Raw genomic sequence first — 68,922 nt, 5'->3', positions numbered from 1 at the left:
GCGAGCAAGAGATTTCTATAAATCCCATCTATTGTGCTTGTGATGTACAACGCAGCATTTGGACGTAATGCCTCCAAAATGCTCCTATTCCTTATCGTGGACACATATACTAAAGGGTGCTTTACACGCTGCAACATCGCTAGCGATTGCTAGCGATGACGAGCGCGATAGCACCCGCCCCCGTCGTACGTGCGACATGTGGTGATCGCTGCCTTAACAAACATCGCTACGGCAGCGTCACATGCACATACCTGTTCAGCGACGTCGCTGTGACCGCTGAACAATCCCTCCTTCAAAGGGGAGGTGCGTTCGGCATCACAGCGGCGTCACTAAACAGCCGCCCAATAAAAGCGGAGGGGCGGAGATGAGCGGCCGGAACATGCCGCCCACCTCCTTCCTTCCTCATTGCCGGTGGACGCAGGTAAGAGATGGTTGTCGCTCCTGCGGTGTCACACATAGCGATGTGTGATGCCGCAGGAGCGACAAACAACCTGCAGCATACACCACCAACGATATTTCGTAAAGGACATCTCAACGATCAACAATTTTTGACGTTTTTGCGATCGTTGAGCGTTGCTCCTAGCTGTCACGCGCTGCGATGTCGCTAACGGTGCCGGATGTGCGTCACAAACACCGTGACCCCAACGATATATTGTTAGCGATCTCGCAGCGTGTAAATGGCCCTTAATATTACATTCTCATGATAAGTTTTTGTTGAGTTTTTGATGTTGCAGCATTTCTGCACATTTTAGGTATATTAGGTTACCTGCTTTTTTACATGTTTTTATCATGTTTTTGAGGCTGAGGTATTTTTTGTTCTTTTTGGTGTCATATTTTAAAGAAAGCTGCTTTATTTTTGATACTTTGGCTTTGATATAAAACTTTACTGATTTATTTGTGTGCAGATTACAGGAGTGTTTCATGCGTTTCTGCTGCGGAATAGCGATATAAACCCATCTGCGTTTTTTCCGTATCTACTGCAAGTCTATACAGAAAAAAAACTATGCATAAAAGTCAGCGTACCTATAAGAGAAACTGACGTTGCAGATTTGGAACACGCACCGCAGATCAGTTTACACGGATTAAAAAGAAGCAGAGTGGTCAAGGGGTTTCTATAAATTACATCCCCTTTACTGGAAATGTAACGCTGCGTTTTTGACTCATTGTGGACACACAGTCTAATAGAATATTTATTTATTAATTTATTTTACTCACTTATATAGTGCAATTAATTCCTCAGCACTTTACAGACCTAATCATCAGAATTGTCCATAAATGTCTGATAAATGCATATTCCAGCTGCTGTGATTGTACAGGTGGCCATTCAAGCCTTGTTCTCCCCATTCACTTCAATGAGAGTTTAAAGAATATGGCTTTACAGACCGAAAAAAGGGACTTTGTTAAAATTACCAGCCACAATTAAATACTCCACGTTACAGAAATGATAAAATGGTGAACAAGTAGCGAACAAGTCATCATCAGCGAGTGGAATTGTTAGGAAAGAATGTGATTGACAGTAAATGTATCCCGGTGGTCAGAAAAATACGTGTCTCTATACTCAAAAAATTTATCCAAAAACTAAAAGCTTGGAAGGAAATTATGTTAGAGCTAAACTAGATATTAGGTAAGATACCAATTACTCCTGATAATTTATCAAATAATACATCACATTGTGTCGGATTCTAAATAAAAACAACAGTCTCCGTGTTCTGAATGTGACACTTAGTAATGCTCATCTCGGAAAACCGATAACTTCCTCTATATCTATTACTAGCTGTAGTACCCTGCGTTGCCCAGTATAGTAACTGTCTCTCTGTCACTCTCCCAGCCTCTGTCTGTCTCTTTCTCTCTCTGTCTGTCTCTGTCTTTCTGTCCATCTCATTCCCTGTCTGTCTCTGTCTGTGTGTATGTCTCTGTGTGTCTATCTGTCTGTCTCTTTCCCTGTCTGTCTCTTTCCCTTTCTGCCTCTGTCTCTCTCTGTGTCTCTTTCCCTGTCTGCCTCTGCCTCTCGCTGTGTCTCTTTCCCTGTCTGCCTCTGTCTCTCGCTATGTCTCTTTCCCTGTCTGCCTCTGTCTCTCGCTATGTCTCTTTCCCTGTCTGCCTCTGTCTTTCGCTATGTCTCTTTCCCTGTCTGTCTCTTTCCTTGTCTGCTTCTGTCTGTCTGTTTCTTTCCCTGTCTGTCTCTTTCCCTGTTTGCCTGTCTCCCTCTGTCTCTTTCCCTGTCTGTCTCTTTCCCTGTCTGCCTCTTTTTGTCTGTCTGTCTCTTTTTGTCTGTCTGTCTCTTTTTGTCTGTCTCTCCCTGTCTCTTTCTGTCTCTCTCCCTGTCTCTCTCTCCCTGCCTGTCTCTTTCTGTCTCTCTCCCTGTCTCTCTCTCCCTGCCTGTCTCTTTCTGTCTCTCTCCCTGTCTCTCTCTCCCTGCCTGTCTCTTTCTGTCTCTCTCTAACTGTCCACCGATATCATATTACCTCACACATAAGCTTCTTATACTAAGACTGTCATTTGTTGCTTATAGCAACCAATCACAGCTCCTATTAATGACCTGTAGCTTCCAGCTCCATTGACTTTAATGTAAGCAGATTTTTTGGCGAATAACTGTAAAGCGTGGAGTTAAATTTCCCCTCAACCATAGTCTTTGACGTCCCCTGAGTCACATGAGGCGTCTGTGAAAAATTTTGTGATTGTACATGCGACAGTGCATATTCCTTTAGCGGAGACACACGGACATACATACATACACTCTGCTTAATATATTAGATGGAGGTTGGCATCCTAAAATACCAATATAATGCCCCCACTTATTGATGATTTTTACTTTAGTGCCCCATTAAAACCCTACCAATATAGTTAAAGAGCAACTACACATTTTGTTCTTCAATAACTTTTTCCAGGATAGAAAGTTCTGAAAGTCTGCAAATTATTAGATTTGCCTTTATTGTAGTAAATAAATTGTCTGCAAGAGGCTTCTAAACTTTGCCTTTTCCCCTGTCTATTTTCCTGCATGAATGTCACGCTTGGCAGACAGTCCTGTGTCCGGCTGTAGAAGGTCACAGTGTTTGGATACACAAGCTGCTCTCTGACTTTCCCTTTTCCCCTGCTTTTGATTAATCACTTTCTCTTTAGGACCCTGCGGATTTCCTCACCTCACTTTTTTAGCTGTTGATCATAAGCACTTCCCTTTGTGTCTTTAAATACTCTTAGGCCATGTGCGCACTGGGAAATGGAATTTTCTTGAGAAAATTCCGCATGCTCTCACAAATTACCGCACCCGCGGTAAAAAAACGCGGGAAACCGCACCCGAAAACCGCATGCAGTTTGCCACGGTTTGCTGCGGTTTTACCGCGGTATTATTCGCGGTATTGCCGCGTGCGGGTTGGGATGTGCTTTATTGCATTCAATGCAATAAAGCACATTGAAAAAAAAAAAAAAAAAAAGTCATTTAATTCTGAGATAGTAGATAGATAGACAGAAGAATAGATAGATAGATAGACAGATAGAGGGATAGATAGATGACAGATCGCTGCATTTCCCACGGTCGGCAGTGAGTTCACATTACTGGCCGTGGGAAATGACCGGTAATTACCTCTGCTGTCTGCTGCTTTCATTCAGCGCTGTGTCTGTGACACATCGCGGCTGGATGGAAGCAGCGCAGGACCTGTGGATTATGCCGGAGCTGTGTGGATTACGCTGGAGCTTTGGTGCGGGAGGGGTTAATAAAATGGTGAACGAGGCTTGTTGGTTTTATTTAAAATAAAGGATTTTTCTGTGTGTGTTTTATTCACTTTACTTACGGGTTGAGCATGTCAGCTGTCACATAGACGCTGCCATGATCAAGCCTGGGGTTAATGGCGGTGATCCCCCACCATTAACCCCTTGTATTACCCTGCCGCCACTGCTACACGGCGGCAGGAAGAGCCGAGGACACTCCCGGTGCTGCCGCATAATGTATGCGACAGTGCCGGGGCAGCTGCAGCTGATATTCTCGGCTGCGGGAGGGGGAGTGAGGCGGGGGACATTACCCCTGCCCCTCTCCCTCCCCAGCCTGAGAATACCGGGCTGCCGCTGTGTGCTTACCTCGGCTGGAAGGTAAAAATACAGCGGAGCCCACGTTCTTTGTTTTCTATATATCCGTTTGCTTTCTATGTGTGTTCTATGTGTCTGTGTTCTATGTCTGTGATGTCTGTGTGTGTGATGTGTGTCTGATGTGTGTTTACTCTCTGCACGGCTTCCTCTTCCTGTAATGACATCACTTCCCTGCAAAACCGCAGGCAAGCGATGTACATTACCGGAGGTAAACCGCGAAATACCGCAGGGAATAACGCAGCAAAACGCAGTGAACCGCACAGAATTTGCTGCCTGCGTTATTCCCTGCGGGATTTCATGATTAACATTGGAGTCAATAGAGTGAAATCCTGCAGCGATGTGCGGAAAAGAAGTGACATGCACTTGTTTTTGCTGCGGGATTCCCGCAGCAAAACATGCAGCTGTCAAATTCCGCCTAGTGCGCACAGGATTTTTTTTCTCCATAGGATTTGCTGGTGATTCACTGCAGAGATGTTATGAACATTTTCTGCAGCGAAACATGCAGCAAATCCGCGAAAAATCCGCGGCAAAATCCGGTAAGTGCGCACATAGCCTATTTCCCCTAACTCTGTTATGGTGATAGATGTAAAAACCCTTCATAAGTCTTCAGTGCAAGCAGTCGGCTTGTATTCATCTGGAGAAACTTTGTTGTTATTACTGTTCCTCTCACTGAGTCATCTGGAAGTAGGTTTTTAGTTTACTTTCCCCCTGATTGTATTCCCTGTGTCTTCTTTTGAGCTTTGTGGAGTTGACTAAGTGCTCATTCCATCTGCTCCCTACCTATTTCAGGGGAAGCCTAGGGTCAGATATCCGGCTCGGCGCATAGGTGCAGAACCTATCTAGGGTGGTTAGGGGAGTCAGGGGCCAGCGGAAGGTTTGGACAGGCGTCACCATGTCCCCCTTCATTAGACACAGTGTTTCACTTTCGCCATTCGCTTGGTACTTCCCCGTACCCAACGTGACAGTTCAGCTGTATTGATATCAGAAAGTACTCACTTGGAGTACAGATGATGGCAGTGATGGGTCAGAACATGTCTCCTCTTGCGTGTTCCGTTTATCAGAAATTCTCTTACAGCAGATTATCCAAAGGCTTAATGGCGCACAGGTGCTTAGCCATCACTTCCATCATCTGTACTCCAAGTGAGTACATTTTAATATCAACGCAGCTGCACACAGGCAAATAAACTGGGGAAAAGTCAGGGTTTAGAAGCTACTTGCAGGTTATTTTTTTTTTTTTTTTAACAGGAATAATTACAAATGCCCTTTAAGAAGCAATAAATGAAATTATACTGCATCAAGTATCTCTATATACGTAATTCCTGCCATCTATCTCAGTGTGACAGGGAGATGTCGCCAGCACTGAGTGTTGTCTGTATGACAAGTTTGTAATTGCCCAGTTATCTTTAGGTTATTAGATAGGAAATATATATCCAAGCAACTTGTAGGATCTAGGAATCTAAACTTAAAAAGTAACAGTATCCGTAATCCAAACACTGCAGCTGATTGAATAATGCACAGTAATAATGCACCATGCTAATCTGTTGCCAAATAACAAAATAATGCATAAGGGGCCATCTTTTCTTTAAATCAGCTAATAACGTGCACACTAGGAGACAGCTGGTCCAATCTGATATTCTGCCCATCGTGGAGGTGGGCACCCTCTGTTAGTAATATGATGCCCCCATTCATTGACTACTTCAAAATACCCTAAAATACTCAACATTGAATCTCTGGATTTCTCCAGCCTGGAGTCTGAAGCTTGTGCGGAGGTTATTAATGGTCGGCTGAGGAAGGTTTTGCCGCTGAATGCACTTGGGCAAATCATCAAGATCCCCTGCTGGCAGCTATTGTGTAATCACCGACCAATGATGCTTTCGATGTGCTCGAGAGGAAACAAGTCCGGAGACTGTGCAACTATGGGAGCAAGTTTAGGGCATTCTGGCTGATCACAGTAGTGTGAGGAGCATGTGCCTGAGGTTGTTCTGTGGAAAAATGACTCCTGGGACACTGGAGAAATGACCGCAGCACTGGATCCACCAACAAATCATTGTAATGAGCAGCTAGTGCAGCATGAATAAATAGTAGATGGGTCCAGCTAAAGGCATATCATGCCAACCCAAAATACAAACATGGGAATAGGACCAACCAGGTGCTGACCATGATTAGTGTAGCTCAAACAAAACGAGAGAAGAGGTTTTCCCTGGTATAATTCAAACTGTAGCCTGTCCTTGTCACGTGTCAGCATGGGCTGCAAACTGAAGATATGCAGCCTCCAAGATCTGTGTGTCAGCTAACAAGAGCTGTATCACACATACCTCAGTCAGCATTAAAGAAATATAACACAAAGGAGTTATCTCCAGGTTCATTCTCCTCAATGTTTATTTGTTCTCCAGTGAGTTTCTGGGAACTGCTATAAAGATATCAGACTGACAGACGAAGGGGCATAAAGCTAGAGATCTCCTCGACAAGCACAATATGGTTATTTGTGATACACAAATAACGGGAGCTGTACATCTTCAGTCTAAAGCCTATAGGTGACAATACTAGGGCCGACTGCAGTTTGAATTATATCAAGGAGGTCTTTTTTTTCCCCTCATTCTTAGAGAACCCCCTTTAAAATTGTAACATACAGGAAAAGCTTTGACTTTATTGAAAATCAAATATGAAAAACATTGACTCAAAACGTCTCTTGTATGTGACAAATCGCCAATGTCTGAATGAGCCCCTGTGTGCATAAGGTTACATTTTTGGTTGGTTAACCATCAGTTCTCCAATATTTAGCCTTTTATTGGCCCCAGATGACAGCAGACAATTCCCTAACCGCATTCACCATCCTAAACACAAGGAATACAGAGTGGTCTATACATTGTGCACAATTAGAATAATATGGCACAGGTTGCGTGTGATCCTGCAGTTCATCTCTATTCCCTTCAATAGGTCTGAATTGCAATACCTGGCAGCCTATAGCCTGGCATAGCAGACATTTTCTTGAACTGCTGTACAAACCCCATAAACCGATGAGTTTCTGTAGACTCATCAGTGGTGAAGGATTAAGGTTGCACCTGTCTCACTAGGTATGGAGTCGTACCAAGGAAACGGCAAAAGGGAAAGGAAACCCTATCTCTAGGTAGAGGGAAGATTGTGACCTCCTTACCAAGCCTACCGCTGGGCCCTGGGTTCCCTCACCACCCTAGATGGTGCATAGGTGCAGAACCTAAGTTGAATACCTGGCCCTAGGTAGGGAGTGGAACGGATGAGCTCTTAAGCCTAGGTCACACATAGTGACGCAGCAGCTATCACGACGACGATCTGACCTTATCAGGATCGCTGCTGTGTCGTTACATGGTCACTGGTGAGCTGTCAAACAGGCATATCTCACCAGCGACCAGCCCCAAGCCAGCAGCGACGCGTGGAAGCGATGCTGCGCTTGGTAACTAGGGTAAATATCGGGTAACCAAGCAAAGTGCTTAGCTTGGTTACCCGATATTTACCTTGGTTACCAGCGCACACCCCTTAGTGCTGGCTCCCTGCACTCGTAGCCAGGGTACACATCGGGTTAATAAGCAAACCGCTTTGCTTATAGTTACCTGATGTGTACCTTGGCTACATGTGCAGGGAGTCGGCTTCAAGAAGCTGCGGACGCTGGTAACGAAGGTAAATATCGGGTAACCAAGCAAAGCCTTTGCTTGGTTACCCGATATTTACCTTAGTTACCAGCGTCCGCAGAAGCCAGCTCCTGCTCCCTGCACATTCAGTTGTTGCTCCGTCGCTGTCACACGCAGCGATGTGTGCTTCACAGCGGGAGAGCAACGACAAAAAAAATGGCCCAGGACATTCAGCAACAACCGGTGACCTCACAGCAGGGGCCAGGTTGTTGCTGGATGTCACACACAGCGACATCGCTAGCAAGGTCGCTGCTATGTGACAGAAAATGGTGACAAAGCAGCGACGTAGTCGTCGCTGTCGTGTGTGACATGGCCATTAGTCAACCCCACTAGGCACTAAAGGACACACAGGGATAAACAGGGGAAAACAACTTATCTCCAAGATGACTCAGGGAGAGGAACTGCAACGACTACAAAGATTCTGCAGATGTATGCAAACTGACTGCTTGCACTGAAGACTTGAAAAGGATATATGAACTATCACCAGCACCGAGTAATATTAAGTGAAGGTATATAAAGACAAAGGGAAGTACTGATGAACAACAGCTGAAAGGCTGAGGAAATATGCAAGGTCCTAAAGGAAAAAGTGATGAAAACCAAGCAGAAATAAAAAGGTCAGGGAATAGTTTGCACAGCTAAACACTCTGACCTTCTATAGCCGGACACCACAAGACTGTGTCAACCGTGACAGCACCATAGCTCAGTTCAGGCTAGAAAGAGAACCAGCTTACAAAAAGTGGAAAGGAACCTAGAAGAAAGGACAATAGTTTGGAAGCTGGTATAATTTTAGATTGGATAGAGCTATGGTGTAACCCGAATCCTTTACCCCTGATGAATCTATAATGAGGAAACACGTTGGGAGCCTATGATGAAGGGTTTCATTTTATACCTACCTAACAGTGTTGTATGGAAACAGGATTAAATAGATGACTTCCCCTGGACCTGGGCAAGATTGTTACCTGCAACTAATGAGGTGTCTCCCTGTTTATAGAAACCAGTGACCGTCTTTGGACAGGAGCCTCTCATCTGGGTCTCTCCATTTAACACTAGAACTACTGAGGTAGTCATTTTGACTACTTTGCACCATGTATTTCTATATAGGTGTCACGAGTCCAGTAGTTCTAGTGTTAAATGGGTTTAGTTTCTCTCGATTCTAAAATGGTTAAGTGCCAGTTTTGCTCTTGCAGCTTTTCCAAGCAGTTCCTATCTGAGTGATAAGCTGCACACAGTTTGTAGTCACACTCTTCAGCTTTAAATAGTGGTGTATCCCAGCAATCACTGCTGAAGATACAAAGTCATTTGGTCTCTGGCCGTCTTGGAGGAAGGTTCTGCTTTGGAAGATTCCTGCTCTCAGGCGTTAGCCTTTTGTTACTTCTTCCATCCTGTTTGTCTTACCCTGCCTTGTATCTGGTTAGTTCAGCGGTGAGGTCTCGTGTACCTCACCTGCCCCTCACTAGTCAGGGTTACTATAGGGTCTTCTCAGGGTCTCAGGTTCCTGTTCGGCGACAGTTGTGGAGACTGTATAGGGCCTGGCTAGGAGAATAGGGTCAGCTGCGGTTGAGGATAGGAGGTGTTCCACCATTCCCCTTCACTAGTTCCAGGGCCTCCCGCTGTTTGTGTCCTTTTTTTAGTTGTATTTTTGCGCGTCAGACGCACATAGGTCTGAATGCCCCCGCCATGCTTGTCTGACCCAGCAAGCGTGACATGAAGTCTACAAATCTAACCATTAAGGCTATCCGAATATACCTTCTGCGTGTTTTTTATGGCTATATGGGGTATGTAAAAATGAGGTTCAATTATCTCTAATAGAAAGGCTACTTGAATATATCGGTCTGTTCATGACTATCTAGAGCGTATTACATGGTCAGTGTTACATTCAAGAACTGTTAAAAGTACTTTTAAAGTGACTTTAATGCGGAATGTGTCCCCTAATTAAAATTTATATTTTAATTCAATTTTTTTCTATATCACATGTATAAAGACAAAAATGAGAGATAAATTGGGGAGCGGGGTTTGACTTAATCAATTGGCAAAAAGTCACCTGGGTCCTTCCAGCAACACAAATAAATGATCGTAACGTAAAAATTAACATTTATTATAAAAGATGTAAGAAAACAAAAGGATATAAAACAACCAGCATCCAGGGATATATACAGGATACTGTAACTACATCATACAATCATGAAAGAAGCACAAAAACTGTAAAGAACTGACAGTGACATTTACAGTGAGATATACTTATATTACATCAGCTTGGAGAATCCCTTTAAAGTTAAAGGGCACTTCCCCAAAAATTAAAAATATGCCAATTAAAAAAAAAAAAAAAAAAAAAAAAATAAAAGAATCAGAATCATTTTGCCATTTCTTTTTAACATCTTTTTCTTCAAAAACTGAGCATGCTACTAAAATTTCACATTCAGGAAAGTTTTTGGGACAAGCAATGATGAGATGTACAGTCACATTGGAGGTCACCCAGCTCCCCTGTACAACTTACAGACTACACAGAGAGAAAAAAAAAGCAAGCATAATATATATTAGGCTCAAGACATCATATATAATATATCATCCAGCACCCTGCAGCCAGGTGGTGTACAGTATACTGCAGTGACCGCTAACAGAGAGGCAATAACGGGGCGACTCATTACAGTTCTATATTCTAATTCTTCAGATTAAAATGTAAAAAAAGTTCTTGTTCACAAGATGACGCAGCAGCAAGTGGACGGATAATCCTTAGTCTCCACTTTATTCTCTCGTCCGTACACAAAGTATCTGCAATTTTTACCCTTCCAGCTGTACTCAACCTTCGTGAGCGGCAGCAACTCAATAGTCTGTCTCTAAGGAGAGAAAATACAGATTATACAAAGCAGATGGACACAGTATAGAACATAGGGGCAGTATTATAGTAGTTCTATTCTTGTTTATTGAAGTAGTATTATAGTAGTTATATTCTTGTATATAGGGGCAGTATTATAGTAGTTATATTCTTGTATATAGAAGTAGTATTATAGTAGTTATATTCTCGTATATAGGGGCAGTATTATAGTAGTTATATTCTTGTATATAGAAGTAGTATTATAGTAGTTATATTCTTGTATATAGGGGCAGTATTATAGTAGTTATATTCTTGTATATAGAAGTAGTATTATAGTAGTTATATTCTTGTATATAGGGGCAGTATTATAGTAGTTATATTCTTGTATATAGGGGCAGTATTATAGTAGTTATATTCTTGTATATAGGGGCAGTATTATAGTAGTTATATTCTTGTATATAGAAGTAGTATTATAGTAGTTATATTCTTGTATATAGGGGCAGTATTATAGTAGTTATATTCTTGTATATAGAAGTAGTATTATAGTAGTTATATTCTTGTATATAGGGGCAGTATTATAGTAGTTATATTCTTGTATATAGGGGCAGTATTATAGTAGTTATATTCTTGTATATAGGGGCAGTATTATAGTAGTTCTATTCTTGTATATAGAAGTAGTATTATAGTAATTATATTTTTGTACATAGGGAGTAGTATTATAGTAGTTATATTCTTGTATATAGAGGCAGTATTATAGTAGTTATATTCTTGTATATAGGGGCAGTATACATATTGGCTCTTAACAATATGATTAATCTTGTATGAATCTCATTTTTCCCCGCTCAGTACTTACCTGCTTCAGGATACGACACGTGGACATATACTGGGAGTAATGCTGTTGGACGGCGGTCTGAGAGGCCTGATTTATGGACACGTCAGGGAAATTCATGATCGGAGGCACCTGTGCAGAATAGACAGATTTATCATACCTATAGATGAAATTTGTTAATGAAAATATTCCAAAAATCTGTTTTCAGGTTTGCGCTCCTCACCAGTATCTGCTCATCGGAGTACATCTTCTCTCCAGTCACTTTCTTGAAGAGATCGGTGGGGAAATCTGAGCGATGATCAGGGATGAACTCGTAAAGATTATTCTTCCTGCAATTACAATGAAAATCCAGTGTAAACCCCGATCTGTTAAAGTTTGCAGTGCATCAGAATGCGGTCTATTGTCCCCTGTTATCAGCTCAGAATAAAAGTGATCATTTAGGAGCGACAGTGTTCTAGTAATGGCCCATGTCCTCACCACGCCACGGTCAGCTCGATGAACGTCATCACTTGGCCTTTCCCATTGCAGCCTGGACACGTCTGGACATTGCTCTGGTTGCAGGTTTTGCATCTGTAAATTGACAAATATAAAACGTAAATGGATGTAAAAATTAAATATTGCACAATATGCTTATGTACTGCCCCGCGGCCTCAGCTGCGGCCACCCAGCCGCTCGGATCTGTGCTCGCGTTCTACGAGTGGTGGCTTGAGCCTCTCATGGACTCGGGGGTCACGTTGCTCTGCAAGGGAGTTGGCGTTACACACGGGGAGAATGCGGATGTTTGGTTTTTTGGGATGATTGTTCGTGACAGCACCCACGGGTTGTGGTGATGGTGGACACCACCGCTGTGGTGAAGGTACGGGGACTCCCGGGAGCGGTGTAGTGGCGCAGCTAGGTGTTGACCCCTCCGTGGGTAGGGGGATGTTGGTCCCGGGGCCCGGTCGTGCTGTGGGCAGGGGTGCAGGGTGCAGTGTTGCGGTGCAGCGCGGTGCGGTGCCTGATGGCACTGTCGTACTCACGATTAAACCACACAGTCACTGGTAAACCAAACAGAGGAATGAACGGGGCCCGCAGCCGGCTGCAGCTTCCTAGTCGGGTTGGCAATGTCCGCCTTTCTCCTGCACCTGTGTTTGTAGTGTGACCACTGTGCCTGGGCACTGGTAGTCCGCTCCCCGGCGTATATGTGTTGTAGGAGCCCCTGTTGCCCGCAGATGCTGGCCCTTGGATCTCTGGCCTCTGGCGGTGGCTACTATCTGGACGGGTTGGTCTGTTGCCTTCAATCGAGACTTTGGTGGGAATGAACCCCTGAGGTCCAGACCGCAATCAGTTAATTTGACTATTGTGGTGGCATATAGCCTAGTTGGGGTCTGAGTACCCTGCTTGGTGCTCCGGTATCCAGTTAGCTCCCCGGTTCGGTTCCGGGGGGCCACTACCCTGTCCCGGTTCCTCACGGTTCCGCTGGTCGTGTTCCCGGTCTCCTGCAGGCGGCCACTACCGTCTGCCTGCCTGACTGTTTGAACCGTCTGTCCACTCTGACTGTCTGAACTCCACTATACTGTTTTCTGTCTTCCTGCCTCAGGCCAGCAGACTCCTCGGGGGGGGCGTGTCTTTCCACCTGACTCCGCCCACCTGGTGTGCCTGTCTAACACTGAGGGAGGCAATCAGGTCTTTGTGGTTGACTGATGGTACCTTTCTAGTGTGGGTGTGTGTGTGTGTGTGTGTGGTGAGTGTTGTGACCTGTGACCCCTGGGGTCCAGGGCGTCACACTTAGACATGTTCAATAAAAAGTATGTGAACCCCAAGGTCCATAAGATGAAGCACATGACTTGTCAATGGAGTGGGCTTTACTGCCAATCTTTGTAGAGATCATTTTATACCAGAATTCACGGGCAACAGAAGAGGAGACCACAGCCATGATGGAAATTGTGAGGTCTTCCTTCTTTTATATGGATATTATATCGGGGGTGCACATACTTTTCTCATAGAATAAGCCAAAAAAGAAGTACGGGTGTGCACTACCGTCGTGTATCTTGTGCTAGTGCCCAGGAGGAGTGAGACTAGAACGGTCAGTCAGCCACTGCGCTGGTTCCTGAGCGCTCGTGGAAACGAGGCAAGAATCCAAGAATTCCAAAGAAGAAATGAGATCACGGCACTCATAGGGAAAATCCAAGCTGTCCTTTATTCAAACCATGAAGTGGAGTAAAACAGCGCTAAGAGAGCCGGGTGCCAGCTCCCTCAGGACGACGGCCGTTTCGTACCTGCTTGTACTTCAGTGGACCCGTGGAAGTACCAGGAGGTACGAAACGGCCGTCGTCCTGAGGGAACTGGCACCCGGCTCTCTTACCGCTGTTTTACTCCACTTCATGGTTTGAATAAAGAATAGCTTGGATTTTCCCTGCGAGTGCCGTGATCTCATTTCTTCTTAGGAATACTTTTCTCATAGACTATCAACTGAACTCAAGAACCTAAATAATGTTGGGTCATATGAGGTATAAAACAGAGTTAAAACACCGTACAGCATTTTAGAGGATCCCATGGTCTTCTGTACTTTGACTAAATGGTACTAGGATCTGGTATGATGGCACCATGGGGGGGTGGGGGAAATCACTGGTGGGATCATCCCCTCCCCCAACATCCACTACATACCCCATTGTTCCTGTCCCACTGCAGCTCATACACTCCTCCGATAAACGCTTCCCAGATCCATTGCAGTCGTCACATTTCACCTAACAGCAGAGGAAACATATATAAATTATATACAGGTGGAATTTTCTAGATTCCGATACATTGTAACAACACTTTCCTAAACAATGCAGAATGGGAAGGGGGGGGGGACTATTATGGAGACCCCTTGAAATCTCCCAAACAGCATCCACTAAGAAACATTCCTGAAGCATCTTTAAGGCTAGGTTCAGATTTCCGTCAATTTGTAAGCAGTCACAATCCGCGGCTCTGGTAAACAACGGAATCCGTTTGGCGGATTCCGTTGTTCCCATATACTTGTATAAGCGGCGGATTGTGACTGATGATGCTGCGTTGCATCCGCCGCCTGACTGATCAGTCGTGGAACGACTGACCGCGGGGCGAAAGGAACGCAGCCTGTAACGTTTGAGCAGCGGAATTCTTTTGATTTCGCTGCGCATGCTCTCGGCGTCGAATGATCAGCTGATCGTTCTCATTAGCCGGCCGCCGGGAGATCAACTGTTCGCTCTCAAAAGCCGGCGGCCGGCTAATGAGAGCGATCAGCTGATCATTCGCTCTGTCTCTTGTTTTATAACGGAATCCACTTTCTCTTCCAATACTTGTCACCCGTTATACAACGCATCAGTCACAAGCGTTAAGCAACAAATGTGACTGATGCAAAACAACGGAAATGTGAACCTAGCCTTACACTCAATATGACCGATCTCTGGCGGAATTTTTGCCAAAATATTGTCTTGTGCGACTTCCACCATATTTATGAAGAGCTCTAGACTCTTTGTAGGAATTGCAGGTGATGTCACTGAAAAAGGCAGAGCTCGAAGTGTGAATGTGACCATATTGTAATTTTAATTCATCATCTTTATTATTATATAGCACCAACATATTCTGCAGCGGTCTACATGCATCAGTATTGTGGTGCACATTTCTGGCACAAAGACAACGGTGGTGGAAACTTTACAGTTAGCTTTAGCAAACAGCATGAGCCACTGAGAGTAGACAGCCTTAAAAGGGAATCAGTCAGCAGGTTATGGCTATGTAATCTGAAGACAGTATGCTGTAGGAGTTTACACAGGGATTTCAGTGATGCCTCTCTTATCACATTGTGCTCACTTCTTGTTTACCTACATTTTTTGTTTTAACTTCAGGAGCTTATCATTGCCGGACTACGTCAGCTAGAGAATAGCTAGTCCGGTATGCCCCCCTGCTGTCATTAGCAGCTCACTGTCTATAGACATTGTATATAGAGAGCAGGGGCCAGATCTCTCAGCCTTGCTAGATAGCAAAGTCTAAAAACCTCTGTAGCCAGTAATCTAAGCGATACATCATTGGATTCAGGGTCTCTTTGTCTATATCATACTGCTCTCAGCAACAACTTGCTGACAGATTCCCTTTAAAAGATGGCAGATTTACATTTGCACTATGTCAGAGCTTTTGATAAATCTGCCCCATCGCTCCCCCCCACTGGCAGTCAGTGGTACTACACCATCACACTCACCTGGCTATTCCCATTACATTTCTGGCAGATGATTTTGCCTTTTCCGTTGCATTCTTGGCAGGACTGTAAGACAAGACCAGAGGATTAGACTCTTGACGCCACAGGTATTTATATCAGTTTCCTTGTCAGATTCTAATAACCTTCTTGGAAGTCGTGTGAGGAACAGGCTGTTTTTCAGTTTCATCATGGAAAAGGGTTGGAGTCTTCACGTGGATTTCCCAGGGCGGAGGAGCTGGACCTTTTTCAGGAGAGTCAAGGGCATCGCCTGCAAGGAAACGCACATAATAGTATAGGAAGGGGTGAGAAGAACATGCGCAGAACAATATGGCCACCATTATAGGTCACATCAGTCAATATTTCCAAACTCTACCTCTATTGATGTGTAAGGGGGAGCACTGTGAGATGCCATAGGCTGCAAGCAGGAAGAAGCCCACGTGCGGCCAAGACCACCTGGTGCAGCCCACGTGCGGCCAAGACCACCTGGTGCAGCCCACGTGCGGCCAAGACCACCTGGTGCAGCCCACGTGCGGCCAAGACCACCTGGTGCAGCCCACGTGCGGCCAAGACCACCTGGTGCAGCCCACGTGCGGCCAAGACCACCTGGTGCAGCCCACGTGCGGCCAAGACCACCTGGTGCAGCCCACGTGCGGCCAAGACCACCTGGTGCAACTAGGGGTTCTGTGTCCCGTCAAGTTCCATACACAGCAATGGTGTAAAGCTGGGTGACGATCAGCAAATATACAATATATCCCATATATCACTAACCAGATAGAGGTTTAGTCACCCATTCACAGGTCCGTGACTCTGTGAATGTTTCCAGGCGATACTAAAGGAAACAAAAAAGTAATATGTAAATGGTGATCAACTAAGCGTAAAGAATGTGATAACTACACAGATAGCTAGGGGGCAGCACTGACCCGATAGGTGTTGAATGGAATGAGCTGAGTAATTTCCATCTCTTCTGCTGGGGATGACCCATAACAACACTGTGCGTTGGCATAGTCCTGCAGAGCATGCTTGGCCGTCTCATTGCTGATAGATGGGATCCTGTGGAGAGAAAGTTGTCAGAAGGCAAAAGATAAATCGGGGTTCACAGCTAATAGGGGCTTCAAGGATCTATTTCCCCCACATTTTTTTTGGAGAGTGTTGAGTGTGTTCTTTTTTTGAGCTGGGCCAGATATAGGATACGCTCTATGCAATTTTTGTTGTTATATGCAATCTTTGTTGCTATATGCAACAGATGAGGACTTCTTTATCTGTGTGAAGGAGAACTTTATGCTGATCTAACCGTAGATGCTGAAGTTGTTTCCTTACTCACTGAACTATAAAAAGTCTTGTTTTCTTCTTGGTTTCACTTTCTTTTCCTGATACAATGCTGTATGACTGTGCTTATTACCTCATCGTCTCTCAGAAGTAAAGAGTTTGTTATCGCACATAATCTGCTCTGTGAACTTTCTTCTGCGACTGTAAAGCTAGAAGCTGTGCAACAATCTTTACCCAAGGGTGCAGAAGGGCTATGGGCCGCCCTTGCTTCTGGTACTTTAGGCATTGGCTGACAGCGTGATCATCCCATCGAAGCATTGCCTATACAACTGTGCAGAATATGTCCTGCATATATATAAGTGCTACTTACGACCAGTCTCTGTTTGTAGGAGTGGGTACATTGCCAGGTTCTGGTCCAAACGCAGGGGGAGGAGGTAGAAATTTGCCATCTAGAAATAAAGACAAACCCTGATTGCACAAATCAATGGGATAACGGAAACTGTTCCTTAGCAGAGGTAGACGAGCTGGGAGATTGCCAGCTACGCCAAAACATAATGTGTAAGTCGCATTATTAAAAATGGCTTCCCCCCTTTTTTAAAGTTAACATTTTTGCTTGGTGTCCAATTCACTGAAAGCAAGCAGAGATCTTAACTGTAGTGATTACCAAGAATCAGAAGCGGGACATCTGCATTGGCCGAATACTTGTCACAACGTTTGTTAAAGGGGCGGACAGTGTGAACAGAGCCCCCGTGTAATAACAGTATATAGGCTCTATGCAGTCCTATAGATGTGGCTTTGGAGGCGGTAGTGGCCCCCTGCAGGGCTGCCACTAGGAATTTCAGGGCCCCATAATTTTGGGGCTCCCTTGAGACTCAACCCCTGTGCCTCCACACCTCACACACGGCAATAAATGAAGCGTGTAGGAGTCCCCCCTTCTGTTGGGGCCCTGGACTAGAGTCCCGTTTGCCCCCCCCCTGATGGCGGCCCTGCCCTTTGATCTCTTAGGCCCCTGTGTGGCTGCAGTTTGCACCAATGTTATGTCCACCTCTAGTTAAAGTTGTATCCAGGCTAAACAATCCTCTGTGGCCCAAACCATCTGGACCTCAGCCTGATACAATGTATTGGTGTGAGATAACAGTATCAGTTTGGAGTCAACACTGAATATTTCCTAGACTGGATACAATTGTAACAAACCCTATGCAGTGAGAATTGTTAGGTCTGCAAGGGTTTTAGTCAATAAAAAGAAGGTTTCCATTCATTGAGAGTCAGCGGAGATCTTGAGCCAGAAAGTAATATACAAGATAGATACATATTTGTTTACAAAATAGAAAATCTCTTGAAGACTTTAAATCAATACAGACACAAATGAGAGAAAAAAAAAAAAAAGTGAATTAAATCCTGTTACTCACGGTTGCTGTCTCCGGCCAATCCTTCATAGCCAGGGATGCCGGCAAACTGAGGATAAGGTGCCACCTGGGGGGCGAGGGCATTTGTGTTTACAGAGGGGTAATAGCCTGGAGCCACGGCTGGGTTCATAGCAGGCTGGTACGGGAGGCAAGACGGCATTGCTGGAATAACATGAGAAAACAATCATGCCTCATTATCGGAAATCATGAAATATTTACCCCTAATCTTGTCTTAAAATGTTTTAGCTACTTTTGTAATTTTTAAATTTTTCCCTCTGTTGCAAAAATAAAGTCAGGAAAACTTGACAAAATGAAGGGAATTTTGTTTACTTACCGTAAATTCCTTTTCTTCTAGCTCTAATTGGGAGACCCAGACAATTGGGTGTATAGGCTATGCCTCCGGAGGCCGCACAAAGTATTACACTCAAAAGTGTTAAGCCCCTCCCCTTCTGCCTATACACCCCCCGTGCTCCCACGGGCTCCTCAGTTTTGGTGCAAAAGCAAGAAGGAGGAAAAAGAATTATAAACTGGTTTAAAGTAACTTCAATCCGAAGGAATATCGGAGAACTGAAACCATTCAACATGAACAACATGTGTACACAAAAAAACAGTGGCGGGTGCTGGGTCTCCCAATTAGAGCTAGAAGAAAAGGAATTTACGGTAAGTAAACAAAATTCCCTTCTTCTTTGTCGCTCTATTGGGAGACCCAGACAATTGGGACGTCCAAAAGCAGTCCCTGGGTGGGTAAAATAATACCTCGTAAGAGAGCCGTAAAACGGCCCTTTACTACAGGTGGGCAACCGCCGCCTGAAGGACTCGTCTACCTAGGCTAGCATCCGCCGAAGCATAGGTATGCACCTGATAGTGTTTCGTGAAAGTGTGCAGGCTCGACCAGGTAGCCGCCTGACACACCTGCTGAGCCGCAGCCTGGTGCCTCAAAGCCCAGGACGTGCCCACGGCTCTGGTAGAATGGGCCCTCAGCCCTGATGGAACCGGAAGCCCAGCCGAACGGTAAGCTTCGATAATTGGCTCCTTGATCCACCGAGCCAGGGTTGATTTGGAAACCTGTGACCCTTTACGCTGGCCAGCGACAAGGACAAAGAGTGCATCCGAGCGGCGCAGGGGCGCCGTACGAGAAATGTAGAGTCTGAGTGCTCTCACCAGATCTAACAAGTGCAAATCCTTTTCACATTGGTGAACTGGATGAGGATAAAAAGAAGGCAAGGAGATCTCCTGATTGAGATGAAAGGAGGATACCACCTTAGGGAGAAAATCCGGAACCGGATGTAGAACCACCTTGTCCTGGTGAAACACCAGGAAAGGGGCTTTGCACGACAATGCTGCTAGCTCAGACACTCTCCGAAGAGAAGTGACTGCTACTAGAAAAACCACTTTCTGCGAAAGTTGTGAGAGGGAAATATCTCTCATTGGCTCGAATGGTGGTTTCTGAAGAACCATCAGAACCCTGTTTAGATCCCAGGGTTCTAACGGCCGGTTGTAAGGAGGGACTATGTGACAAACCCCCTGCAGGAACGTGCGTACCTGTGGAAGCCTGGCTAGGCGCTTCTGGAAAAAACACAGAGCGCTGAGACTTGTCCCTTAAGGGAGCCGAGCGACAAACCCTTTTCCAGTCCAGATTGAAAGAAGGACAGAAAAGTGGGCAAGGCAAAAGGCCAGGGAGAAAAAACCCTGAGCAGAGCACCACGACAGGAAAATTTTCCACGTCCTGTGGTAGATCTTGGCGGACGTTGGTTTCCTAGCCTGTCTCATAGTGGCAAAGACGTCTTGAGATAACCCTGAAGACGCTAGGGTCCAGGACTCAATGGCCACACAGTCAGGTTGAGGGCCGCAGAATTCAGATGGAAAAAACGGCCCTCGAGATAGCAAGTCTGTTTGGTCTGGTAGTGTCCACGGTCGGCCGACCGTGAGATGCCCCAGATCCGGGTACCACGACCACCTTGGCCAGTCTGGACGAGGATGGCGCGGCGGCAGTCGGTCCTGATCTTGCGTAACACTCTGGGCAACAGTGCCAGCGGAGGAAACACATAAGGGAGCTGAAACTGCGACCAATCCTGAACTAAGGCGTCTGCCGCCAGAGCTCTGGGATCTTGAGACCGTGCCATGAACATTGGTACCTTGTTGTTGTGCCGGGACGCCATGAGGTCGACGTCCGGCACCCCCCAGCAGCAACAGATCTCCTGAAACACGTCCGGGTGAAGGGACCATTCCCCTGCTTCCATGCCCTGGCAACTGAAATAATCTGCTTCCCAGTTTTGCACGCCTGGGATGTGAACTGCGGATATGGTGGATGCCGTGGCTTCCACCCACATCAAAATCCGCCGGACTTCCTGGAAGGCTTGCCGGCTGCGTGTGTCGCCTTGGTGGTTGAAGTATGCCACCGCTGTGGAATTGTCCGACTGAATTCTGACCTGCTTGCCTTCCAGCCACTGCTGGAACGCTTTCTGGGCAAGATACACTGCCCGTATGTCCAGAACGTTGATCTGAAGCGAGGACTCTTGCTGGGTCCACGTACCCTGAGCCCTGTGGTGGAGAAAAACCGCTCCCCACCCTGACAGACTCGCGTCTGTCGTGACTACTTCCCAGGATGGGGGTAGGAAGGATATCCCCTTCGATAATGAAATGGGAAGAAGCCACCACCGAAGGGAAGCTTTGGTCGCCTGAGAGAGGGAGACGGTCCTGTCGAGGGACGTCGGCTTCCTGTCCCATTTGCGTAGGATGTCCCATTGAAGGGGACGCAGGTGAAACTGCGCGAAAGGGACTGCCTCCATTGCTGCCACCATCTTCCCCAGGAAGTGCATGAGGCGCCTCAAGGGGTGTGACTGGCCTTGAAGGAGAGATTGTACCCCTTTCTGTAGTGACTACTGCTTGATCAGCGGAAGCTTCACTATCGCTGAGAGGGTATGAAACTCCATGCCAAGATATGTCAGTGATTGGGCCGGTGTCAGATTTGACTTTGTAAAATTGATGATCCACCCGACACCCTGGAGAGTCTCCAGGGAAGCGTCGAAGCTGCGTTGGCATGCCTCTTGAGAGGGTGCCTTGATCAGTATCCAAGTACGGGATCACCGAGTGACCCTGAGAGTGGAGGACCGCTACTACAGTAGCCATAACCTTGGTAAAAACCCGTGGAGCTGTTGCCAGGCCGAACGGCCGTGCCACGAATTGCAGGTGTTCATTTCCTATGGCGAAGCGCAAGAAGCGCTGGTGCTCTGGAGCAATCGGTACGTGGAGATAAGCATCTTTGATATCGATCGACGCAAGGAAATCTCCTTGGGACATTGAGGCGATGACGGAGCGGGTGGATTCCATCCTGAACCGTCTGGTTTTTACATGTTTGTTGACCAGTTTCAGGTCCAGGACCGGGCGGAAAGAGCCGTCCTCCTTTGGGACCACAAACAGGTTGGAGTAAAAACCGTGGCTCAGTTGCTGAAGAGGAACCGGGATCACCACTCCTACTGCCTTCAGAGTGCGCAGCGCCTGCCGAAGAGCCTCGGCTCGCTAGTGAGGCGGGGATGACCTGAAGAATCGAGTCGGGGGACGATAGGTGAACTCTATCTTGTAACCGTGAGACAGAATGTCTCTCACCCAGCGGTCTTATTTGTGGCAGCCAGGTGTCGCAAAAGCGGGAAAGCCTGCCACCGACCGAGGATGCTACTAGAGGAGGTCGAAAGTCATGAGGAAGCCGCTTTGTTAGCGGCGCCTCCGGTGGCCTTTTAAGGACGTGACTTAGACCGCCATGCATCAGAGTTCCTTTGTACTTTCTGAGACCTTTTGGACGAGGAGAATTGGGACCTGCCCGCGCCCTGAAAGGGCCGAAACCTCGACTGCCCTCTCCTCCGTTGGGGTATGTCCTGTTTGGACTGGGGTAAGGATGTATCCTTTCCCTTGGATTGTTTGATGATTTCATCCAGACGCTCGCCAAACAGCCTGTCGCCAGAAATTGGCAAACTGGTTAAGCGCTTTTTTGGAAGCAGAATCTGCCTTCCATTCCCGTAGCCACAAGGCCCTGCGGAGTACCACCGAATTGGCGGCCGCGACCGCCGTACGGCTCGCAGAGTCCAGGACAGCAATAATAGCGTAAGACGCAATTGCAGAGGTCTGGGTGGTAATGGATGCCACTTGTGGCGCGGCCGTGCATGTGGCTGCTTCAATTTGTGCTTGACCTGCTGAGATAGCTTGTAGCGCCCATACAGCTGCGAATGCTGGGGCAAAAGAAGCTCCGATAGCTTCATAGATGGATTTCAATCAGAGCTCCATCTGCCTGTCAGTGGCATCCTTGAGTGAAGCCCCATCTTCCACTGCAAGTATGGATCTAGCCGCCAGTCTGGAGATTGGAGGATCCACTTTGGGACACTGAGTCCAACCTTTAACCACGTCAGGGGGAAAAGGATAACGTGTATCCTTAAGGCGCTTAGAAAACGCTTATCTGGACAAGCATGGTGATTCTGGAGTGCCTCTCTGAAATCAGAGTGGTCTAGAAACATACTCGGTGTAAGAGAAGCTGACTCCTCCGCCGGAGGAGCTGAGGGAGAAATATCCAGCATTTGATCGATGGACGCAATAAGAACGTTCAGTATGGCGTCCCCGTCTGGAGTATTAAGATTGAGAGCGCCCTCAGGATCAGAATCCTGATCAGCTGTCTCCGCATTATCAACCAGAGATTCCCCCCGCTGAGACCCTGAACAATATGATGTCGAGGGAAATTCTAAGCGAGCCCGCTTAGTCGGTCTGGGGCTGGGGTCTAAGTCAGAACCCTCAGCCTGGGATGCATGAGATACCCCGGGAGGACATTGTTGGTCCAACTGAGGGGGTCAGGGAACAATGATTCAACAGAGTCCCTTTGCTGAGATACCGGCCTGGACTGCAAGGCTTCTAGTATCTTAGCCATAGTCTCAGAGAGTTTTGCAAACTCCGTCCCCGTCACTAGGACAGTGTCAACAGGTGGCTCCCCCTGGGCCCCTCTTAGCAGAGGCCCTGGCTGAAGAAGTGACACAGGGGCCGAACATTGCACACAATGAGGGTCAATGGAACCTGCCGGCAGCTGGGTCGTACAAGCGACGCAGGCAGCATAATAAGCCTGTGTTTTTGGCACCCCTGCCTTTTGTGGGCGCCATGCTATTGTTTTCCCTAAGTAACACACTAGGGTATATAGCCAGAATGAACTGTGCTCATACAGTGTAAAATATATACTAAAAACAGATAATGTATCAGTACACTACAGCACCATGAGGCTAGCACCACAGGTGCTGCTTACCAGCCGCCTAAAGCGGTTATGAGGCCACCAGAGACCGTGTCTGGGTCTCTCAGGGTTTGTCCCTCTCTGCAGCGTCGTAGGAGCTGACAGGAAATGGCTGCGGCGTCCTGACGAGAGGAGGGAGCCGTGGGCGTAGCCGAGGTGCTCACACTGTGCACAGTGAGGGGGGTGGAGTATGGAAATCATACTCCAGCCCTCAGTGCTGCTCTTCCATGCAGCGTCCCACCCTTCCCCTGCCTGTCAGGGCTGAGGGCGGGAGAAAGTGAAACTAGGCCGCAAGCCAAGCCGGGGACTCGAGTATAAGCGTGGCCGCCGTAAAAGCGCGGCCAACGCCGAAGTCCCCGGCGAACTACAAGTCCCAGCCGCGCCGCAGTTTCCCATGGCAGCGGCGGTTAGCGCGGTAGCCTCTACATATAAACACACTCAGCGACGCTGAGTGTGTAATGGCACTGTTTAACCCGGTCCCCCGGTGCACTAGCACTGAGGTGTTGCCGTGCGCGGTCCCCACAGGGATACAGAGTACCTTCACGTAGCAGGGCCATGTCCCTGAACGGTACCCGGCTCCTATCCAGCAGGCTCCACAGGAGTTGTGGATGAAGCACGGTCTCAGTGCCTGGAGACCGATAGGATCCCACTTCACCCAGAGCCCTGAGGGGGATGGGGAAGGAAAACAGCATGTGGGCTCCAGCCTCCGTACCCGCAATGGATACCTCAACCTTAACAACACCGCCGACAAGAGTGGGGTGAGAAGGGAGCATGCTGGGGGCCCTATATGGGCCCACTTTTCTTCCAACCGACATAGTCAGCAGCTGCTGCTGACCAATCTGTGGAGCTGTGCTGTGCGTGTCTGACCTCCTTCGCACAAAGCAAAAAACTGAGGAGCCCGTGGGAGCACGGGGGGTGTATAGGCAGAAGGGGAGGGGCTTAACACTTTTGAGTGTAATACTTTGTGCGGCCTCCGGAGGCATAGCCTATACACCCAATTGTCTGGGTCTCCCAATAGAGCGACAAAGAAAGTTTAAATTAAAGGAGTGGTCTCAAATAATTGCAAACAGAATGTAAAAACAAGCAACTTTGCAAGTTACCTTTTGAGAACTGTTTCCATTCTTAAGAACAAAAGCATTTTTTAATTACAAGGGGAACAGCACACTTCCAAATAAAGAAGTCTAGACAACCCCTTTAAACATCTAGTTTCCTGTATCAAAAATAGGGTAAAAAAATACTTTTCCTTTATTAATGCATTTTAAAATCCATATATGAAGACCGCAGATGGAAAGTTCAGGTCATGGGTAGTCTTAACGCGTTTCAGACTTAAAAAAAAAAAAAAAAAAAAAAAAAGTCCTTTATCACTTGTTTTTAATGTGAAGTCCGAAACGCATTAAGACTACCCATGACCTGAACTTTCCATCTGCGGTCTTCATATATGGATTTTAAAATGTATTAATAAAAGGAAAAGGATTTTTTTTTACCCTATTTTTGGAATTGGTGCTGGATCCAACCTCTCCTCTTTCTCGTTGTTTATTATATGCTGGCTTGAACTAACCAGCGGATCTCGTGCACCCCTGGGATCCTGCAGTATTAGGTGACAGGTGAGCTGTTTTTCCTTCGCATACTACCACAGTTTCCTGTATGGAGCTCCTATGCAAAGCTATGTGTCTCCATGGCTATACAGTGTGTCCACCCATATCCTGTCCACCGCCATTAACTTGAGAACGGCGGCAGCTATAGGCATAGAAGTGGTGTCTAGGTATAGTAAAGTAGCCATGCGCTACGCAATGAAATCACCTATGGCGCCACCTGGTGGAAAACAACGGAGTTAGCATTTTTATCTCGAAAACGGAACGAGAGAGAAAAAAAGTGAATTAAAAAAAAAATTGTAGGGCCTCATCAATTCAATACAAATCGACACCTTGCATACAGAAATGCTATGATATGAAACCCATGACTCCCCCCCCCCCCCCCCCCAAACATTGAATGCTGGTCACGCATATGGCGCTCATTTAACTTTGATGCTCAAAGTGGCCCCCGTCCGCTGCAATGCACATCTGGGCTCTGCACAGCATACTGTATCTTGCTGCACGTTGTGCAATATGGTAGGGGACACGTTTGCACAAGCATCTGTGATACGTCGTCGTAGGTCCTGCAATGTTGGTGGAGGGGTCGCATACACCTGCTGTTTGATGTGACCTCACAGAAAAGTCCAATGGGGTCAGGTCAGGTGAGCGGAGGCTACTCCACACAGCCACCATACCCAATGACTTGTAGGAAGGTCTCCATGAGGTATCGCTTCACATCCGCAGCCTTGTGAGTTTTACACGTTCTAATCATAGCATTTCTGTATGCAAGGTGTGGATTCATATTGATTTGATGATGCCCTACACGTTTGTAATTCACTTTTTTTCTCTATCTCGTTCCGTTTTTGAGATAAAAATGCTAACTCCGTTGTTTTCCACCAGGTGGCGCCATAGGTGGTTTCATTGCGTAGCGCATGGCTACTTTACTATACCTAGACACCACTTCTATGCCTATAGCTGCCGCCGTTCTCAAGTTAATGGCGGTGGACAGGATGTGGGTGGACACACTGTATACACTAATGCAGTTTTGGGTTACTCCCCTGCCTTTCTAGAGTGAAGACTACTGCATCTCAATGATTGTAGCAAAACAGACCAAAAGAGATTTAAAAAAAAACCCAAAACAAATCTGCACTCTCAATTCCCATCATTCATGAAAACCTCCATTCAGTTAATGCAGTGTCAATGAGTTACCTGGGTTCATGGGGTATCCTGGCTGGAAAGGGGGAGCAGGCTGTCCATAATTTGGTATATCCATGTTCCTGGTTAAATTTAAAACAAAAATCAAGTAATTAATAAATTACATTCCTTTCTGATTATAATTATCAATTATATGTGCATCCAGCAGGGGGCGCACAAATATAAGAAAACAGCTGTAGAGCCTGACATTATGGCTGCTGCACTAATGGGGCCAGACAGGCGGAGGAATGTAATCCACTGCTACCAGGAAACAGTTACAATTATTAACAGTTACAACATTTGTGCACATTTGTAACATTGTTGCATGGATGTGTGCGCCTATAATGGAGATGGAAGACGGTAACCCCCATATTTGCCTCTGCTGCACTCTAAAGGGGGCTTTACACGCTACGACATTGCTAATGCGTACTCGTTGGGGTCACGGAATTGGTGACGCACATCCGGCCGCATTAGCGATGTTGCTGCGTGTGACACCGATGAGCGATTTTGCATCGTTGCAAAAACATGCATAATCGCTCATCGGTGACATGGGGGTCCATTCTCGATTATCGTTACTGCAGCAGTAACGATTTAGTTCGTTGCTCCTGCGGAAGCACACATCGCTATGTGTGACGCCGCAGGAACGAGGAACCTCTCCTTACCTGCCTCCCGGCCGCTATGCGGAAGGAAGGAGGTGGGCAGGATGTTCCGGCCACTCATCTCCGCCCCTCCGCTTCTAATGGGCGGCCGCTCAGTGACATCGCTGTGACGTCGCACGGACCGCCCCCTTAGAAAGGAGGCGGTTCGCCGGTCACAGCGACGTCGCCGGGCAGGTAAGTATGTGTGACGGGTCTGCGCGATGTTGTGCGGCACGGGCAGCGATTTGCCCGTGTCGCACAACAGATGGGGGCGGGTGCCCACGCTAGCGATATCGGGACCGATATCGCAGCGTGTAAAGTAGCCTTGACTCAAGAGTACTTTGCACACTGCGTCATCGCTAGCGATCTCCTCATTAGCGATGTGAAATGCTAGAGCGCAAGTGCCATCTTTCGAGATCGCACATAGGTCATGTTACGCATCTGCGATCTCAAAAGATGGCACTTGCTATTTAGCATTTCACATCGCTAATGAGATCGCTAGCGATGTTGCAGCGTGTGAAGTACCCCTTAGGTTTGCACATAGCTCACAATGTGTCAATCACACGCCCTGGTGCCGGATCCATTGTCCGGCAAAGCCGCAGTATTTGGCAGCCCTCCCTTTCCCTGTATACACACACCACATCTTTCCTGTTCTTATTATGACTCCATCAGGATTTCCCCAGAGACTAATCAGGTTTCATATATGATTTCCAGAAATTGACTCCGCAGTGCACTTTACAAAATGCATGAATGTGTTCAGACTTGTGAAGCCTGAAGATACAATGTCAATTATATAGGTCATATGTTACATAGGTGAAGAGGCTACAGTCACCCCCAAGCACTGGAGACCGAGGGGCCCAAATGTCCCTTTGCTACACAGTAATATCCCAATATTATACATGGTCCCTCTGTCTCTATATAGAGAAATTAGTGCTAAATATGACATAGCATATGGGACGTGTTACAGAGTTTACATAGAGACCCAAAATAACTTAGCTGTGCTATGAAAGAATAGGGATTTTTCACCAGGCTTACAGTGTCTCATTGTAAAGGGGTTAATAGCACAACATGTTTTATATACAGTTTTTTGTTATCCTGAGTGAAATTAGTAGATATAGCAGCAACCTGCAGGCACCACTAGGGGGAGCTCACTGCACCCAGATCTATACAGCTGTAATAATCTGCATGCAGTGAGCTCCCTCTAGTGGTGACGGTATAAATCTATATGTAGGGAGCTGCTCCTAGTGGTGGCTGTATAAATCTGTATACAGTGAGCTCCGTCTAGTGGTGACTGTATAAATCTATATGTAGTGAGCTCCCTCTAGTGGTGGCTGTATAAATCTGTATACAGTGAGCTCCGTCTAGTGGTGACTGTATAAATCTATATGTAGTGAGCTCCCTCTAGTGGTGGCTGTATAAATCTGTATACAGTGAGCTCCCTCTAGTGGTGGCTGTATAAATCTGTATACAGTGAGCTCCGTCTAGTGGTGACTGTATAAATCTATATGTAGTGAGCTCCCTCTAGTGGTGGCTGTATAAATCTGTATACAGTGAGCTCCCTCTAGTGGTGGCTGTATAAATCTGTATGCAGTGAGCTCTCTCTAGTGGTGGCTGTATAAATCGATATGTAGTGAGCTCCCTCTAGTGGTGGCTGTATAAATCTGTATACAGTGAGCTCCCTCTAGTGGTGGCTGTATAAACCTGTATCCAGTGAGCTCTCTCTAGTGGTGGCTGTATAAATCTGTATGATGTGAGATCTCTAGTGGTGACTGTATAAATCTATATGTAGTGAGCTCTCCCTAGTAGTGGTTGTATAAATCTATATGTAGGGAGCTCCCCCTAGTGGTGACTGTATAAATCTGTATGCAGTGAGCTCTCTCTAGTGGTGGTTGTATAAATCTGTATACAGTGAGCTCCCCCTAGTGGTGACTGCAGTCAAATCTACATTCTTATATCAGAAAAATCAGAGCAGATATGACATGAATCAGCACAGGATTGTGGAACTAGAAATTGAACGATGAATTGTAAATGGCGATATTTTGCTCTTCGGTTTCCATATGTCCTAGAGCTGCATGAATCATCTGACATTTCACCATGTTTTTTTCCCCAGTTATGATGCAAATTTATGATCTACCCCCAACCTATAAGGTGAAACTGCAGCAAAAATGTAAAGTTTTCCCCTGAAATGTTTGAGCAACAATTGTATTATTGTAAAGTACGAGTCATTCTCCCTCGCCCACATATAGATTCCTGCACAGGGCTGAGGGATCGGGCAAGAGATTAGATCAGGTCCTAAATGAGCAAAGTTATAAGCACCTGTATATAGCTCTAAACAAGTAGCATACAGTGAACCCGGAGAGTCATCTGTGGTGTTACATGGGACTGCAGGTGTGGAATCTGCAATATTGCTTCAGTGTTCACTAAAGAGGTGTGGGGACAACATATTCCACTGATACATGTACATAGCAAAAGGTAGATGGCTAGGACCCAAAATTGGTGATTCTCCATCAGATGTTGATGACCTGTAACCCCAGGTACCCCCTAAGGCCCAACCAGTGATGATGCCACCTATACAACACCAGCTTTACTGAACTTTATAGAATAAGCCGTTTGCCTTGTACAGGATTGCTGGATATGGACAAATCAGTGACAGCAGCACAGGTGTGTGTGTCCAGTGCTTGTACTGTCTGTATATTTTGTGCCCCGACTATAAATACATAACCTTTACATGAGTGCTGATCGGATTACTCCCCGTCCTAATGGCGCAGGCTCCAGTCTTCTCACATCCGGCTCAGCTGCTCTCATGGACCTGAGCGTCGGTGCCATATTTTGTCCCTGGTAATGGGGCAGCTTCACTTACTGAGCAAAGCGTTTGGAACACTACAGTATTTTCCATGTCACTGTTCATACTGAGCCTCCTGGTTCATGAACAGACCGCTAGAGCTTAACACAGACGCAGCAGTAAGGCCACATCCACACATTGTAGATTCTGGCAGGATTTAGGCACAGATTTTGCCAGCAACGATTGGGTCCATCTATAAAATCCACAGTGGATATGCCAACTACAATCCTAAAGCTAAAATCATAACCGATGAAACATATCCTGATGAAAGAGCTGGTGCTGTGAAATGCGTCGAAGACAATTAGCCCGATGGAGTTGGTGCTGCAAAACGCATAGAAGGCGATTATCCTAAAGGAACTGGTGCTACGAAACGCGTCAAAGGCGATTATCCCAATGGAGCTGATGCTCTGAAACGCATCACAGGCAATTATCCTAATGGAGCTAGTACTGTGAAACACATCCAAGGCAATTATAGTAATGGAGCTGGTGCTGTGAAATACATCAAAGGCAATTATCCTAATGGAGCTGTTGCTCTGAAACGCATTGAAGGCGATTATCCTAAAAGGGAGATGATGCTCTGAAACGCGTTGAAGGCAATTATCCTAATGGAGCTGATGCTCCGAAACGCATAGAAGGCGATTATGCTAATTGAGCCGGTGTTCCGAAATACGTAGAATAAAAAAAAAAAAAAAAAAAAAAAAAATAAAAAAAAAAATCACATATCGAAACGCAAGGACTCTCCGTTTATCCCACTGCAGCGCAGCTATTAACGCCTTCCAACCTGCAAAGATGAAAACATGTCATACCCGAAACTTCTGACAGCTGCAGGATTGTTACAATTGTATCCAATCTAAACACAAGAGGATAAATGTTTCTCTTTACCTGATACATTGTATCAATCTGAAGCTTAGCAGATTGCTGGATAACAGATAGAATGTAGCAAACTGATAACTGGTGGATAACGGAATTTCTCATGTAAAACAGGCCTCATATCTGTGACAGCGCCGATGGGCAGCCATTCATCATGTGACCAGATTTATTGATCAATCGCGGCTCCGGGTAATTGAACAAATGGCTGTACATCGCCATATACACAGAGGGTTAGAGCATCATCCACTCCAGAGTGTGTAGAGGGAAAGTCGGCTGAAGGGGCCAAAATATGATGTTACACATAGTACCCTGCAGATATGGAGTGTGAAAGCAAAAAAAGAGATCCAGCTCCATGGACATAAAAATCTCCTTTATTTATATATTAAAAATCCCAAACAAAAACCATATCACCTTTGAGAAAAAAAAACCAAAAAAAAAAACAACTGACGCGTTTCGGGTGCATCAAACACTTTCAGCCATGGAATGTCCAAGTATATCACGTCTATGGATGGATGCACCCAAAACGCGTCTATCACTCCGAGCCAATATGGATGTTATTTGGAATGTTTAATATGCACCAATAAAGATTTTTATGTCCACGGAGCTGGATCTCTTTTTGCTTTCATGTTTGAGTGTTTTGGCAGAGATACTATCTGTGCTCCGGATGGACTGGAATCAGGCGTCACTGATGAACTAGACTTTGTTTCTTTACATTTTTTAGAGCTGGGAGTTTCCCCGTTTTGTATCCACCAATATAACATCAGCATGATAAGGGGGGAAAAAAGTCCGCCTCACTTGAGTGGGTGTAACACGTGGAGCACGGATAAATGCTCCGATGGGCGTTAGGATCCCACGGAAGTGAAAAAAAATCCAGCTCCAAAAGTTATAAAAGAAATCTTCATTGTGCCAATAAAATTCAAGTCCATTACAAAAATGTAAAAGTGCAAAGAAGTTTGAGAATTAAATGGCTGAAAAATTGGCCGTGAGCAATAAGCAACGCGTTTCAGACGCTGCGTCCTCTCTTAAAGCTTGGAATCCACCCACTTTACTTCTCTGCACTTTCTTCAATTATTGGAATGGATTTGAATTTTAAATATTTTTCTTTTAGTTTTTGGAGGTGGTTTTTTTCATTTCCCATAATATCAACATACAGAGGTGTGCCGCCCCTGCAGCAGTCGAACCGCTTGGATCCGGGGTCTGGTGTGGCTCGAGGGTCTCCAGACCTGGGGCTCGCGGCCACTTCATATGAAAAGGGGGTATTTACAGGAGATAAGAGTTTGTGGTTCGCGGTAAGGGGAGTACCGCCACTGCCGATGGGAGTATCTCCGGGAGATGGAGCGGGGCAACCAGATGACGTTCCCTCCACGGGTAGGGGAGGCCCCGGGACTCTGGATGATGGAGGTATAGGGGAGCGCGGTGCAGGTTGGAAGCAGGGGAGGACAGCGTACTCACTCAGGTATTGTTAGTAGTGGTGCAACCACAAAGCAGACTCTGACACAAGGGTAAACCAAGTCTCTGGGTGCCGCTGCCTCCCTGGGGGGGAACTCGTCCGGGAATCCTCACCCCTGGATGCTGCCAGTGGTCTTGACATGCCGCCTTGCACTAATGTTTAGGTGTTTTTGTGTGACCCTCGGCTTGAAGCTGTCGAGGCCCCGCTCCCCACTATTAGGTAGGGAAGCTGTGCTCTCGACGGCTGACACTTGGGATTTCAGTGGACTCCATGGGTTGGAAAGCCCTGTCACCCTCGTTCTCTGAGCTCTTGGGGACAGTTCATAGAGATACTGTCCTCCACAGGTTAATTATCGGGTTGCTTGAAGCTACTCCCTAATCTAGGGTCCAGTACCCCGCCGTGCTCCGTACCGGTTCAGTTATTAGGTACTCCAGTGCCAACCGTTCTCCAAAACTAAGTCTGGCTCCTTTCTCCAATACCCTGCGACTACCTAGCCAAAGTCTTTCCAGGGAGCTCCAACTCCCTCAGCTCCTCACTCTCTGAGGGCTACCACTCAACTGACTATGTCCCTCCCACCAGTCTGTCTGACCCCATAGGCAGGAGGCCCTATTCCAGCTAGACCACCCACTGGTGTGCCTGACAGGTTGTGGTGTAAGGTGACTAGGGTTTGAGTGCTGGTGGAAGCAACATCAAAGTGCAGGATCCCAGAACCATGGAGGGTGGGTTCTGCACCAGGAAGTAAAGGGGGTGCAGTTCCCTGACATCCTGACTAGTTCAGGGGCGTCATATAACTATCAGTTATTCTCCTCTAGTCACACCCAGAGCTGCACTCGCACATTGTGTTCTCGTATAATGGGACTTGCTAGGTTTAGCTTTAATTGTGTACAAAGCAGCAGACAAAAAGCAATTTCCAATGTGTCACAATTTTACATGGAGATTGGGAAACTGAAAAATAAGTCAATTTTAAGCCAAAAGTTCAATAGTACAATTGTCACAGGAAGCATCACACTGATAATTCGCTCAATGCAGTCTATTGCTTTCTGTTATCAGTTAGTGCTGAGAGATATTTACATCAATGCAAAATGTATAAAAGGTAGAGAAGCTCTTGGCCAACACTGCAAAAGCAACAGCCCCCGACCAACCATGTGCGCAGCAGAGGGGCTTTTGGACACCAGGGTCCATATGTGACTGCTGTGTCCCCTACAGACTTCTGTGACACCAACTCTTCATACAATATTGACACAAGCTGCTCACTGAGGGGCTACTAGCCCTTTAAAAGCAGCATTTTTGCTTCATAGACTATAGATGCCCTGTATGCACCACTGGTATGATATTTCCCAGTGTGACAGCTGCAGCGCCCCCTCATCATAGACTCACCTTTCCAAGGTGGCGTCCTGCAAAAACATCGAAATTTGCACATAAATCTGCAGAGTATCTAAAATCTGACCCAAAATCTACATATGCAGAACCAACAACTTCCCTATGGTGGAAATACCCAACCTCTTGGGGTGCAGGAAGCTTAGGAGGGAAAAAAAAAGGAAGGTGGGGGGACCCAAGTGTAAAGCCCTAGAACATTGTAAGTCTTAGGCCATGTGCCCATGGGACGCTCGTACCTGCGGATATATTCGCAGGTACGGCCGCATGTTTCCCGCAGCTGCCCGCCGGCAGCTGCAGCTATTTTTAGCTGCGAGTTTCCAGCGGAATAGCTGCGGGAAACATGCGGAGTTTCACGCGATTTACCTGCGGACGTCCCGGCCTCTATCTCCAAAGCGGAGGGCCGGGATCTCCGCAAGTAAATCCGCATGAATAATTGACACAGTTAGGTGCAGCTGAGGGATCACCGCAGGAGATTTTGCAGCGTGGACACAGACACTCTCCATGTCCCATAGGGTAACATGGGGAGTGCCTGTACATGCTAGAACCTGCGGATTTATCTGGAAAATCCAGAAAAAGCCGCAGGTTTTCCGCGGCAAACTCCGCAGCAAAAAGCTCCCGTGGGCACATGGCCTTATATAGGCAAAATCCGCACGAAAATCCGCAACAATAATTGACATGCTGCAGATTTTTCCGCACGATTTCCGCTGCGGAAAAATACGCAGCGTGGGCACAGCATTTCCCAAATGCCATAGAAATGGCTGGGGAGTAGCTGTGCTACAGATTACTGGAAAATCTGCGGCTTTTCCGCGAGAAATCCGCGCATTTTTCGCAGCGTGGGCACATAGCCTAACAGCTCAAGGAAAGGGAGTGGAACACAGTGATAGTAACACTAAATCATAGATGTAGCAGAGCTGAAGGGTTTCTTTTGTGCACCAAGAAGTCATATAACGCAGGATGATATTTGCTTCCAGACCCAGATAAAACTACAGGTAATGAATGATATGATCGGGAGATTGGCTGCAGCTATATAAACCTGATAAGCAGCAACAGATCAGACATGAAACTCTCCATAAAGAAACTTCCCCTAGATCCCCCCACTGTGGGCAGAGCCTGTCATGGCCTCTCCAGAGCTGGAATGTGAGGTGGGGTCCACAGGGGGAAGGGTGTGGAGAGACCGCATTATCCGGATTGGATGCTTTGCATTACTTCGTCGTGTTTATAAATAATGTTTGATACAAATATAAACACATACAACAATGTAAAATGATACAATGTTGCACAGTCGGTAATATTGCTCATACAGGGGCAGATACAGAGAACAGGGCCCTGTGGAATAACACTATATGGACCCTGTGCAGTCCTATAGCTCAGAATAATGCACCCTGGAGGTGGATGTGGCCCCTTACATCAGGGCCACATGTGGGACAACAATATATGGACCGTGCAGTCCAAGCTCAGAATAATGCATCCATGTCTCTAACAGAAGCCCTGGAGGAGGAGAATATGGCTCCATAACCTCTGGGTCCCCCTTTGTAATAACAATATATAGGCACCTGTGCAGCCCTATAGCTCAGAATAATACACCCATTTATAATGCACCCTGGAGGATGATGTGACCCCTATAGAAAACAATATATGGGCGCCTGTGCACTCCTATAGCTGAGAATAATGCACCCATGTGTCTAACAGAAGCCTGGAGGTGGATGTGGCCTCTTACATCAGGGGCCCCTGTGGACTAACACTATATGGACCCTGTGCAGTCCTATAGCTCAGAATAATGCACCCTGGAGGTGGATGTGGCCCCTTACATCAGGGGCCCCTGTGGACTAACACTATATGGACCCTGTGCAGTCCTATAGCTCAGAATAATGCACCCTGGAGGTGGATGTGGCCCCTGTGGAACAACAATATATGGACCCTGGGCAGTCCTCTAGCTAAGAATAATGCACCCATGTGTCCAACAGAAGCCATGGAGGAGGATGAGGCCCCCTTACCTCTGGGTCCCCCTGTGTAATAATATATGGGCTCCTGTGCAGCCCTATAGCTCAGAATAATACACCCATTTATAAATGCACCCTGGAGGATGATGTGACCCCTATAGAAAACAATATATGGGCGCCTGTGCACTCCTATAGCTGAGAATAATGCACCCATGTGTCTAACAGAAGCTCTGGAGGAGGATGTGGCCCCCTTACATCTGGGGCTCCTGTGGAATAGCAACATATGGGCACTGTGCAGCCATAGAGTTCAGAATAATGCACCCATTTATAATGCACCCTGGAAGAGTATGTGGCCCCCTTACATCTGGGGCCCCTGTGGAATAATATATGGACCCTGGAGGAGGATGTGGCCCCTTAAATCTGGGGCCCCTGCGGAATTATTAATAATAGCAATATATGGGCCCTGTGCAGTCCTATAGCTCAGAATAATGCAACCATGGGTGTAACAGAAGACCTGGAAAAGGATATGGCCCTCTTACATCTGAGCCCCCCTGTATAACCACAATATATGGACTCCATGAAGTCATATAGCTCAGAATAATGCACCTATATGTGTAACAGTAGCCCTGGAGGTGGACGTGGCCCCTTAAATCGGAATCAACAATATATGGGCCCTCTGCAGTCCTATAGCTCAGAATAACGCACACATTTATCATGCACCCTGGAGGTCGGAGGTGGATGTGGTCCCTTACATCTGGGGCCCCTGTGGAATCCTGTGCAGTCCTATAGCTCAGAATAAATGCACCTATGTGTCTAACAGAAGCCCTGGAGGAGGATGTGGCCCCCTTATATCTGGGACCCCCCTATGGAATAAGAATATATGGGCCCTGTGCAGTCCTACAGCTCAAAATAATGCCCCCATTTATAATGCATCCTGGAAGTGGATGTAGTCCCTTACATCTGGGGTCCTTGTGGAATAATATATGGACCCTTTGCAGTCCTATAGCTCAGAATAATGCCCTGTGGATGTGGCCCCCCTTACATCTGGGGGGCCCCCCCTGGAGCTGCACAGTTTGCACCATCTGTCTGTTCCTGGCTCATTATAATGTTTCCTTCACAGTAGATTTTTTTTATGGGGGGGGGGGGGGGGGGGAAGGTTGTACAAACTAACACTTGGATGCTGCACTTTACCAAAAAGAATAAAAAAAAAAAAATACAATGAATTGGCTAAAAAAAAATTAAAAAGACAAGGAATCCCCGATGTATCACAATAGCCGCAAAGTGGATGAGATTTTACCAAATCATAGATACAATCTGATCAGAAATTAAAGTAGGATTAGAAGTCCCCAGAAAGTGTATGGGGTGCAGCCGATCACCCCTCGCAGGGCTCAGAGTAACGTCCGCCCATGAGACGAAGGATCAGGCTCCGACCATAATCCTATGGAATATTAATCTGTATATAAAGTGCTCTTACCCTGCAGTGTGGCTATTCCTCAGATGCTGCCCCAGATCTGACTCTGATGCAATTGTTTTTGCTTCTTTTTTTTTTTTTTTGCAGGGGGATATTGAGTTAAACGGAGACCCACCCTGTTAACTCTACAAGTGCTGGCAGAATATCCCTTCCTAGAAGAGGGGAGGAGTAGGTAATATGGTGTGGGAGTTTACACTGGCTACATAAAGCCCTGATAGAAGACTAGAACATTGAGATGAGCAAAAAGATTCACATGATCCTGGTCCAGTGGCCACGACGGTGGTCTGTGACTATGAGACCGAAGCCCTGGGGTCCTGCTGCCATCTCTTCTGATTAATAGACGTCCATGACATCATGGGTGAATGGCCACAATAGAATGACATCACTGGGTCTATTAATCAGGAGAGGCGGCGAGGATGAGGCAGGTGGATGAAGGCTCGGGTGCGGTGGCTATGGACTATCAAACCAATGACCTTCAAATCTTCTTGTTTAATTGTTTGACATTTGTCGGTCACAAATTGTATTGGCATGGAGTATTCTGGATGAAAAATCCACGACAAAGTTTTTCATGTATTTTTTACAACATTTTATACAGTGGAACCTTGGATTACGAGCATAATTGGTTCCGGGAGTGAGCTCTTAAACCAAGTTACTCTTATATCAAAGCGAATTTTCCCATAGGAAATAATTGAAACTCAGACAATTCGTTCCATAGCCCAAAAATATTTACTGTATTTATACAAACTTATTACAGTAATACAAAATATTGTCCTGTATTCATATACAATTATTACAGAATACTAATACAAAATACTGTATAGTAAAAAACATAAAACAAATTAAACTATACGTTATCTTACAATAGAAATGTAAGATACTATACAGAGAAAAATGATGTATAAATATGACAACCTTTATTCTAGTACAGTACACAAAAAAAAACGCACCCCATATCTATTCTCCCCAAAATAAGGGCAGAACTAAGCCAAATGTGGGGTAGGAATACTGCACAGGCAATTACATTACAGTACAAGCAATGTGCTGCACTGGTTAGCAGAAAGAAAGTGGAATACTGTATCCACAAATGCAAAATGATAGACATGCTATGTAGTATATACTGTATTGTACAATGGTATACTGTATACAGCACATATGGACAGAAAGTTACCTCCAGAGCGGGTCAGATCGTGGTGAAAGGACAGAACCGGGAGTGTGTATGGTGAATATTTGCTCTTATAGCAAAGCTTTGCTCTTAAACCAAGTTACAATTTTTTTTAAAGCTTTGCTTGTCTTGCAAAACGCTCTCAAACCAAGTTAGGCTGCTTTCACACATCTAGTTTGAGCCGTGCGGCTCAATCCGGCTGTGAAACCTATGCAACGGATGCGGTGAAAACACCGCATCCTTTGTATAAGTTTTTTACATGCGGCCTGTGAGGTAAATCCGGAGATGACGATAAATCATGACATTCAAGTCATGTCAGGAAGCCCTCTCCTGGTGTCACCCCCCCCCTTCCCTTCACACAACTGGTTTAGCAACAAATCCATGGCCATGTCCTGTGATATGGAAATTAGGTGGCTTTAGGACAATGGACACAGGATGACTCCCTGCCGTCACCCTGTAGTAGGAGCTGCTAGCTAGTTAGCAAGGCTATGGAAATAGCCAGACAGAACGACTCCAGTAAAAAATGGTTCATATCTCGCAAGCCATATTTCCGATAAATATGGCAACCATAAAAATGGTGTCTCCGCATGTGGACGATGCCGGCACCCCCTTTTTATGGGAGCAGGACATTGGGAAATGCCCCAGGCGTGATATCAGCCAATGGGGAACTGGCAGATAGGTCATGAGTCCCCTCGTTCTGTAGCTAAATTCATAACTGTCACAATGAGAGCATTGGCGTCCGCCTACGACGCTCCCAGGCAAAGTTATGGCCCATATTCCATGTTGGGATATTGTCCATAACTCAAGCCAGGGGTGGAGCAGTGCTCCCTGTGAGGTCACGAAGGTAGGAGGGGACCTGGATCTGCCCAGGTTGATAACCCTACTTCGGCCATTTTCCAGCGTTCTTCTGCTCGGGGGCCTGGTTGGGAAAGACCTGTGAGGGGGTTCCTGGAAACCTGGTCTACAGCGCCCCCCTGTGGCCAGACACACAAGGTAACTGATGTAATTGTATACCTGTTTGTAACCCATGCTTTATATGTAACTGTACTCTGACATATGTATATTCTGTAGAGTCCCTATTGTATACATTGTAGTTCTAGTGTGCTTTAGGCTGATTAAATTATATAATTAATCTTGGGCTGTTCTGTTATCTCGATCTTGAATCCCACGTCTGTGTGTTCGGCTAATAGTTACCGTGAAGCGGTTGGTGGCAGCGAGTTGTGCCAAGGATTATTGTGGGGAGGCCAGTGAGACTCGGGAAGATATTATATATTCCGCCCGCGGAGGTCGGGGGAATATATACCTTACTCTCACCGGGGACCCTTCAATAATCGGCATAAGTAGTATAGCGGCCTCCTTGCTTATTGTCGGGCAATTCCATAATTGGCCTGACTATAAGAGGGGCGCTAGAGAGCGCGTCACGTGCTCTGTCTGTCGGTCGGGAGGTATAAAGGAGGGGTGACCCCACTTGTTACCCCCCGATTGTGACGTACTGGTAGCCAGCGCGGGGGACTTCTGAGTGACCCCCCCGGTGGTTTGTGACATATTGGTGGCATAGCGGTGGGATCGAGATAATAGTGTGTGTGAGTGTGAGACCCATACTCCCAGACACTAAAGACTGCCTGCAGCAGCTGTGGCTGCTGGGGTCTTCAGACTAGCTCAACACTAGAGTGTCAGAGTGCAGATACTGTAAGGTGTGTGGAGGCATCAGGTGTCAGTTCTGTGTCAGTGACCAAAAGTCTGCAAGAATGGCTGATGGCACCAGGAGCAGAGCTATGCAACTGGCCAATGCTGAAGCAGGAGCCGAAGAGAGGGAGGACGGTGCTGTGGGCAGTAATGAGGAGGTTGCCCACGAGTCCTCCAGGAGCTCGACGCCAGAAAACAGCTCTGCAGAGGACATTGCACAACCGGGCACTGCTGGACAAGATGAGGAGCAGCTCGCCCAAGGGTCCTCAACGAGCCAGACGCCAGCCCTCCGCTCTGCAATGGACAGTGAAGCACCAGGCTCCGCAGCGGGCCGCAGATCACCACGTGCCATTCCACCGAGCCTGGGAGGCTCGGATAGCCTTCTTCAAATGGCTATGGCCCTACGCCAGGCTGGAGACCGGGAGGGCTACAAGGAACTCATGGCCGAGCGTGAGCGGCAAGCAGCGCGTGAAGAGCGCCAGGCAGAGCGTAACTACCAGCTGCAGCTAGCTCAGCTCCGGCCCTCATCAGCCACCCGTGACCTTCCAGACACCAAACTTCCAAAGGTCCGTGTTGAGGACTTCCCAGTGCTGGAGAAGGATGGAGACTTGGACTCTTTCTTGACTGCTTTTGAACGGACTTGCTTGCAGCATCATCTGAACAAGGACCAGTGGGCCAAATACCTGACCCCCCGTTTAAGGGGTAAGGCCCTGGATATCCTTGGGGACTTGCCTGCTGAGGCGGATCAGGGCTACGACACCATCAAGCGGGCCCTGATCCAACAGTACAACCTCACCCCGGAGTCCTACCGCAAGAAGTTCCGGACGCTGCAGAAGGGACCAAAGGACTCCTGGGCTGACCACCGGCGGGCACTTGCCCGAGCTGCCGACCACTGGGCCCAAGGCCTGCAGCTTTCCACCGGACCGGAGATCCTGGACTTGTTCATCACGGAGCAACTCTTGTGGAACTGCCCTGAGGATCTCCGCCAGTTCATCCGAGACCAGAAGCCAAAGGGATCCACGGCTACAGCTGCCCTGGCAGATGACTACACCAACAATCGGGCTCCTGAAGCCAGGAGAGCAGCCACCAGCAGCACCTGGAGAGGGGGTAAGATGAACTCTGCGACTGCCCCACCTGCCCCTAGACTGCAGGGGGTGTCCCCCTCAACTCCCCTCTCCAGGCCCGTGGCAGAACCAAGACGGTGCCACCAGTGCAACCTACCTGGACACTTCAAGGCCATGTGCCCTCAGCGTCCCAAGGCCCCGGCTCCGTCCCCGTCCCAAGGGCCGCCCAAGGTGTATTGTGTGGGTGGGGGTGGTGGTAGGTCCCTGGACAGCTTCCAACCTGTCACCGTCGGCCAGTCTGTGACCATAGGACTGCGAGACAGCGCCTCGGAGGTGACTCTGGTGCGGCCTGAGATGGTGTCCCCCCAAGACTTGATCCCTGGAAAAACCCTCGCTGTCTCCGGGATTGGAGGCATTGACCCGGCGCTGCCTGTTGCTGACATTTATGTGGACTGGGGCGCAGGGCGAGGGGTGAGGGAGGTGGGGGTAACTGATCGGATCCCTGCAAACGTGCTACTTGGGACAGATTTGGGGCAAATAACCTCCCAGTTTGGCCCCGCCCCAAAGGCTGAACCTTCAGCCAGTGCTGACGTGCCTCCGGACAATGTTAATGTGTTATCTATGAATGATGTAAGGGAGGAGGGAGTGAACTCTGATATTTCTGCTTGCACAGACACCATAGACACACACACAGCTGCAGCTGTGACAGGGGAGGGGGTCAGAGAAAGGTGTGACAATGCCTCTACAAGTAATCAGCCTGTGAGCTGGGATCTGTTGCCCTCTGCAGGGATAAGCAGAGAGCAGGGTGCTGCAGGGGGAGGACCAGTGTGTGGGGTGGGGGCTACCACAGCAAATGTGGGGTCCCCAGAGATATCACAGCGGGGTTCTGTTGCTGCAGAGGGGGAACAGGCAGGTGAGATTGGGGCCGGTCCAGGAGCGGAAGTGCTCCCAGGTAAGATCTCGGTGCAGGGTTCCCCCACAACCGGGGTGTCAGGAAGCCAGGTAGGTCTGCCTGAACCGGCGACTTGGTCAGGAACGGAGGAGGAGCAGGCACGACCCACGGTCGCAGCGGCTGTGGCCGCTGTCACCCGCAGTGGGAGTGCTGGAAGCCAAGGGGCCTCCCGGAGGTCCGATAGCTCTTCCCCTTCTGACCAAGTGGCAGCCGAGTCAGGTGGAGGCCAGGACACAGGTCCCGGGGTACTGACCGAAGATGTGACAGTCTCGTCGATTCTGGCCACATCTGGTCAGGGGTTTCAGGCAGCGTTAGAAGCTGACGACAGCCTGAAAGCTCTAAAGGAGCAGGCTGCACAGCCTCCCTCGGACTCGGACACGGAGCGAGTGGTCTGGGACCAAGGACGGCTGTACCGGGCCACGGTCCAGCAGGGTTCACCGGAGGCGTGGCCCAGGGACCGACAGTTGGTGGTACCCTATCCGTTCCGGACGGAGTTGTTGCGGATCGCACATGAGATTCCGATGGCCGGACACCTAGGGATCGCTAAGACCAAGGCCAGGTTAAACCAGCATTTCTACTGGCCAAAAATGGGGGCCGATGTGGCTGCCTACTGCCGTTCGTGTGAAACCTGTCAGAGAGTGGGGAAGGCGGGGCCACGCCCCAAAGCCCCACTGGTATCTCTGCCAATCATCGATGAGCCTTTCAGGAGGGTGGCTGTGGATCTGGTCGGCCCGCTGGCCATCCCCAGCAGCTCCGGGAAACGCTTCATACTGACGGTAGTGGACTATGCCACCCGGTACCCAGAAGCAGTGGCCTTGTCGTCCATTCGGGCTGACAAGGTGGCCACCGCATTGCTGGAGATTTTCTCCCGAGTGGGTTTTCCCCAGGAAATGCTCACCGACCGGGGGACCCAATTCATGTCCCAGCTGATGGAGGCCCTCTGTAAGCAAGTCCAGGTGCGACATCTGGTGGCCAGCCCGTACCATCCACAGACTAATGGCCTGTGCGAGCGGTTCAATGGCACCTTAAAGCAGATGCTTAAGATGTTGGTCGACTCCCATGGGCGTGACTGGGAGCGGTATCTCCCACACCTGTTATTTGCTTACCGGGAGGTTCCACAGGCCTCAACAGGATTCTCACCGTTTGAGCTCCTGTACGGGCGACGTGTGCGGGGCCCCCTGGCTCTGGTGAAAGAGGCTTGGGAAGGGGATTTGGCCACCCCTGGAGTGTCGGTTATCGAGTATGTCATGCGCTTCCGGGACAAAATGCAGGCCTTGACGCAACTGGTACACGACAATATGGCTCAAGCCCAGGCCGATCAGAAGCGTTGGTACGACCAGAACGCTTGTGAGAGGACCTACCAAGTGGGTCAAGAGGTGTGGGTACTGGTCCCCGTACCACAGGACAAGCTTCAGGCAGCCTGGGAAGGCCCATACCTCGTGTACCAGCAGCTCAACCCTGTAACGTACCTGGTCACCCTGGACCCTGCCCGTGGAAGGCGGAAGCCCTTCCATGTGAACATGATGAAGGCACATCATGAGCGGGAGGCATGTGCGCTCCCCGTGTGCAACCTGCCCGAGGAGGGAGAAGCGGAAACCCTCTTGGATATGCTAGCCCAGGTTAGGGCAGGCGGATCCATTGAGGATGTGGAGGTTGGCCACCAGCTCTTGGAGGACCAACGGTCCCAGCTGTGGGCCACCCTACACCCCTTCCGGGGGTTGTTTACCAACCAGCCCGGAAGGACTGACTTGGCTGTCCATCACGTGGACACTGGGGATCATCCCCCGATCCGGCGTTCAGCATATCGGGTCTCCCTGGAGGTGCAGCAACACATGCGCCAGGAGATGGACGAGATGCTGGAGCTGGGGGTGATCCAGGCATCCAACAGCGCTTGGGCCTCGCCTGTAGTCCTCGTCCCTAAGAAGGACCGAACCACTCGGTTCTGCGTGGACTACAGGGGGCTCAATGCTGTCACGGTCGCCGATGCGTACCCAATGCCACGCATCGATGACCTGCTCGATCAGTTGGCCGGGGCTCAGTACCTGACCATCATGGATCTGAGCCGGGGATATTGGCAGATCCCCCTGACTCGCAAGGCCAGGGAACGCTCTGCCTTTATTACCCCATTTGGACTGTACGAGTCCACGGTGATGCCATTCGGGATGAGGAATGCCCCTGCCACTTTCCAGCGGATGGTCAACACCCTGCTCAAGGGACTTGAAGGGTACGCGGCCGCGTACCTGGATGACATTGCCGTCTTCAGTCCCACCTGGGAGGACCACCTAGAGCATCTAGCACAGGTGCTCAGGCGGATCCACCGGGCAGGTTTGACCATCAAGCCGGGAAAGTGTCAGCTGGCCATGAGCGAGGTCCAGTACCTCGGTCACCGGGTAGGTGGGAGAACACTGAAACCCGAGCCTGAGAAGGTGGAAGCCATCGCATCCTGGCCCACCCCCAGGACCAAGAAGCAGGTGATGTCCTTCTTGGGGACCGCTGGGTACTATAGGAGGTTTGTTCCATGCTATAGTAGCCTGGCAAAGCCCTTGACGGACCTCACCAAGAAGAAGCTGCCCTCTGCAGTCGATTGGACAATGGACTGCGAGACAGCCTTCCGGGCCCTAAAGGACGCCCTGTCCAGCCCGCCCGTGCTACAGGCAGCCGACTTCACGCGGCCGTTTGTAGTACAGACCGACGCCAGTGACTTCGGCCTCGGTGCGGTGCTCAGCCAGGTGGACTCTGCGAGCCAAGAGCACCCAGTCTTGTACCTGAGCAGGAAGCTGTTACCAAGGGAAGTTGCCTATTCCACGATGGAGAAGGAGTGCCTGGCCATAGTGTGGGCCCTGCAGCGTCTGCAACCCTATCTATACGGGCGCCACTTCATCGTGGAGACGGACCACAATCCCCTCAGCTGGTTGCACACCGTCTCTGGGACGAATGGGCGACTGTTGCGATGGAGCCTTGCGCTCCAGCAATACAACTTCACCATTCGCCACAAAAGGGGCCGTGACCACGGTAACGCAGACGGGCTGTCCCGACAAGGAGAGGTCGCGGACGGGCGCACGGGGGAACACCGGAGTGTGCTGCCCCCTAGCGCCCTCAAAAGGGGGGAGGTGTGAGGTAAATCCGGAGATGACGATAAATCATGACATTCAAGTCATGTCAGGAAGCCCTCTCCTGGTGTCACCCCCCCCCCCTTCCCTTCACACAACTGGTTTAGCAACAAATCCATGGCCATGTCCTGTGATATGGAAATTAGGTGGCTTTAGGACAATGGACACAGGATGACTCCCTGCCGTCACCCTGTAGTAGGAGCTGCTAGCTAGTTAGCAAGGCTATGGAAATAGCCAGACAGAACGACTCCAGTAAAAAATGGTTCATATCTCGCAAGCCATATTTCCGATAAATATGGCAACCATAAAAATGGTGTCTCCGCATGTGGACGATGCCGGCACCCCCCTTTTTATGGGAGCAGGACATTGGGAAATGCCCCAGGCGTGATATCAGCCAATGGGGAACTGGCAGACAGGTCATGAGTCCCCTCGTTCTGTAGCTAAATTCATAACTGTCACAATGAGAGCATTGGCGTCCGCCTACGACGCTCCCAGGCAAAGTTATGGCCCATATTCCATGTTGGGATATTGTCCATAACTCAAGCCAGGGGTGGAGCAGTGCTCCCTGTGAGGTCACGAAGGTAGGAGGGGACCTGGATCTGCCCAGGTTGATAACCCTACTTCGGCCATTTTCCAGCGTTCTTCTGCTCGGGGGCCTGGTTGGGAAAGACCTGTGAGGGGGTTCCTGGAAACCTGGTCTACAGCGCCCCCCTGTGGCCAGACACACAAGGTAACTGATGTAATTGTATACCTGTTTGTAACCCATGCTTTATATGTAACTGTACTCTGACATATGTATATTCTGTAGAGTCCCTATTGTATATATTGTAGTTCTAGTGTGCTTTAGGCTGATTAAAGTATATAATTAATCTTGAGCTGTTCTGTTATCTCGATCTTGAATCCCACGTCTGTGTGTTCGGCTAATAGTTACCGTGAAGCGGTTGGTGGCAGCGAGTTGTGCCAAGGATTATTGTGGGGAGGCCAGTGAGACTCGGGAAGATATTATATATTCCGCCCGCGGAGGTCGGGGGAATATATACCTTACTCTCACCGGGGACCCTTCAATAATCGGCATAAGTAGTATAGCGGCCTCCTTGCTTATTGTCGGGCAATTCCATAATTGGCCTGACTATAAGAGGGGCGCTAGAGAGCGCGTCACGTGCTCTGTCTGTCGGTCGGGAGGTATAAAGGAGGGGTGACCCCACTTGTTACCCCCCGATTGTGACGTACTGGTAGCCAGCGCGGGGGACTTCTGAGTGACCCCCCCGGTGGTTTGTGACACGGCCCGTCCGGTTTTTGCTGCTTGCGGCATGCTACTGAGCATGTGCTGTGGACAAAACCGCACGCGGCGTCTGGATGCGTTTTTTGCCGCATCTCGCCGCATCCGGCGTCCATAGGCATGCATTGAAAAATGCGCCGCATCGGCCGGATGCGGCGCAATGCGTTTTTTTTTTGCCGCACAAAAAAAACGTGCCAGGCAACGTTCCATCCGGCCGCCGCATCGGCTAAATCTGCCGCATGCGGCAAAAAACGGACGGAACGCAAGCCCATGCGGCACAATGCGGCACTAATTAAAGTCTATGCAGGAAAAACGCAACCGGGAGAAAAAAAAACCGGTTGCGTTTTTCCTGCAAAGTGCCGGATTGTGCCGCACAGGAAAAAACGGATGTGTGAAAGCAGCCTTACTCTTAATCCAAGGTTCCACTGTATATGGGGATTTTTTTTCTGCTTCAATCAGTGACCAAATTTGAAGTCTTTTTTCCCCCAAGTAGAAAAAAAACACAAAAATTGTCATGTTACTTTATTCCCATGTGGAAAAAAATGTCACCATGTTGTTTTAGGAGTGTTGTGCCATAGAGATCGATGGGAGTATTTGAAATGGTTTTGCAGTGGATTTTGGAGCAGAATCTAATGGGATGAGGGGGGACTTTGGGACTAGACCAGGACTGATGTTATCAAATGTTCTTTCTGATGGATCCATCACATTGGTTTGTCTGTGCTATGTCACTGAGGAACCAGGCAGACCATGGCGTATAGATGAAAGCCTCGGAAAAATGGAACTCCTGCCCCACCGGTGTGGGCAGCAGAGGCAGATTCCATTGGAGCCACTGGATTGTGCCCAGCACTCCCTATGGCTGCAGAAATATGTAGTTTAGTGACATTGTGGAGTCATTTTGTACTTTTTATTATGTTATACTGGGTTCGGAGATGGTAAAATTGGGAGACTTTGGAATTGACTGTCACTAAAGATGGAGAGGCCCAGAATCATCTTGGTCTGTCTGATGAGGCCACAGAGAAAAAAGTTTGAGAAGTATGAGGAGCTGCTGATAAGTCTTTGGCTTTGTTATCTTTTTTTGTTTCTATGGTAAAGAATGTTACATCACATGAAAGCCTTATGTGTCTAACATATGTTTTCAAAATTTTGTTTATGTTGCTTATGGCAACAGCGGGAAAAACAAAATGTCAAAGTATAATGCAACTGAGAGCAGATGAGGGATAAAATTCTTGTTTCTACAAGGAAAGTCCACAAAGCATATTCATGGTGATATGTCGCAGGCATTGGGGGATCAATGCCCTTCATATTCTACAGTTAAGAACTGGGTTGCCAAATTTAAAATGGGCCAATGATTAGTAACGTCCTGGACGCCCGAGAGTGGTTGTTCCGGAGATCGTCGATGCTGTGCACAACCTCATAGTGGAGAATCCACCAATTTCAGCTAAACCAATAGCAGACATCATGGGGATTTCCCGGGAACGTGTTTGTGTCATTATCCATGAATATTTGACATCTATTCTAATGAATGATTACTGGAGATGTGAACTCGGTCTAAGTGGCATCCAATCCTCTTGGATCAGAGACTCGGAAAACCGGAGAGGAGAGGATGGAGAACAAACTTTCTCCATTCATTGAGTCCACACTGTAATGTAGGTCCAAGCGCTATATGATGTTAAAGGTATTAAAGGATGAGATAGAACTTGTCTGATATATACGTTGGTGCCAGCGAGCCCACATGCAGATTTTTTTTTTTTTTGGGGGGGAGGGCAAAAAAATCCTCTGCGTTTCATAGTTCAAGCACAGTGGCTGTGATTTCATGAAAACTCCGTCCCGCTCTTCTTTTTAAAACATGTCTGTTTCATGCAGTAACTGGTTATTATAATTTCCTGCTCGTAGCCTTTTTATTGTGTGACACGCCTCAACATAACCTTAATTAGTGGAACAGATTTTTCTGGCACATGTGAACTCTCGTCTAGGAATGGCGCCAAGGCCTCCTTCACACATCCGTGTCTCCGGTCCATGTTTTGTCTGTTTTCACACTCACCGGAGACACGGACTTACGTAAACCCATTAAAATCAATGGGCTTGGTCACACATCCGTGTATTGACATGGATGTCAATACATGGATGAAATGTCCATTTTCTGCCGGCAGCACTGGCGTCACACGGACCACACACTGATGTGATCCCTGTGATATCAGAGTGACATGTACCAGAGAAAACACAGGTCACATAAAAATAAAGAATTTTTATACTTATCTGTCTCCGGCGCTGCTGTCTCTGCTTTTGATGTTGCTTCCGGGTCCGCTCATTATGCTTATGAATATTCATTGCACTCAGTGTGGACCCGGAAGCAACAGCAGCACCGGAAACAGGTAAGTATACAAGTTCACGATATATGCATGTCACACGCATAGAATACTGAGAACATACAGACGGACAAAAATATTGTATGGAGAGAAGATATGCACACCAGTGACTATGTAAGGGGAATATATGAAAAGCAGAAACTGCTGTGTGAATACTGACATGAAAAATCCAATAGCCATATGTAAGAATGAAAATATAAAAATGGCATCTGCATTACTGCCATGAACATATGAATCAAGAGAAATTTAGCTATTGAATTGATCAATGCAATAGAGCCCCAACACTACGCCAAAGTATTTCTCTACGTTGGGGTCCCTAGCTTGTGTGTGTCCTCTCATGCAGTTAAAAAACTTACCGTGTATGGGACGCTGAGACCCAGGCTATATATGCGTATAATGTGGATTGGCAATAGGTGTGGGTGGGGAGGGTTCACAAATGAAAGACTACAAATTAATCAAGAAATAACGTCTGGAACACTCTGGTGCTGCTGTCTCTGCTTTTGATGTTGCTTCTGGGTCCGCTCATTATTATTATTATTATTATTATTATTTATTTATTTATAGAACACCATTGATTCCATGGTGCTGTACATGAGAAGGGGGTTACATACAGAATACATATATAAGTTGCAATAGACAGACTAGTACAGAGGGAAGAGGGCCCTGCCCTTGCGGGCTTACATTCTCATTATGCTCATGAATATTCACTGCACTCAGTGTGGACCCGGAAGCAACAGCAGCACCAGAAACAAGTAAGTGTACAAGTTCACGCTATTCGGATGTCACACGCATAGACTACTGAGAACATACAGACGGACAAAAATATTGATCTGCCCCACAGACCGTCACACATGTTCATTAAGTGCACGAACATGTGGAAGAGGCCTAAGGGTGCGAAAAAAAACTCAAAACTTGTCCGAACAGGACTTTTATCCTCCCCATGTTTGTCATTTTATGAAATAACCTAATAAAGAAGAAATTTTACTTTACCGGATGGCTGTGCTGGACTTCTGCCTTTCCTACATGATGCTGAGCGGCTCCCGCTGATCCATGCGCCTCCGGGATACTGTGATTCCAGCCTTGGATTCTGCAAGCGGGTGAGCTCCATGAACTATTTGTTTTGTGTATAGTGCATACCTAGTGGTGTATAGTATGATCAAATGAATCTTGCACAATTCAATTCCATCAGATAGTCTCAGTTTAGGGGGAGATTCCATCCATTTGAATAGAAAAAATTAGGTAAAAATCACATCTCTTTGTAAAGGGTTAAGAAAATAATGAACTGTTATACGGATCTCTCCTCGGCCCTAACAACTTGAAGTCAAGAAGGTAGAGGATGTGACTCCAGATTTCACAGCACAGACTGTATCGATTGTGAAATAGATGTCTTGGACCTGATGAGGCTGGTGTATATACTGTGATGATGCACTTCTGATTTCTACAGATTCATAGAATGGAGAAGATGGAGAAATGTTATCCTCCGTCTTCTCCTGCAATGTGGAGGAGCTGACACTCTGATCAGAATCTTATCAGAGTGTCATTGGCATGATCGATCCAAATCTCCTGCATGAGAGAATATACAGCTATGTGACTGCAACCTTAGGGGTACTTTGCACGCTGCGACATCGCTAGTCGATTGTAGCGATGCCGAGCGCGATAGTCCCCGCCCCCGTCGCAGCTGCGATCTCTTGTGATAGCTGCCGTAGCGAACATTATCGCTACTGCAGATTCACATGCACTTACCTGCCCTGCAACCGTCGCTCTGGCCGGCGACCCGCCTCCTTCCTAAGGGGGCGGGTCGTGCGGCGTCACAGCGACGTCACACGGCAGGCGGCCAATAGAAGCAGAGGGGCGGAGATGAGCGGGATGTAAACATCCCGCCCACCTCCTTCCTTCCTCATTGCAGGCGGGACACAGGTAAGGCGATGTTCCTCGCTCCTGCGGCTTTATACACAGCGATGTGTGCTGCTGCAGGAACGAGGAACAACATCGTATCTCCTATTGGTGCGACATTATTAAAATGACCGACACTACACAGATCACCGATTTACGACGCTTTTGCGATCGTTTATCGGCGCATCTAGGCTTTACATGTTGCAACGTCGTTACTGGCGCCGGATGTGCGCCACTTTCGATTTGATTTGACCCCGACGATATCGCAGTAGCGATGTCGCAACGTGCAAAGTACCCCTTAGGGCTCATTCAGACGTGTGTACACATCAGTCCAAGTACGGACCGCAATGGATGGACCGGCCATGGGTGTCCTGACCCGAACTCATCAACCTCACAGACATGCAACAGATTTGAAACAAGCACCGTAGATCAGTTTACGCATAAAAAAAAAGCAAACTGAGCATGAAATTTCTATATGTCCCATCCACTGGAACTGTAAGACACTACAATTGATGACGCAGCAAAAATACGCAGCGTCAAAAACTCATTGTGTGTGCACAACCTTAAGAGTTCAAAATTATCAAGTATTCAGTCTCTGCCGATCCAGCTTGATTGACAGCTGCAGCTTGTACTGAGCAGTGTGAGGTCTCAGCAGGGAGGAGGGACACTGCTATTGTAACTGAGCCCTAAGTAATGGAACTAAACAGCAATACTAGACTTGGCCTGTGAGTGGAATTGCTTTTAAAGGAAAAAAAAAGCAGTCCTTTTTATTTTTTTTTCTGAACAACCCTTTATGAAGCATTTTTCAGAAAGTCGCACCCCTATGGCATCAGAATAAGTGTCAACACCGCAAAAACTTAGACATATTCTAATTTATAAAGAGGTTGTGCCAAGAATGCACGCTGTCACCGTCCCCTTATAGTGTTTACAATCATTCTAGACTATATATTATTGGAAACCTACAGTGAAGTCACCGAATATTGGCAACGTAGAGTCCTTTAAATGTACATAACACATTGTACCACTAGAGGGAGACATCATAGTGTACAGCAGAGGAAGGAATCAGGGCACTATGTTACAACTTATGCTAAATCAAGCAAAGCATGCTGAGACTTGTAGTTCTTTGGGGATTCTTGTCAACAACTGTGAGAAAAAGTGATGGATGAATTTAGTTTGCATGGATTTTTCTAGGACTTGTGACCAGAAGACTAAACAGAAGAAATACTATAGTAGTACATAAGCCCTCAAGGGCAGCTCCCCCCTCCGTATCAGTCTGTCACTATTAGATTGTTCATTGAAGTTTATATTTGTGTTGTGCATCTAACCCCTTCTCATGTGCAGCACCATGGAATCAATGATGCTCAAAAATAAATAATAATTATAATAATAATAATTAAAAAAAACTGTCAACGCCCAAAGATATTCTCTTTTAAAACTAAATAAAAAAAATCTGCTCTGATTTATTTTATAATATATCTTCACTGCAATCATATCCTAGCTTCCTGCAGTCACCATGAAAAGAGAAAGAAAACAGATTTGCAATGAAACCAGTGGCAGCTGTATATAATGTATGTGGTGAGCTCCCCCTAGTGGTGTCTGTATATTAAATATATAAAAAGTGAACTTCCCCTAGTGGTTGCTGTATAAGGCTGCTTTCACACATCCGGTTTGAGCCGTGCAGCTCAATCCGGCTGTGAAAACTATGCAACGGATGCGGTGAAAACACCGCATCCTTTGCATAAGTTTTTTACATGTGGCCCGTCCAGTTTTTGCCGCTTGCAGCATGCTACTGAGCATGCGCAGTGGCAAAAACCGCATGCGGCGGCCGGATGCAGTGTTTGCCGCATCGCGCCGCATCCGGCATCCATAGGGATGCATTGGGAAAAGCGCCGCATCGGCAGGATGCGGCGCGATGCGTTTTTTTTTTTTGCCGCACAAAAAAACGTGCCAGGCAACGTTCCATCCGGCCGCCGCATCGGCTAAATCTGCCGCATGCGGCAAAAACCGGACGGAATGCAAGGCCATGCGGCACAATGCGGCACTAATTAAAGTCTTTGCAGGAAAAACGCAACCGGCAGCAAAAAAAAACGGTTGCGTTTTTCCTGCAAAGTGCCGGATTGTGCCGCATAGCAAAAACCGGAGGTGTGAAAGCAGCCTAAATCTGTACGTAGCGAGCCCTCTCAAGTGGTGGCTGTATAAATCTTCACGTAGTTAGGTCCATCTAGTGGTGGATATATATACATATATATATATAGTGCGCTCCCTCTAGTGGTGATTGTGTAAATCTGTATGTAGTGAACTCCCGCAAGTTATGGCTTTAGAAAACTTGATATAGTGAGCTCTCTCAAGTGATGGTTGTATAAATCTGTATGTAGTGAGCTCCCTCTAGTGGTGGCTGTATAAATCTGTATGTAGTGAGCTCCCCCTGGTGGTGACTGTATAAATCTGTATGTAGTGAGCTCCCTCTAGTGGTAGCTGTATAAATCTACACGTAGTGAACTTCAACTAGATGTGGCTGTATAAATCTGTATATAGTCAGCTCCCTCTAGTGGTGACTGTATAAATCTGTATGTAGTGAGCTCCCTCTAGTGGTGGCTGTATAAATGTGTATGTAGTGAGCTCCCTCTAGTGGTGGCTGTATAAATGTGTATGTAGTGAGCTCCCTCTAGTGATGGCTGTATAATTCTGTATGTAGTGAGCTCCCTCTAGTGGTGGCTGTATAAATCTGTATGTAGTGAGCTCCCTCTAGTGGTGGCTGTATAAATCTGTATGTAGTGAGCTCCCTCTAGTGGTGGCTGTATAAATCTGTATGCAGTGAGCTCCCCTAGTGGTGGCTGTATAAATCTGTATGCAGTGAGCTCCCTCTAGTGATGGCTGTATAATTCTGTATGTAGTGAGCTCCCTCTAGTGGTGGCTGTATAAATCTGTATGTAGTGAGCTCCCTCTAGTGGTGGCTGTATAAATCTGTATGTAGTGAGCTCCCTCTACTGGTGGCTGTATAAATCTGTATGTAGTGGGCTCCCTCTAGTGGTGGCTGTATAAATCTGTATGCAGTGAGCTCCCCTAGTGGTGGCTGTATAAATCTGTATGCAGTGAGCTCCCTCTAGTGATGGCTGTATAATTCTGTATGTAGTGAGCTCCCTCTAGTGGTGGCTGTATAAATCTGTATGCAGTGAGCTCCCTCTAGTGGTGGCTGTATAAATCTGTATGCAGTGAGCTCCCTCTAGTGGTGGCTGTATAAATCTATATGTAGTGAGCTCCCTCTAGTGATGGCTGTATAATTCTGTATGTAGTGAGCTCCCTCTAGTGGTGGCTGTATAAATCTGTATGTAGTGACCTCCCTCTAGTGATGGCTGTATAAATCTGTATGTAGTGAGCTCCCTCTAGTGGTGGCTGTATAAATCTGTATGTAATGAGCTCCCTCTAGTGGTGACTGTATAAATCTGCATGTAGTTAGCTCTCTCTGGTGGTGGCACAGAGTGCTTACGGACTGCTCCTTCTGGAGATTCTGCTACTTCATTTCACTGCTCTGTCACCATGACTTGATGATTGACAGCTGGTTCTCCGCAGAAAGGCAGCAGGGAGCTAGCTGTCAATCATCATGACATCGCCAGTGACATCCCTCCAATGCCACAGAGCGGAAGAGAAGAAGCTGCTCTTTTGTTAAGACCTCAGCGGAAGCTGCAGATTTGCCGGCAGATGCGCTGTGCGAAAGTTCTAAGCAGGGCCGGATTAAGGTTGGTGGGGGCCCCTGGGCAGAAAATCTGGTGGGGGCCCAATAACGTTAACATTTTAACCATAACAGTAGAGCACGAACTGTAGCATTTAGATATAAATACTGCACCTCAGTCTCACATTCCCCCTCCTCAGCATACTGTGCCCTCCATACTGTGCCCTCACACTGGCCCCCATGCTGCCCCTTCTCTATACTGCCTACCTCCTTCACTATCCAGTCACTATACTGCACCTTAGCCTTGCATTCCCCTCCGCAGCATACTGTGCCCTCCATACTGTGCCCTCACACTGGCCCCCATGCTGCCCCTTCTCTATACTGCCTACCTCCTTCACTATCCAGTCACTATACTGCACCTTAGTCTTGCATTCCCCTCCGCAGCATACTGTGTCCTCCATACTGTGCCCTCACACTGGCCACCATGCTGCCCCTTCTCTATACTGCCTACCTCCTTCACTATCCAGTCACTATACTGCACCTTAGTCTTGCATTCCCCTCCGCAGCATACTGTGTCCTCCATACTGTGCCCTCACACTGGCCACCATGCTGCCCCTTCTCTATACTGCCTACCTCCTTCACTATCCAGTCACTATACTGCACCTTAGTCTTGCATTCCCCTCTGCAGCATACTGTGACCTCCATACTGTGTCCTCACACTGGCCACCATGCTGCTCCTTCTCTATACTGCCTACCTCCTTCACTATCCAGTCACCATACTGCACCTCAGTCTCACATTCCCCCTCCTCAGTATACTGTGTCCTCACACTGGCCACCATGCCGCCCCTTCTCTATACTGCCTACCTGCTTCATTATCCAGTCACTATACTGTATCTCTGTCTCACTTTCCCCCTTCTCAGCATCCTATGCCCTCCATACTGTGCCCTCACACTGGCCACCATGCCGCCCCTTCTCTATACTGCCTACCTCCTTCACTATCCAGTCACCATACTGCACCTCAGTCTTACATTCCCCTCCGCAGCATACTGTGTCCTCCATACTGTGCCCTCACACTGGCCACCATGCTGCCCCTTCTCTATACTGCCTATCTCCTTCACTATCCAGTCACTATACTGCACCTCAGTCTCACATTCCCCCTCCTCAGCATACTGTGCCCTCCATACTGTGCCCTCACACTGGCCACCATGCCGCCCCTTCTCTATACTACCTACCTCCTTCACTATACAGTCACTATACTGCACCTCAGTCTCACATTCCCTCTCCTCAGCATACTGTGCCCTCCATACTGTGCCCTCACACTGGCCACCATACTGCCCCTTCTCTATACTGCTTATCCCCCCTCCCCCACTACCCAGTCTCCATTCTATGCCCCGCACACTTTTCTTTCCCAATACTGTCCACTTACAATTTTCTCCCACCATACTGCTGCCTCACATTTTCCAATGGTGCCCCCCTGATTGCTGTGCAGGGACAAATATGCCGCATGCCCCCCAAAGGTACGCCCCTGCACAGTGTACAGGAAAATACATGACTGGTACACGCAGGGCCGGCTCCATGTTTTTGTAGGTCCTGGGCGAAAAAGTCTCAGTGGGCCCCATCCACACATAGACATGCACAGATACTGTACATACACATACAGGCATACGTACACATACAGTATATATTTAAAGACAAATTCACAAAAACACATATAAACAGACATAAATCTAGACACAGTCATACACACCGACATACATAGATGACACAGATACGCATCACACATGCACACACAGACACATTTTTATATTTTTATCTAATTTTTAATATTGGGAAGCCGGCAACAGCCTCATTCACCTCCCCGCTTGTCTCCATCCAGCTCCTCCTGGGCACGTGTCTGTGCCACGCTGATTGGTGGCTGACACTAACAGACATGGCCGCACAGAGAACACTAACACTGCTGTATATACATCACAAGAGAGGCTGGGGACATACACATTACTGGGGACATCCATATTACTGAGGAAAGGGGTACATAGCAATGGGGGGCATACAGCTCTAGAGGGAGGCAGTGGCTCTGAGGTGGGGGGACAAAGAGCTCTGAGGTGGGGGATGACATGCAGCTCTGGGGATATACAGCTCTGGGGTGTAGAGGACATACAACTCTGGGGGTATAGTATTATGCAGCCCCCATATTCCTCCATATAGTGTTATGAAGCTCCCATAGTCCTCCATATAGTATTATGCAGCCCCCATGTAGCACTATGCAGCCCCCATATGGCACTATGCAGCCCCCATATGGCATTATGCAGCCCCCATATGGCACTATGCAGCCCCCATATGGCACTATGCAGCACCCATATGGCACTATGCAGCCCCCATATGGCACTATGCAGCCCCCATATGGCACTATGCAGCCCCCATATGGCACTATGCAGCCCCCCATATAGTACAATGCACACCCATATAGCATTAGGCACCCTCATGTAGTACACAGCCCCTATATAGCACAGTGCAGACCCAGATAGCATTAGACATCCTCACATAGTACACAGCCCCTATATAGCACAGAGCAGACCAAATAATATTAAGCACCTTCACATAGTACACAGCCCCTATATAGCACAGTGCAGAGCCAGATAGCATTAGACACTCACGTAGTTCACAGCCCCTATATAGCACAGTGCAGAGCCAGATAGCATTAGGCATCCTCACGTAGTATACATCCCCTATATAGCACAGTGCAGAGCCAGATAGCATTAGGCATCCTCACGTAGTATACAGCCCGTATATAGCAAAAAGCAGACCCAGATAGCATTAGGCATCCTCATATAGTGTACAGCCCCTATATAGCACAGTGCAGAACCAGATAGCATTAGGCACCTTCATGTAGTATACAGTCCATATATAGCACAGTGCAGAACCAGATAGCATTAGGCACCCTCATGTAGTATACAGCCCCCATATCATTTAATGCACCCCCATGGTCGTCTGGCCACAGTGATTGTACATACTCACTTCTCCTCGTTCCCCCGCTCCTCCGGTCTCCTCAGCGTGTCCACTGCTGTCGCTTTCTCTGACCTCTCAGCAGGCGCGCAGTGATCACGTCACCACGCTCTGCTGCAGAGCTGTCAGAATGCCGACAGACACAGCGAGAATCATGAGAGAGAGCGCGCCGCTCCATCTCATCATTGCTCTCAATTGTATCGGCAGCTGCGATGCCGATACAATTGAAAGCGCGATCCTCGGCGGGGGGAGGCAGCGCGGGCACCGGGCCCCCCTTACTAGCGCTACGCCACTCCTGCCACCGCGAGTGGGCCCCCTGAAATTTGACCGGGTTTACTGTGATACAGACACCAGATGTTATACAATATACACATTATTATATACCATCTGATGTGTGTACACAGTATATCACACTACTCTGTACACAGTGGATGCGGTATACCATGTACACAGATATACAATCCTCTGCACTGATCACACCTGGGCCTACAGGACAGGACCTCACATATTCTATATGTAATATGGGCCATATAGTGTAATGTGTGCTGCAGGCTCAGATGTGATCAGTGCAGGATCTGTGTAGTGATGTCTGTGCTGGAGATCAGTGTGAGTTATTGCAAGGGAGAGATGAGGCTGCAGCCGATGACCCGGCACTGACAGCCCGACCTGATCTGCTGCAGTTCAGACTCCGGCAATAACTCACAATGATCCCGGGCAGAGCTGCCGCTGACACTATGGAACCGGTCTGGAGTTATCAGCGGCGTCCTGCTCCCTCCTCACTGCAGCCTCCTGCCCGGCCGGCACCATGATTAATGACCTCATACTTACCGGGATCCACTGAGACCTCCGGTCCTCCCACAAGCTCCTCTACGGCAGGAACTTAGAAGCAGCAACAGGTGCGCGGTGACGTCATCCTAGCAGACGCAGCCCACAGAGCGTGCAGTGGGCGTGTCTGCAGAAAAGTGACGGCCGGGATTGAAATTCTTTAAAGGTACAGTGCGGTCCTGAACCACACTGCGGCGTTAATAAAATGGCGCCCACACTGATGGTGGTGGGGGCCCCCTCAGAAGCTCTTGTGGTGGGGGCCCCTGGGCGGGAGCCCCGTCTGCCCCGCCTATAATCCGGCCCTGGTTCTAAGCCACCAAAGATTTGCACCAGGCAGAACAGAACAGGCAGGTTGTTAGCAACTACCTGCCTATAAGTTGTTAGACTCATAGGAAAAAAAAATAGTCCTGCGTAAACCCCTTTAACTTCCAGTTGTGGTAGAACTACAACTTCCAACTTCCACTAAAGCAGTGATCTGCCGACAATGATGTTCCAGGAGGAATATTTTATAAATATTATTATAATGATCAGTGTGAGGTTGTCATTGCTGCTTCCTCTGCCCCGTGTGTCTGTTATTGTCACCTTCCTGTTTCTTGTGAAACCCCGAGAACCGGACGCTCAGTCCTGATGTCTTGAGTTACACAAGATTTTCCCATGAGACACAAATCCTGGAAACTTACAGACAATTAAATATATAATACAGTTGAAACCCTTAGTTTCCCTTTCCTCTCTATAAAGACACATCTGCAGGTTTTTCCCTCCGCTCTCTATAAAGACACATCTGCAGGTTTTTCTCTGCGCTCTCTATAAAGACACATCTGCAGGTTTTTTCCTCCACTCTCTATAAAGTCACATCTGCAGGTTTTTCCCTCCGCTCTCTATAAAGACACATCTGCAGGTTTTTCCCTCCGCTCTCTATAAAGACACATCTGCAGGTTTTCCCTCCTCTCTCTATAAAGACACATCTGCAGGTTTTTCCCTCCGCTCTCTATAAAGACACATATGCAGGTTTTTCCCTCTGCTCTCTATAAAGACACATCTGCAGGTTTTTCTCACTATCTGACATGAAATCAGAATAAACCTTTTAGGTCAATTAGGAACCAAAATTATTTCTATTTGCCAAATGCCAGAATAATGAGAGAGAAAATATTTTAAGGCATTTTTATTACTTTTTGCAAAGTCAGAAGTTTCCCTCCATGTCATTAGTATTTGGTGCTATCGCCCTTACACTGTGTGACTTGGGTGAAATGTTTTGGATCCTTCCACAAGCTTCTCAAATAGTTTGTAGGAATTTGGGCCGATTCCTCCTGACAGAACTGGTGTAACTGAGCCATGTTTGCAGGTCCTCTTGCTCGCACTGGCCTTTTCAGCTTTGCCCATACATTTTCAAAAGGATTGAGATCAGGGCGTTGTGATGGCCACTCCAAAACATTGACTGTGTTATCCTTAAGCCACTTTGTAACCAGTTTGGCAGTAGCTTCAGGTCATTGTCCATTTGGAAGACCCATTTTCGCCCAAGCTTTAAGTTCCTGACTGACTTCTTGAGATGTTCTTCAGTATTGCCACATAATCTTCTATCGTCATGATGCCATCTATTTTATGAAGTGCTTCAGTCCCTCCCACAGCAAAACATCCCCACAACATGATGTTGCTGCCCCCGTGTGTCATAGTTGGGATGATGTTCTTAGGCTTCAAAGCTTCTCCCTTTTTCCTCCAAACATAACGATCGTCATTATGGCCAAACAGTTCAGTTTTAGTTTCATCAGACCACAGGACATGTCTCCAAAAATTAAGGCTTTTGTTCCTGTGTGCATGTGCAAACATTAATCTGGCTTTTTATGTTTCTTTTGGAGTAATGGCTTCTTCCTGGCAGAGTGGTCTTTCAGCCCATGTTGATACAGTACTCGTTTCACTGTGGATAATGACACAATCTTACCAGCTTCCACCAGCATCTTCACATGGTCTTTTGCTTTTGTTCTTGGATTGATATGCACATTTCTAACCAAAACGCATTCATCTCTGGTACACAGAACCCGTCTCCTTCCTGAGCGGTATCATGGCTGGATGATCCCATCTTTTTTGTACTTGCGTATAATTGTTTGTACAGATGAATGAAGCACCTTCAGGTGCTATTCTGCTCCACGGGAGGTTTTTTGCCTCCCTGAGCTTGCCTTATTGCACTCAAGGATGAATAAAACTTGTGCAAGTCCACAATTCCCTTCCTGAGATCTTGGTTGATTTTTTTTTCACTTTCCCATGATGCGACACAAAGCAGCAGTGTGTTTCAGATGTGTATTAAAATATATCCACAGGTGTGTCTGTAATTAACTCATATGTTGCCAATAAACCTATCAGAAGCTTCAGAAGACATGACATCATCATATGGGCTGTCCCATATTGTTTAAAGGCATAGTACACTTAGTGTAGGGAAACTTTTTTCTTTACAGAAAGTAATAAAAATGCCTTAAAGCATTATCTCTCATTATTCTGGCATTTGGCAAATATAAATAATTTTGGTTCCTAATTGACCTAAAGCGGGAAAGGTTTATTCTGATTTCATGATAACAGAGAGTAGTAGAATAGAAACATCAAATCTTCTTGCCAGTCTGTCCTGAGGAAGGGAGCTGTGTCTCCCGAAACGCGCTGACCTGTGCATTGAATAAAAGCAACATTAATCTACAATCTTCATGATCGGCTAGTCATTGGCGCGGCTTGGACACCCTATTCTACTACTCTCTGTTATCTGCCATTTTGGGGACCGCTGCCGTGGCTTGGAGTAACTTACATGCTGTTATAGGAGTTGTGACTTTCACAACCCCTATAGGTGAGTAATACCACCCCTCTTCAACCCCCCCTTGCTACCAGGGTAAGACCCTATTGCGCTTCTTTTTCCACAGTTTATCTCCTATTCTGATTTCATGTCAGATAGTGAGAAAAGGTATTATATTTTATTCTACCAATGTATGTAAAGCGCTGTGGTATTAATAGCGCTATATAAATGAATAAAATTATTACTATTATTATTATTCTTCGGTATATTTTCATGGATTTTTTTTATCTGCTCTTTACAGATCATGATATGGGTTTTATTTCCTTATTATTTTCTACATCTCTGTTTGCTGTCAGTGAAGAGGAACCTTCTTCATACCCAATAAAGAAAAATAGCGATAATATTTATTACAGCCGAGGGTTTGATATTATCATAGTTTTTGCTGCAATCTTTCAAAATTACATGAACACTTTAAAATTACAAAACTTTTTGAAAAATGCAACAAAACATAAATTGAATGTGCAACATAAATACATTGTTATTACACTAGAAACTGCAACCTTGAGTGAAGAGTAATGATCTCATATATCCACACTGATAACTCGTATCACACGTCACAGGTTCTGAGCTTCACCGTATAGGATCCTGTCTTCCGGAGGCTCCATACACTGAAATATCCCTCAAAGATGAAGAATCTGAGGAGAAGGATTGTTCAAAATGTGAAGACTTAACACAAGGTACTTATAACTGATCCACCACAATCAAAAAGTGACACCGTTCTACTGCAATACCGATCCAGAATTACATCCTGTATTATACTCCAGAGCTGCACTCACTATTCTGCTGGTGCAGTCACTGTGTACATCCATTACATTACTTATCCTGTACTGATCCTGAGTTACATCCTGTATTATACTCCAGAGCTGCACTCACTATTCTGCTGGTGCAGTCACTGTGTGCATACATTACATTACTTATCCTGTACTGATCCTGAGTTACCCCCCTGTATTATACTCCAGAGCTGCGCTCACTATTCTGCTGGTGCAGTCACTGTGTAAATACATTACATTACTTATCCTGTACTGATCCTGAATTACATCCTGTATTATACTCCAGAGCTGCACTCACTATTCTGCTGGTGCAGTTGACTCACCCACCCCAGGGCTATGGGACACCCGGTGCCGGGCCGGACTAGTCCGGTGGTAGTCAGTGGTGGCTGGGCCCGGCTCCGTGGCCCTGGTGGGTGTCAGTAGAATATGTGGCTTGCTTGTTAATGGTTGTGTTCGTGACGCCACCTGTGGTATGCGGCTAATAAGCCGCCGCTGCTGTGTGAGGCCACCGGGATGAGGTTACTGCAGCAATGGTAGTACTGCTCCCCACAGGTGGAGCAATGCCCGGGGCACAGTTGGTGCTTGTAAATGTCTATGCAGATGAAATAACTGAGGCAACTTCAGAGGTGCAGTTCCAGTTCTTTACTCACAGTTCTCGTCAGGGCAGAAGGACCCTTGGACTGCTGGGACCGCTGTCAGGGACCTCCGCCGTTTCTGGGTGATTCAGAGTGTGAAATCCGGTACCCTTCTCTTAGTGTCTCCTTCTCTGCTGTCTTCACTAGCCTTGCCTTAGTTAAGATGGACCTGGCTCGGCCTCCACTACAGCCTCCAGGCTGGGGGGTCACCTGTCGGCTGATTACCCCTTTTCTGGACGGCTGCTATGGGTTCTGGCCCTGGGAGCTTACAACGTCCCTGGGCCTCGGTTTTTACTGTTTGGAGATTGTCTTTGCACTCCTCCAGTCTCTAGGGACCGTCCCCTGTCGCAGCTTAATCACTCCACCGATGTCACTGTGGACCAGGCCACCGCAGCCTGCAGCTACTCGTAGCGCCTCTGGGCCCTCGGCTTCGGTACCCAACAAGGACTGCTCGTGGTACCTACAGGACTACCCGCGGCCCTGCGACTCCTGCTGTTCCTACGTGGTGTCACCTGGACCTATGGGTCCCAGGGTCTTCACCAGGAAGCGTCTCCTTCAGTTCCTCTGCTCCTGACTGACTTGGAGCTTTCTTTCCTTCTTTCTTTCTTTCTTTTCTTTCTCCTCCTTGCCTGCCTCAGCAGGCCTCCTCCTCCCTCCTTTCTCTCGTTCTTCTCCTCCAACTACATGCTGCTTCTCTCACTCCCTGAGGTAAACTGAAACTAACTTGACCTTCCTTTCTCTATCTGCTCTCAGATGGCTCCTCCCACCTCCCCAGTTGCTAAGCTACCACCCTATGGGAGCAGGGATGGGTCTTAGGCTACATGCGCACGCTGCTTTTTTTGCTGCTTTTTTGCTGCTTTTTTGGCTGCAGTTTTGTCAGCTGAACTTTCTGACATCTGACTTCCCAGCAAAGTCTATGAGAAGTCAGATTTGTCATGCGCACATTGCAGTTTATTTGTCAGCGTTTTTTTTGTCAAAAGTTTGTGACAAAAAAAATGCAGCATGTTCATTCTTCCTGCGTTTTTGTCAACATTTGTCACCCATTGAAATCAATGAGGGCATCAAAAACGCAGGAAAAATGCATGCTAATCAAAAGTGGTGCATTTTACCTGCATTTTACCTGCGTTTTTGCTAGCAAAAACGCAGGTGATTTGTCAGGAAGTGAGGTCAGGCAAGTGGTCCCGTCCCGTCCTCCATATGTTCCCCGAAGTACCGCTGTCCCCAGGGGAGATGATGTGGAGGACGGGGACTATCAGCAGCGGCGGCAGCGAGAGGGGGATGGACATTGGCAGCTGAAAACATTGATTTTTATCTCTCTCTGCTGCCGCCGCTGATAGTCCCGTCCTCCACGTGTTCCTCGAAGTACCACTGTCCCCAGCGTGCACGCACAGGGGAGATGATGTGGAGGACGGGACTATCAGCAGCGGCGGCAGCGAGAGGGAAAAATCAATGTTTTCAGCTGCCAACATCCATCCCCCTCTCGCTGCCGCCGCTGATAGTCCCGTCCTCCACATGTTCCCTGAAGTACCGCTGTCCCCAGCGTGCACGCACAGGGGAGATGATGGACCCCTCTCACCGCCACCGCTGAAAGTCCCGTCCACGCTCCTGCCGGCTCCACGCTCCTGCCGGCTCCACGCTCCTGCCGGCTCCACGCTCCTGCCGGCTCCACGCTCCTGCCGGCTCCACGCAGTAGCGCGATCAGCTGAGCTGTCACTGAGGTTACTCGCGGCCACCGCTGGATTCAGCGGTGGCCGCGGGTAACCTCGGTGACAGCTCAGCTGATCGCGCGGCTGTCTTCAGTTGCTGCGTGGAGGTGACCGGAGCGGCGGTGTCTGCTGCTTCTCCGGTCACCTGCATGCAGCAGCGCTGGAAGCGACGCTGGAGCATGCTGGATTACGCCGGACATGCAGGGTTTGTCGGGGTTAATAAATTGGTAATGAGGGAATGTGTTTGTGTTTTTTATTTCTAATAAAGGATTTTTTCGGGTGTGTGTGTTTATTTTACTGTAATTTACAGATTAATCATGGAGGGTGTCTCATAGACGCCTGACATGATTAATCTAGGACTTATTGGCAGCTATGGGCTGCCATTAACTCCTTATTACCCCGATTTGCCAACGCACCAGGGCAAATCGGGAAGAGCCGGGTACAGTCCCAGAACTGTCGCATCTAATGTATGCGGCAATTCTGGGCGGCTGTTGGCTGATATTGTTAGGCTGGGGGGCTCCCCATAACGTGGAGCTCCCCATCCTGAGAATACCAGCCTTCAGCCGTATGGCTTTATCTGGCTGGCATTAAAATTGGGGGGGACCGCACGCCAGTTTTTTTTAATTATTTATTTATTTCTAATTTTTTTTTCTTCAATTCAACAAGCTTTATGGGCTTGTTTGAACTGAAAAATACATGAAACAATTGTTGACAAAACTGCAGCCAAAAACGCACCAAAAAAGCAGCAAAAATGCAACAAAAAAGCACCTACATTTTTTGTGACATTTCCAGGCTCTCTCTGACAAGGTGCAGTTTTGGCTGCAGTTTTGGCTGCAGTTTTGGCTGCAGTTTGTGAACACGAAAAAGAAGCAGCGTGCGCATGTAGCCTTACAGCCCCTCTCAGCATGCAGCATGGGAGGGTTGCCTGCCACTTTCCCTGGTCCCAGTATGTACCTAACAATGGGTGTAGTGTGGATTTACCAGGGGACCGGAGTTCACTCTCTTCCTCTCCCAGAATGGGGCATCACACCGCAGGTGGGGTGCAATGACCTGTGGCGACGGAAGCCTCAGGGGCGCCACACAGTCACTGTGTACATACATTATATTACTTATCCTGTACTGATCCTGAATTACATCCTGTATTAAACTCCAGAGCTGCACTCACTATTCTGCTGGTGTAGTCACTGTGTACATACATTACATTACGGTACTTATCCTGCACTGATCCTGAGTTACATCCTGTATTATACTCCAGAGCAGCACTCCCTGTTCTAATTTTGCTTTATAACTGGAATCTCCAGCCTTTTCTTTTTGTTCAGTGGTGCACAGAGCTCACTATGGTGATTTGCATTCCGGAAATGTTCTTCTATATATCAGGCTCTCTGTTGTTAGTTGATGTAAGAAAACAATCTGCCTCCTACATTGCAGGAACTCAGCTAAGCCATGAAGGGAAATCTGAAGACAAGCATGATATCTGCAATGATAAATAGCAAAATATTTACTGTATTAATGTGTTGTCATGTGACATAGCCCCTCCTGGTGGTGTAATCATCCTCTTTTTGATATAGTGGACATAATGTTAGATTTGTTTTATGGATACTTTGTGTCTTTCTCAACGATAATAAGTGACATCACTTCTTCAGCTACTGCGCTCCTCCCTTCACGGTCCTCAACTCTTGCGCTCCTCTCTTCTTCAGCTCCTGCGCTCCACTCTTCTGGGTCCTGAGCTACTGTGCTCCTTCCTTGAGGGTCTTTAGCTCCTGCTCTCCTCTCTTCAGGGTCCTCAACCCCTGTGCTCCTCCCTTCAGGGTCCTCAATTTCTCCGCTCTTCCCTTCAGGGTCCTCAGCTCCTATGCTCTTCCCTTCAGGGTCCTCAGCTTCTATGCTCTTCCCTTCAGGGTCCTCAGCTCCTATGCTCTTCCCTTCAGGGTCCTCAGCTCCTATGCTCTTCCCTTCAGGGTCCTCAGCTCCTATGCTCCTCCCTTCAGGGTCTCAGCTCCTATGCTTCTCCCTTCAAGGTCCTAAGCCCCTATGCTCCTCCCTTCAGGGTCCTCAGCTCCTATGCTCCTCCCTTCAGGGTTCTCAGGCCTTGCACTCCTCTTTTCAGGGTTCTCAGCTCTTGTGCTCCTCTCTTAAAGGTCCTCAAGTTTTGCGCTCCTCTCATCAGGGTCCTCAGCTTTTTCGCTCCTCTCTTCAGGGTAATCAGCTTTTTTGCTCCTCTCTTCAGGGTCCTCAGATCTTGCGCTCCTCTCTTCATGGTAATCAGCTCTTACGCTCCTTTCTTCATGGTCCTTAGCTCCTGCGCTCCTCACTTCAGGGTCCTCAGCTACTGTGCTCCTCCTTTAAGGGTCTTTAGCTCCTCTGCTCCTCCCTTCAGGGTCCTTAGCTCCTGCGCTCCTCCCTTCAGGATCCTCAACTCTTACGCACCTTCCTTCAGGATCCTCAAATCCTCCGCTCCTCCCTTCAGGGTCCTCAGCTCCTGCGCTCCACCCTTCAGGGCCCTCAGCTCCTGCGCACCTCCCTTCAGGGTCTTCAACTCCTGCACTTCACCCTTCAGGGTCCGCAGCTCCTATGCTCCTCCCTTCAAGGTCCTCAGCTCCTATGCTCCTCCCTTGAGGATCCTCAGCTCCTATGCTCCTCCCTTGAGGAGCCTCAGCTCCTATGCTCCTCCCTTGAGGATCCTCAGCTCCTATGCTCCTGCCTTCAGTGTCCTCAGCTCCTACACTCCACCCTTCAGGGTCTTTAGCTGCTGCACTCCTCCCTTCAGGGTCCTCAGATCCGAATGCCCCAATCAGTGGAAAAGGTCACCAAAATGATGAATCTGAGGGGAATCTCTGCCCTAGATATGAAGACATAATACATGGTAAATATGATTTAGTTATAGTGACATAATTTATTATTCAATTTCTTTCTATAGTTAAGATCTCCGCTTGCTTTCACTGAATAAATGCATTTTTGTTAGGTCTGAAAATGTATTCGGATCATGTGCAGTTGACACAAGTGCAGATAAAGAGAGCTTTGATACACTGTAACAAAAACCATGTTGGGCTATGTTCACATGCTGCATTTTTCCTATGTTTTTTTTAATTGGTTTTATGCATATAAATACAAATAAAAAACCTAATTTTTACAGTACCAGCAAAACCTTTGAGATTCCAGAAATCTCATGCGCACACACACACACACCTGCTTCTTTTTTTTCCTGACTAAAGTCATGCGTTTTTTTAAAGAAGCAACATGTCCAATTTTTTCAGCATTTATGTTTTTTGTTTTGTTTTTGTTTTTTTAACAAAGAAATGCAATGAGAATTAAAAAAAATAGCAGCGGCAAACCTGACAGGGCACACCTGTGAAGTGAAAACCATTTCCGGTGACTACCTCCTGAAGCTCATCAAGAGAATGCCAAGAGTGTGCAAAGCAGTAATCAAAGCAAAAGGTGGCTACTTTGAAGAACCTAGAATATAAGACATATTTTCAGTTGTTGCACACTTTTTTAAGTATTTCATTCCACATGTTTTAATTCATAGTTTTGATGTCTTCAATGTGAATGTACAATTTTCAGAGTCATGAAAATAAAGAAAACTCTTTGAATGAGAAGGTGTATCCAAACTTTTGGTCTGTAATGTGTATATATACATACTGTGTATAAATATATATATATATATATATATATATATATATATATATATATATATATATATATATATAATATATTATTTATATAAATATATATAGACCTGTATGGTTGTAAAAATACAAAGTTTATATATATATATATATATATATATATATATATATATATATAATATAATATATTTATATAAATATATATATATATATATAAATATATATATAAACTTTGTATTTTTACAACCATACAGGTCTATATATATATATATATATATATATATATATATATATATATAATATATTTATATAAATATATATAGACCTGTATGGTTGTAAAAATACAAAGTTTATATATATATATATATATATATATATATATATATATAAAATATATTTATATAAATATATATATATATATATATATATATATAAACTTTGTATTTTTACAACCATACGGGTCTATTGTGAGTGACCTCTTATTTACTCTAATTTTTAAATATTTTGAAATAAAAATATTTTTTATGCACAGTCATTGTATCAATGTATGTTGGTCTACTGGAAAAAAGAGAATCAATTCCACCAAGTGTCCGATAGAAGGCGATGGACTACCCAACTTTATCAAAAAGCACTAATTAATAAATAATGAGAAGAAAACTGCATGAGCACATGCTAGAAAAACCATAAATTCATATAAAAAAAATTTGATGTGCCACATATAATTCATCTGGGTCTTTATATGTAAAAATGTGCTCAATACACAAACAAAGAAGAAACCACTGTTGTATGAGAAGAATAACAGAGAACCTTAGAAAGGGATCAAGGGTTATGAAAAGATCAATCTCAGAGAAAAGACCTAAGATAAGTTACAGGGCAGATGTGCAAACAACCTGGAGTCAGTAGGGGTCCCCGACGCGCATTTCGTTTGCTGCTTCTTCCTGGGGGAGTGTTTAGACAAGGTGTACCTGTTTTTTTTAATAAATTCTTACCAATTACTGTGAGGCTATTGGTGCTCACCTCTCCCACATCCATTTCTACAGTCATGGAGTTCAGCGTCTGATGTCACCGCGATCTGTCCATGTCAGACGTTTCTAGTGGACACTTGTTTGAATCATTTCTCTTTTGCATCACCTGCGGTGGATCTGGGTGGTTTGGAACCCAAAGGTGCAATAGTTGTGGAAGAATAGGGCTATCATTGTAAGTAAAAGTCTAATGAGAACCATCTGCTAATGCATAAGTATACAACACCTGTGTATGCAGTGTGAGTTATCCTGTAAATGACAATACTAGTTGCTCTGCTTTGCTATGACACTAATTGAATGGTGCGTATGATATAGAAATCTGCACTATTTAGTTTCATAGCGACAAATGATTTTTAACTCATTACTTGTATACTGTACCTCTGTGATTGCTCTGTTCCTGCAGGTGCTACATGTGTATCGGAAGTGGACGCCAGAACTGCATGACGTGCTACCATAC

The 68,922-nt window shown here is 47.1% G+C and overlaps 1 protein-coding gene across 1 annotated transcript; it reads right to left on the bottom strand.

The window, feature by feature from the left end:
- Window positions 1-9,819: 9,819 nt before the first annotated feature.
- On the bottom strand, window positions 9,820-36,965 carry LOC142249168 (protein SSUH2 homolog). The gene is made up of 13 exons (XM_075320767.1): window positions 36,870-36,965; window positions 26,294-26,361; window positions 18,257-18,415; window positions 17,218-17,296; window positions 16,502-16,631; window positions 16,350-16,410; window positions 15,725-15,849; window positions 15,585-15,647; window positions 14,033-14,112; window positions 11,864-11,956; window positions 11,610-11,715; window positions 11,411-11,518; window positions 9,820-10,579 (listed from the first exon to the last, which is right to left on the bottom strand). The coding sequence occupies exons 2-13, from the start codon at window positions 26,355-26,357 to the stop codon at window positions 10,439-10,441; spliced, it is 1,209 nt and encodes a 402-aa protein (XP_075176882.1). The 5' UTR covers window positions 26,358-26,361; window positions 36,870-36,965; the 3' UTR covers window positions 9,820-10,438.
- Between the last annotated feature and the right edge of the window lie 31,957 nt (window positions 36,966-68,922).

Source organism: Anomaloglossus baeobatrachus, chromosome 8 (assembly GCF_048569485.1).
Source record: "Anomaloglossus baeobatrachus isolate aAnoBae1 chromosome 8, aAnoBae1.hap1, whole genome shotgun sequence".
NCBI lineage: Eukaryota > Metazoa > Chordata > Amphibia > Anura > Aromobatidae > Anomaloglossus > Anomaloglossus baeobatrachus.
The sequence above is the reverse complement of the archived record's forward strand: the minus strand, read 5'-3'. Positions and strand labels throughout refer to the sequence as shown.

What these genes read in the sequence shown, in the direction of transcription:
- LOC142249168 (XM_075320767.1), bottom strand. Translation starts at nt 26,357, where the DNA reads ATGGATATACCAAATTATGGACAGCCTGCTCCCCCTTTCCAGCCAGGA. An exon ending in CTCACACGACTTCCAAGAAG is followed by an intron (nt 15,648 to 15,724) that starts GTTATTAGAATC and finishes CTTGTCTTACAG; the next exon opens with TCCTGCCAAGAATGCAACGG. An exon ending in ACTCCGATGAGCAGATACTG is followed by an intron (nt 11,519 to 11,609) that starts GTGAGGAGCGCA and finishes TATTCTGCACAG; the next exon opens with GTGCCTCCGATCATGAATTT.